At 36.5% G+C, this 72,089-nt stretch overlaps 1 protein-coding gene across 2 annotated transcripts; it reads left to right on the forward strand.

Moving 5' to 3' along the window:
• Positions 1-8,949: 8,949 nt before the first annotated feature.
• LOC131438404 (GATA-binding factor C-like) lies at positions 8,950-57,213 on the forward strand. Of its 2 annotated transcripts, none has more exons than XM_058608421.1 (7): positions 8,950-10,034; positions 29,726-30,541; positions 39,694-39,845; positions 44,041-44,175; positions 51,083-51,254; positions 51,325-51,512; positions 55,824-57,213. In XM_058608421.1, the coding sequence occupies exons 1-7, from the start codon at positions 9,797-9,799 to the stop codon at positions 55,845-55,847; spliced, it is 1,725 nt and encodes a 574-aa protein (XP_058464404.1). In that variant the 5' UTR covers positions 8,950-9,796; the 3' UTR covers positions 55,848-57,213. The 2 variants fall into 2 exon arrangements, with proteins under 2 accessions (XP_058464404.1, XP_058464411.1); XM_058608428.1 differs by having other exon boundaries at positions 29,726-30,205.
• The last annotated feature ends 14,876 nt before the right edge of the window (positions 57,214-72,089 follow it).

The following is a 72,089-nucleotide window of genomic DNA, read 5'->3' on the forward strand; positions in this document are numbered from 1 at the left end:
GACGAAAAAGTTTTTTTTCTCTCATACTTTGTGTGAAATTTGTCAAAGTCTGTATTAGGTTTAGGAAATCTGTATAAATTCTGTACTCAATATTCAATCTGTATGCGCATGTGAAAATCTGTATAATACAGATAAATCTGTATAAATGGCATCTCTGCTCGTAGGACTAAAACGTTAGCTATATTTTTGCTTATATTTATAGATTCGCGTGCTTCCAACAGCTTCGCTTTAGCATCGATTGACCAATCAGAGCAATGCTTTCCCTTTGATATATCGCTTACTCCTTCAAAACCGTCGACTATGGCAGGGAAATCCAGTATGCCGGAGATTTTTTGCAGACAAAATAGGACATGCTAGCTACTAATCAGTATTTCAATAATATACAATTAAAAATACATGGCTATAACATTCAAATCAATACGTAGAAATATTTCTAATCAAATGGTGACATAATAGGGCAACGGCTCCCTATTTCATCTGAGCTCCTATTTCCATCTCATCCCTTCACCTCATAACTTTGAACATGAATAATATTTTACAACCTACCGGAAGCAAGCTGTGAAATGTTTTAAAATGATTTGAAAAGCTAATGTCACACTTTCCTATTGAAAGAAATAGTTTTAAATTCTTCGGTGATCGTTTTTTTCATATAAAATAAACTCACTTTTCAATTTAGGACACATTTTCGTCTCAAGATTTCCAGTTCGTCATGTTTCTGAATATCTACTAATCGATTCGTCTCAAAACATGATCACTATTTCGCACAATTACACTACCATTGAATGCTAGATGACTTCATAATTAGTTATGTTCACTTGCCACTTGTTTAGTTAACGATTAAAAACTTCAAAATTTACCCGACAAGCAATAAAAGTCTTCAAAAATATGAGATGAAAGTTTTTCACTTCGTTCACTTGATTGCGCTTTGTTTTCATCTCATTTGGTTTCGAAAAGTTGCCAAGTTATCTCATAATGTTACAAAACAAAAATTGTTTATCTTCTTCAAATTATCATCAAAAAGTATGTTTTTGGTATCCGTGACATTAGTTTAATTATATTATTGATATTAATATTTAAATAAAACTGTTTCGGCTTCGAATTTTACCAGAAAGAGTGTGTTAAATACTAATGAAATAACCTTTGTGGCAAATCTAGTAGCACTGGTTTCATTCCGCTATACGCCAACATAACGCTGTGAAGTGTGTGTGTGTTTCATCGGCTGTGCACAGAGATGCCAGGTATTTTCATAGAAAATATGTATTACTTTGCATAGAAAGTCTATATCTGTTCTATCTGTTTTCACTAATAAAATGATGTTAAAAGATAGTTCTTTAGATCTCCGTAAGAAAATTTTTTAACCAATAATAATAATGTGGAAATATACTGGTGGGTACGGTTGTATCGTTTGAGTTGTATATCTGGCAGCGGTAAGGCAGTCGGTCACCAGAATGTCTGCAAGCCATATTTTTCCAGCTGTCAGCGTTTAGTCAGCCATCTGGCAGCCATGCGAATGCGGGTGAGAGTGTAATAGTGGAATATTTTGTTTTGATTGCTGTCGCTATTGCTAATTTATAGGATGAATAAAAGATCAACGATAGGATGGATAAAAATCCATTGAGATGAAATTAGGAGCAGAGTAGTGAAAACATCATTAGTGTTTTTAGCTGTTTTATAAATATTAGTTGAATTTTCAAGAAATGTGAATCAATTTTCAACGTGGAGCAAGGCGAATGAAGCAGTAATATGAAATAGTTACAGTGATTTTACTGGCTAAATCGGGGTTTGAAGGCGACGTCCTTACAAATGAGATGAAATAGGGAGCCCTTACCCTATTATTTGTTGATACAAAATTGACTGAGCTGTGATTGTTCAAAACCTGACCACATTTCTACGTGTATTTTTCTTGAGTTTCTAATTTGCACCTCTATATAAAAAAACAAAAATGTGTTCCACATTAAAAGCTCACTTCGATTTCTCAGCAACATTTAACCGATTTTTACTAATCATGAGTTAAATAAAAACTGTCATTGTTTCAAAAGATACTGTGCAATTTCATCCAGATCCGACTTCCGGTTCCGAAATTATAGGGCGATGAGTGTCAAAACATTCAAAATGACAATGCAAAACTGGTACGCGTCGGTACCTGCAGCTATGCTCCGTTCGCAGCATGCTTTGTTCAATTTAGCGTGCAAGGTTGTCACCTTCAAATCTATATTTTTAAGGTGGCAAAAAATGTAGATTTGTTTGTACCTACTTGTTAGTGTTATAAAAAAATCATGATAACTACACTTTTCTATAAAAGTACACCTATTGCCTTTCTCATATAGAAAATTTGACTAGAGAAAATTGGCCCAGAGGGCTAAGCGTTCTATATCATTCAACAAAGTTCATCGAGCTGAGCAATGTATATGTCTTTCATAGGGTAACGTGCGTTTAAAATTGCACACCGTCATTTAGAGCGACGATTCAAAATAGCGTAAAATTATTCTAGGTTTTTCTCAAAACTGATTCCATTTGTAGGCTATATTAGTCACTTACTAAACGAACCGACTTCGGCTATAGTGGTCAAAAACTCTAAAACGAGACTCACTCAATTTTCTCAGAGATGATTTGATCGATTTTCACAAACAGGCTCAGATAAAAGTTCCTATAGTCTCAATGGTTGCTGTTTGATTTCATCCGGGTCCGATTTCTGGTTCCAGAACTATAAGGTAAAGTGTGTTTAATCATTTAGTGCGACGATGCAAAATAAAGAAAAATTCTTATTAACTTTGACATAACTGTTTACAAATTGAAATTATTTTATTCAAGATTAGCATTAGCATTAGCATTAGAGACCGCCCGTGTGTTGCTACTCCGTTATTGATCTGAACCAATTGAGATTGCAAAATGATTTTTTGAAGTAACATGTTTGGGAATAACACATTGTTTCACACTGTGCAAACTGTATTGAACCATGCATGCTGATCAATACCGACGCCGGCCACGTCCGAATGCAGATCTACTTAAATTGAAATTATTTTATTCAAGATTGAAAAAAATCCTTGACGGAATCTTCTAGTGATATTTTTTGGAAATATAGGTAATATGAGAAAGGCATCATTACACCACTAAATATATTAAAAAACGTTTTTTTAGTATAAACTACAATTAAACATGGAAAATCATCAGAAATGTATGAAGTGGGGTAAGTTTAGGTTTTTTCGAATCATTTTTTTAAAGACATCAGTGTAATGTTGATTTCTCGAGTTAGAATGTTTAGCGATCGAGAACCATTAATTGTGAATATTTTGTTTGTTATTTACGATCATTTGAAAAATGGTATTGAAATAAGTATAATGCTGCATTTTACATAAACGGTTGTTTTCGCACAACAAAATTAAGATCAACATTACCATCTCAGAGTAAAAACTTTTTTTTCCACTTCCGCACTATGATTTTTCAAATGGATTTGTCCGTTTTTATAAGAAATTGTTGAAAAGGTGAAGTAATTAAAAATTTTCCGGCCAATTTGACAGCTCTTGCTGAAAGTATCATCTCTAAACAAGCAGGGCCTCTACAATTCATTTTAGCGTCATTGTGCCAATTCGCGTCATAGAAGGAATTATACTGCCATCTCTAAAAGTTTAATCTGTGTGTGAGGTGAATGTAAACAAAGGATGGTACTTTTTCTCTTCATTTAAATTCAATTGTTCTTTCAGAGAGTGAGTTGGCATCACTGGGAGTGCGATGCGGTGTCCTGGTGCTGCTCTCAAAAAAGCATAATTTCAATGTGTTGTTTGATACGTATAGTTAAAAATTTGGTTGAAACAGTTATTTTTAGTGTTGATGTGGCAAGTGTGTGTTTAGTAGTGAGAGTACTATTTATTGAATAATGTTGATCCGCGAATCTAAAGATGCTCAAGCGGCGAAAACTGGGAATTTACCGCCCCTAAATTCAACGATGTTAACCTGTTAACCGATCGATGCGCCGCCTGTATGTCATTGTCGGTGTTGTCGGATTTCTATGGAATGTGTGAAAGTTTACAAGTCAATCGTGTCATTCAGACTGAAGGTCTAGGGTTTGTTCTGCAACGAACCTATTCACGAGTGTTTTTATTTCATAATTTCAGTGATCGTGTTTCATCTCGTGTTGTTGACAGCAGAGCGAGTGGGAGGAAAGGGATACTGGTGAGATCCTTCCTTGGAGATGTTTTATATTTTTCTTACTTATTATATTTCTCCAGAGTATCAAAAATCAGTTTTCGTTGAGATCATATTGTTTACCAAAATATATCCGGATCTCTTTCCCTCCCTACTAACAAATCTCCTATTCCGTGATGCTCGTGAAGATACAGTGGTACCCGCGGTCGCTAGAAACAACGAGTATCGGACTAACATTCCTTCCTCTCCATCAGTAGAACAACCTTTGGTCGTAACAAGCGTCGTTATTGATCATTTAATAAAAAGTTAGGAGTGAGTGAGTATGTACAGTGAAAATGATTTGCTTCTCCCAAGCTTCATTTTCTTGGTCCATTGTACATTTCCACTCATTCCGTCAATCACGAATTACAACTACGGGCGATCTACTTTTAAACTTTTTATGCAGTCATTCGGAATTGGCTTCCTTACCGCAAAAACCAGAAGCAAAATCCTCTTTCGGCTCTAGTAATTAGAACAAGTAAGAATATATATAAATTTTTAGGATAAAATCTCTCTTCGGGGGCATTTTATTTTTCTCTGATTTTGCAGAAAACAGCATTCGTCATGTTGATGAGAACACTACCAAAATCATTTTTGGTGTCAAATAATGTATTTTGCTACTGAATTCAAACAAAATTTACGACCTGGAATATTGTCTCATTTCTTGCCGAAAATATCGGAGAAAAACGGTTCATGGGTTTTATTCAACGACTCGGGATCCATATTGAACTAACAAAAACTTTTCGTTCGCGCAGTTTACAAATCACTGCGATAAAGATCTTTGCAGCTTTTTTTTTGTTCTCAGATATATACCGACAAATATTTACTGTACGAAATATCAACCAATTCTGAGGCCTGCCGCTGTTATCATTACACGAATAGCGGAAAATTAAATGACGATTTTTAATCTGCCACAATTGTTGAATCCTTCAAGACAATGTCGTTTGTAATAAAATATTACAGTTGTATTAAACTCAAATTTTACAGTGCGAATTTTTGTTGATTAGGATAACTGTTAGCGAATAGAAAATACGATGAATCCATCATGCTGTATCTCAAACGTCCAGTCTTGAACACTCTCCTTCGACTATCAAACTGCTTTTCAACATAGTAATAGATTTCCATTCATGTTTTTAATTTAAAAACATTGTTTACTTTTTGCCTTTCTCTATAGAAAAATATTAGAATTGCTGGAAAAACCGACTTTCGAACGGAGCTTCGGAGACCCATAGTGTTATATACCATTCGACTCAGTTTGACGAGATCGGAAAATGTCTGTGTGTGTGTATGTGTGTGCACTTTTCGAAGCTATTTTTAACGCTCAATTTTCTCAGAAATTGATGAGCCGATTTTAACAAACTTAGGCTCGTTTGAAAGCTACTGTTGGGTCATTGATCAAGTTCGAAGATCAAATGGCTATGACTTTTGGTTCCGGAGATATGATGGTATAAATGACGTAACCGACAAAAAGCGTTGTTTTTTTACCGCACAAGTTTCTCTGAACCGATTTTAACAAGTCTAGGCCCGTTAGAATGCTATTCTTAGGTCATTGATCATTGATTGATTTCTGGGACTTTGATATTTTTTCTAAGTCCCAAAAAGTCGATTATCTCAAAAAAAATTTTTCGAGATGACACTAAATCTCGACGTTTCATGCAATTCTAAGCCTTTTGGCATCAAAAATTTTTTTTCGATTTCGAAAATTTCATGTATTCCCCCCTATGGTGATTTTTCAAGATATATGAAAATTCCACTAAGTGGACTGAGAATGCTTTTTTTAGATTAGCATCACTGTTCTCATACAAATAAGAAACGCAAATGTCAAGCACTAGTTTGAAAAAATGATGCTGACTGTGTGACATAAACACTGAAGCATGCTTTTGTGAACTACTCGAATCAATCTGAATCAATTGGTGTCAAAATTAGTATCCAAAATTATTAAATAAAAGTATGAAACATGTTTTCATGAGACTGTTATGAAAGAAGAGAAAGGCATTATCACACCACTAGGTGGCTTAAGAAGGGTTTTTCTGATAACGATTACTCTTTTTTATGGTAAGCAAGACATCGTTGGAACTAATTATTTTTGAATTATCGACTAAGGCACTATTTCGCGGTTAATTTCAAATTTTGGTTGAAATCTGACACTTGAGCGGTTATTTTGTGTCGAGTAGTTAAATTTAACTAAAACTGCGGTCCGTTCCAAAGATTGACGGATGGAAAGTTATTTGGGTTTCTTTTCCACTGGAAATAATTTCAACTAAAGAATTGATATTACAATTTTCTTTGCAAGATTTTTTTCAGTGTCGGAAAATAACCATCGATCTGTCAAAAATAACCATGCTTTCGAGTAGGGCTATTTTTGACAACATCAAAATAACCGCTCGAGTGTCAGATTGTAACCAAAAATTATAATTAACCGCCAAATGGTTCACAGCCTAAATAAGCATCTTTAAAGATTATTCGAAAGATTTATACTTACAATTTTATACAGCAAAGCCAAATTAATATAAAACGTTATATTAGAAAATAATCATTTCTTTTGCATTCGCTTGTTAACATCAGCTTCACACACATAACGAAACTTCGTAGTCGCAAATAGAATCTGGTTTCGCCGGCGCTGAGCGCAGGCCAATCCGGAGCGACGCAGTGCGCCAATATTACTCGTTAAAAGGGGCGATAACTTTTATAATTCTTAAGATTCATCCAGAAAATTGCACGAGTATATTTTCGGAACATATAACTATCTAATAAAGCAAAAAAAAGTATCGATATTTTTCAAACAACATGATAGAAGCGCCCCTTATGTGTTCATTTGGAAGAGCTGACGCTGTTTATGCGTTTGGCCTCGCGCTACCGCGTCAATTCGATTCGAAAATGAACAATTGAATAAAAAAAAGCCTAATCGCCAATTAAAAAATAGTGGAACTAATAAGTGATCGGTTCAATCACAGCCAGTTGGAAAAAAAACAGTTTTCTTTCTTACCATTAAATAATTATTCGTGAATAAAAACACTTTATTCACAACAATAAACAACTACTACATATTTTTAACTACTCTTCCGATTGGCTGTCTTAAAATGGTTGTAAATTTGTCCCTAATGTATGTTTAATTTTCGTCACGTTTCTTCTTTGGATCGTTTGTGCACAGCAGATCAAATTGATTTTCTAGTGCAACTGAGTAGTTCCACTAGGACCGACTAGTAGACATATAGCTTGAACTCTGCTTGAGCATAACTTTATAACTGTCACGCTGTGGGCGTTCCGAACGAAAAATGGTTCCATTAAAGACGAAGATAGATTTTTTTGTGTAAATTTCGAATTGTTTTACGACTCGAGAAATTAACAAATCGCTGTCAGTATTGACCGCTAGTCTAGACCACATCCCAAAACGTGTTTATTTTCAACATCGCGAATGATTAAATTCATTTTTTGAAAGAACGATTAAACGAAATTTTACAATCAGACCGTAAAATTTTACTGCCAACACACTCAAGTTCGACCATAAACGCAATAACGTGCACCGTGCACCATAGTTTTCAAAAATCACATTCGACCAATTTTTTTACTCATTAAACATGAATTATGCAGCTTCTCACCGGAGCACACGGCAAAATTTGTAATTAAATGGCGCGTAAAATTGTGCCGATTATACACCGACCAGCTTCAGGAACAGTATCACTGAAAGGTAATCTGCCGTGTAGGTGCACCCGACACCCCCCCTGACCGCAAAGGAATTCATTCAATTATAACTTTCGAACAAACCCTAAAGATAGAACGATAGATATGCGTCTTTTTGAAGTTTCGGTGGTCAATTGTTTGAGCCCAAAATTAACACATTCTACAGTCAAAACATACATTCACACCCGCACCGCACATTCCCACCAACCCACCAACACCAGCCGCTCACCAACCCACACTGTCGCAGATGCAATGAGAGCGCCGCGTACGCTGAATACCGCACAGCAACAAAAAAAAAGCCACTTACGAACATCTTATTGTTTTCCATTTTCCTTTGCGCGACTCTACATCTCATTCTTCCAGTGAGCTTCCCCTCGATCGTCAACCAAGAACAAGACCATCGACAAGAGTGCATCCACTCCACACGCCACATGTCCATTTTTGTGGGGGAGAAAAGCACAAAACATGCTGAAACCGCAGAAAAAAAAAGCCGTTGCCGTAATGCTCTCTGCTGCAGCTTGTCCTCCAATGTCACTCGCGGGTTGCAAACGAACCTCAATACAGAGACATACGGCCGTGATTACCAGTGCTTCGAATCGTAACACACACCCAAAAGGCAGATGGAATTGGAGAGAAAAGAGAATAAAACGGCAGTATGCAACCGTGATTTTCTGTTCATCACTCCAACACGCCTTCCATCAGTGAGAACTTGGGTTGGCTCCGCCTCTTTACGCATTTTTCGTAGTTCTTCTCTTCGTAAGCTTGTTCGCCACTCGCCAGCCAGTCTCCGTTCGTAACCTGAATGCAACTTCCGAAGCAACCACCGCATCTGAGTGTGTGTGGATATATTTGCGTTCGTAGTTGTGTTTCGTTAGTTTCGTCAGGTCCACCAGAGCGCGTTAGGGATTCGGTTGTTGTACACCAACGCATCGATGCTAGAGTTGCTTTTTTTTTGTTCAGGCTTTACAGTGCTGGCTAGTGTGGAGTAGTGTGTGGAAGTGCGATTGTACAAGTGTGGGTTCCCGAGTGGGTAGGTGTATTACACAACCATAGTTCCACAATTAATAGCTTCAGTCGACCCCAGGCCGTCGTCGTGGTTGCGCGGTTTTTTTTACTGCTCAGTGTGAGAGAGTACGATCTCTGCAGTGGACATTTAGCCACCTTGATTCGAATCTTCGGTTTTTGTGTGTAGCGAGAAAACAAAACAAAGTGTGCTGGGATATCCAGCTTCTTTTTATCCTTTTTGGGTGGCTGGTCGGAACGTTCGATTCGGGGTTCGCTGTCTGTACGGTTGTTCGGCGCACAAAGTCCAACTGTGAGGGAGTGACACCGAGGAAAGTGTGAATCGTGATACGTTTCGCTTTAATCATGCTAAGTGTGTTAATCCATTAAAAAATTTTGAATAGCGCACCCACCCCGCCAGTCAGTGTGTTGAAACAGGATTGAATAAGAGACCCCCTGATCCGGGTGCTTCGGAGTGATTTGGTAAAGATTTTCCAGTTTGGAGTTTTCTCAGTTGTGGCAACTCACTCCGAAACCTTCCACGTCCTGTGCGTTGAACGATGAGCTATGGCGATTATGCAAAGTGTGTACGGAGAAACTAAACGAACCAGCTTGGTTTGTCAGGAATTTTAATCGATTGAAACGCGCCCACTGGATGCTAGATGAAGAATCAGTGAACTTATTTCCGAATCTTGGCAGGGTAGTAATCCCAGGTGAAAGAATCAGAGCTAGCGTACGGCGGCAGTATGAAACCTCAGTGAGTAACAGTGTATTCGAAGTTCACAGTGACTTTTTCGAGGACGGAACCGTCCCAAAACAGAATTTGATTGGCGATAAAATTAAGTGCGAATTCGAGTCGCCGAAGATAAAGCAAATTTGTCGTGTCAGTGTGTTGCAAGATACTAAACAGTGTAAACTTTAGTCGCTCCAAATGATGGACGCATCAGCGGTCGAAGCCCGCGGCTGGTACGACAACCAGCGCCTAGCGGCGGAAAGTTCGCTCGGGCCGTCGGCAGCAGCAGCAGCGGCCGCCGCAGCCTCGCTCGGTCAGCAGTCCGGTGCCGGTGGCGTCGATTCGTCCGACATGAATGCGTTCTATCGGTTCGAGAATGGTGCTGCGGCGGCTGCCGCCCACCGGCGCTACTACCCGACCGGATACGGAACGCACGGTGAGTGAATGTTCGGACCCATTCTCGAGGGCGGGAGGCAACGAATGCGAAGACATTGTTCGAATCAAGATGAACACTGTGATGGGTGATTGCTTCAGTTAATTTCGATCGAATTGGGTGGTTATGAAGTGACAATGGCAGGCATGTTTCATCAAACTCAATCAAACGATCTCAGCTCTGGTGGTGCATTTTTTGTGGAAGTGATGAAATTTTCGTTCTGGCGCAGTTTGGAACTTATTTTTAAGCGGTGCAACATTTCTCAAATAATTTTAACTTCTAGTTGAATCTGACAGTTAAAAATACTCCCTGCTCTAGAGCATGTTTGTTTTTAGAAAATAACTTTCTAATTCTGGATAACATCTTACAGAACGGTTTAAATTTCAGATCTTTTGTAAATCTCATTTCGGTATTGCCCGTAAAAAATACACCGCAACAAAAAGTGTGAATATTATATCAATCGAAGTAAATTTCTCTCAAAGTTCTTCTTGTGTTTACCCTATTGCAATTGCCGTACTACACTCTTAGAAAAAATTACAACTGCCCGAGACGTAAATTCGAGCATGCCGTATTTTTTTGTTAGGCTGTGAACGATCATTACATCTAATAACCTATAAAATTAACTTTTGCATTAGTTTCGAAGTCAAATTGAAATAAATCAGCAGTAAAGTCAATGACATGACTCACTTTCACATGCGTTGGGTTGTAAATTTAAGTGAATTGTGACGCTCGTTTTTATGTGCATGTACAGAGAAGTATGTTTACACGATTTTTTCCAAGTGTGTACTTGATATCATTTATTTTCAGTGCACTACAAACCTAAATACCTTTCAGTCCGTCAAATTTGGAATTAGTACGCAGATTTAGGCCGCGGACCATTTCGCGAACTATTTTAACTTTTGAATTTGACAGTCGAGCAGTTATTTTCTATCGAGTAGTTAAATTTAACTAAAACTGTGGCCCCCCTCTTAGCAAGCCGTTCTGTTTTGTTGGTCGTTGAGCGCTTGTTGAAGGGCATATTGCACGAAATTTTCGTTCAGTTCGCTTCGGTTTGTTGTTTTTTTTCTGTTGCAAAAATAGTGTCAAATAGTTCAATTCATATAGAAAGAAAATTTGTTGTTATTCTACGTGATGTAGAAGAATTGTACAGCTATGTCGTGTTAGTTTAAAACAATAAGTGGACAAAACTTCAGAAATTCTCCAATAGTCCAACGGGGTTCCAACTCCTAATATTACAAATGGTTCAACAATGGACCTCTGTCTGCCGGGTTTGTTGAACGAAAAAATGGCATTCGGTTCAACGTTCTGTTTCAAAATCGGCCAACGAAGGCCATGTGTTGGCCTCCCGTTGAACGATTGATTGGACGTTCATTGGACCAATGATCCAACGTATTGGAAGAGCCACCGTTGAATGTTTTTTTTTTTCTAAGAGGGCCGTTTCAAAGTTTGATGGATGGAAAGTTGTTTGGGTTTGGGTTTATTTTGCACAGGAAATAAAATAATATCAAGTAGTTTATCAGTTGCAATACAGTGAATGGAAGAACTTTGAGATAAACTTACTTCGTTTGACAATGTATTGAAACCTTTTACTGGGGCATTTTTTGACTGAAAGTATAAAAAGACATTATACACAAGATATTTTTACTAAACGTCTGAAATTCGAATTTTTCTTCACGATTTTTTCCAGTGTCGGAAAATAACCATGGATCTACCAAAAATAACCATGCTTTCGAACAGAATTTTTTTTGACAACATCTGAATAACCGCTCGAGTGTCAAATTTTAACTAAAAGTTAAACTAATTCGCGAGATGGTCCACAGGCTTGAACAAATAAAAAATATCCATTGAAAAGGATAATTTAAACTAATATTTATTTGCGAAAAGATTCACAACCTTTGCATAAAAAAATTGCATAGTCGATGCAACTCTACTTTCATTGACATTATTTTGAACAGAAATTACCGAGGTCTGCTATATTTTAATAGAATTAGCTATTAGAATCTTCTTTTTATTCCATCGATTTTGTGCTAATTGACGTATTTACACCTCCTAAAAGCAGCTCAAATTTTTTTCCAGAAGTTGAATAATTGAAATAAAACTGAAACAAATGTTTCTTCAGAGCAAATTCAGCAGCAGGAAATTTTACATGAGAATTGGATAATAGAACTAAAGCTGGAACATTTACGTATTGCCAGTCAACCGTTTTAGTTTTATTTATTCGAACAGTTCTACTGTCAAATTAAAAACTGATATACGCTGTCGTTCCATTTTTTCTATATTTGAGGGTATGTTTAGGAGTGTTCCAGTTCTAGATGCATGATTTATATCAGTTTTAAAATTCAAATCTGGAATTTGTAACAAGAAAAACTAACAGCCCTTAGCAGCGTTTTGCTCATGTTTCAAAAATACAAAAAATAGAACAACAGCGTATGCCAGTTTTAAATTTGACAGTAGAACTGTTTGAATGAATAAAACTAAAACGGGTTACTGAAGATACGTTTGCTCCAGTTTCAGTTATATCTCGCAAATAAAACTTCAAGCGGCTGAATTTACTATGAATCAAAATTAAAATCCGGATTGAAATCTCAAAACTTACATAAAATATGTATCTTAAACTAGAAGCCTTTCAAACATGCTTTTAGTATCATCTTTCTATACCGTTATTTTCTGTAAGAGTTGACGTTTATTAAATCTTGCTTGAGAAGATCATAATTTTATTCAGGAAATGAATAATAGAACTGAAACTGAATGAAAAATATTCTCTGCGAACCGTTTTATCTTTATTTATTCGAGCAGTTCAATTGTCAAATTTTTAAACTGCCATCATTACATCAAGAAAAAATACACTTCTAAACTTGTTCAAAAATTGTCTCCTTAAACAATTTTCGCTGCAGTGAATCTCACACGAATTGAATTGTATCGCATAAAAATTGTAAGAAAAATAAATTGAGATTTTCATAAATGCTCCGAAGCCTGTGATTTTACGTTGCAACTTATTTAATATACGATGAACAATTCATGCTGAAACAGAAATGTTTAGAAAATTCAATCAAAAGCAGAATTTTAGAAAACGGGTTTGGGTTCGATTCCCTATTCCGCACATAGGGTTAGAAAGTTTTTCTGGCCCGAAGACGCAAATGACTTCAAGGTTAAAACCTCTATAAAAACGAAACAACAGCAGAATTTTTGCTGCTGATGAAAATACCAATTTCTATTTAGTTATTTAGCTGACACTATTTTAGGTTGAGACTATCAAGGCCAAAAAAAGTTTTGCTTTATTTTAAAATAATGCTATTAGGATCATCTTATTTGGCGGTAAATTGATGTTTTTTACAACTCCCAAGAGCAAGTTCAACAGTTCGGAGATTTACACGGGAGATGGGTAATAGGAGTGAAACTAAAACCCACCTATTCCCGGCAAACCATTTTAGTTTCAATTATTAGAACAGTTCAACTGTTAACTTTAAAACTGGTTATATCAGAGACATAACTGGATGACGTGAATACGAGAAACCCTTGACATGTTTCATTTACAGTTCCAAATATCAATAATCGTTCCCATAAATTCATTGGTTGTTAACCTGGATTCTGGACCAGGAACAGAATTCCGAATCTTGATTCTGAAACTGAAAGCTGCATTGGTTCTAGAACTTAGTTTTGAATCTGGAACTGAGTATTAACTCTGGATGCGAAAATGAATTTTTGTCTGTGATACTGACTGATACTGGCTGATTTAGAAAAATTTAATTTCGAATTATTTCTAATACTGAAAATCTCATCATAAATTGTTGACATGGAACAAAAATTATGTTGTTGTGTAAAGTACAACTAAAAATGTTCACGATTGTGTTCAACCCTTTTTTGTACTGCAACATTTTTGAAAAGGCGCCCCATATTAAAGTGAGACGTATTCACGTAAAAATGTCATAAATTATGCGTCTGAAACACTCCTGAACATACCCGAAGGGCAGCTCAAAATGTCATACAGAAAATTGATAATAGAACCGAAATTAAAACAAACGTAAGCTCAGCAGCTGTCATTTTTACATTGGAGATGGATAATAGAACTAAAACCAACACAAGCAAATTCTGCTATAGTTTTAATAAATTCGAATAGTATTTCCGTCAAATTTGAAACTGAGACACTCTGCCGTTTTATCTTGACTATACTTGAAGAAAGATGTATAATACTGTTGGGGTTGCCAGTAGTCTTCGATATAATTTCCATTCTCAAATTTTTAAACTGTCATCAATTATCAAGAGAGAAACCACTCCAGAATATGTTCTAATCTCTTCTTCTTAAATCATTTTCACTGACAGATTGAATTTCACATGAATTGCATGGTATCGCATAAGTGTCCTAACAATAAAGGGGTAGAAACTTTTAAATTATCAATTTATTCTTGTATAAACATTAAAAAAATTTCATCATGCTCCGATCAAAGCCTGCCTTAGAATTGAAAATTTCATATATTTGACGTTTCAACTTATTGGATTTACAGTTTCTGTGAGTTCGTGCCAAAACTGTAATATTTGAAAAATTCAATCAAAAGGAGAAATCTTCGCAGTTGATAAAAATATTAACTTCTAATTGGCTTTTTTTTTCCTTCCAATAGCAGTCAAATATACCATTATCTTAAATAAAACTTATTTGCTTTTTTTTCGACAATCGTGAAATAAAATCAAATCAAGACAACACTTTGATATTGTTTCTAAAACTAGTTATGTTATGATTTTACTTGGATCAAAACCCCTGTGGTTGGGATGAATGCTTTAATGAAACAGTGGTTTTATGATTTTTTTTTCGGTTGTAAACAGTGTAAAACATACACAGAAAATACTCGATTATTTAAAACAACGAAACGATTAGTTCAGCACCAAACCAAACATAGTTTTTTCAAACCAATGTACAGAAGTTTGAATTGACAATCTGTTTATTTTCATTAGGAATTGTTACACAATTTTTTGTGTCGTGTTTGTATTCTACGTAGGAAACTGATAACCTTGTGCATGCAGAAAATTCACAAACTTCACAAATACACAGCCTGAATAAGGTACATACAAAAACATTCTCCACATTTAGTTTCTGCATTCGCTCAGATGTAGTGCGATAAGAAATGAAACAAAAAATGAAGAATAGAAATTTTGTTATTCCATCAATTTTCAGAAAAGAAAAACAATGCAATTCATAAGTTAATCCAAAACTTTTTTTTGTTTTTGATGGTAAAACTACACACTTAAAAAATCCTGTGATTTTACATCTGATTAGATGCACATAAATGGAGCGTCGCAGTGCAAGGTGTATTTAAATTCATACAGTCGCACCTGCTAACAGAACGCAAGTTACAGTCGAAACCAGTAAAATTCAAGCTCATCTAACATTAAGTCATTACAAATAAAATTTTCTGTCATTTGACAAATTAGGTCTTTCTGAATTACATCGTAGGACGGATTAAGTCACCTGTAAAATTAAAATGTTTTTGGAGTGTAAAATCGATTGAAGTTCCCATTTTATTTGAAAATATTTATTCAAAATTTATTTGAACTGCAGAACTCAAATAAATGTTGGTTGTTTCAAATAACATATTTACTGAATCAATCCAGAATTGTAATCGTCTGATAAATCTGTAAAAATGGCATCTCTGATTACAAAGCAATTCTTTCCTAGGATTTATTAATGTCTACATTTATTTTTCTGCCAGGAAAACTTAACAAAACGCCTTTCTGGGCAAGATATATGCGTGCTTCCTTTCTAGAGAGGCGTTTGGTTTCAATTCGCATTATTGACGTTAAATTTTCCTAAAACCAAAAAATGCCACTAATAAAAAAAAATAATAAGGCAGTTTTCGTTCATAAATCGCGCAGGACGACATTCCGTGATTTGTGATTGTGTAATGGCCTATTTTGAATGGACCTGATGAAACATTATTTGAATAATTGCACAGAAAATACAATTCATAACTACTTAACTTTTCAAAAGACGAAATATTCCACTAGTGCAGAATTTCACAGTGTAATTTACACTCGGCTACCAAGTGCCGCTGTATGGATTTGTATGTATCAATTATTCATTAAGCAAATATGTGCTTCTTTGGCTCATTCGATTAATTGGCGTGGTTTGTTATCTAATGTTTCTCGGTTCAAGCCACGCTGTTGCTTATCGATCTCTTGCTTTTATTTAATTCGTTTTGAAGCCGTGTAATTTCTAAATCACACAATTTTTCATGTTCTTGAATATAGATTGAATATTGACGCTCCATTCATGTACCTCTTAATAGCTATAAAATTACAAGATTTTTTCTTAAATTGCATTGTTCTAGACTGATAGCTACTATATAGAATGAAATGGAATATCGTTGAATATGGGCGAATAAAAAATTTGAATGACTTAATATTTACATTTACATAATTTCAAGTAGTTTTGATAATCAAAAATTTTAAAAAGTTCCACGTGAGTGCTTAAAGCAATCTGAACAAAACAAAATTGTAATTTAGATGAAAATATATTTCACATGTACATGGAGGCCAGATCATTCGGAATGATCATCGGAATAGCAGTCGCTATTTGGAGTATGGCTGCACTCCATCTCAGGAATCAAAACTAATTGGCTAATCCGAATGACTGGAAACTGGTGGATATTTTCGGGAGCCCAGGGATTGATTATTTTTTTGATTATGTTTTCTCACTCAATTTGTCTCTGTTTACGCTCTCATTGTAATGGCGTTCAAACGTCATCATACTTTATACATTAGATTTTGACACGATGACTTCAAACAACCAGGTTCCAACTAGCGAGTTTCGACTGTATAAGAATTCAAGTAAGAATGAATTAAGAGTTTTGGATTTGATGGAAATTTCCCTGATTGCTTAAGAACTATTCATTTCAAACGTACCAGGAACTAATAACAAAGTGATTATTTTGAGAACCAGTTTTGACGATGCAGAAGCATTTTTCCTTCTCACGTTTTTTGGATTAATCTACAATTGTTTCAATACAGACTTTAAATTTTTCTAAGAATTAGTTTAGGCATCATATGAAACTGATAGATCTGTCACTAGGCTGGTTTCATTGGTGAATAAATGCAAAAGCAGTTTACTCCGCTACCATTGATTGAAAATTCGTAACTAGACACCAAATTTTCGTATTTTGTTTCAGCAAAATGATTTACTGTAACTAATTCAGTAAAGCATCTTTGGTTGTAATCACACTAATACGTAATGAATGGCAGATTTTAGTAAAATGCTGTCAATAATTTCTGCATTGGTTCACTGAAATGTTCAGCAAAGAAGACAATTATTAACTGATTTTGCAGTAGAATTTTGACAGTCTAGAGTTGCTGAAACGTCAGCTAAAAGTTTTTACTTGATGTATTTGCTAACATTCCAGCTCGGCAAACTTATAGTTACAGTAGAATCGTAGTACTTGCCATGCAATGATTCTGTACGCTATAATTCCCGCTTGTGAGAAATTCTGGCAACCGTCAGAAGGCTGGCTGCTTTCCGGCTGCTGTCAAAATTGTCCAGGCGAAATTGCGTCGTTATTTCGCCGTACATGTCTTGTTTATTTCTCTCTTCCTTTTTTTTCTTTCTTTTATTCGACTTCATTTGATATTCGTCAATCCCGCATGTACATACAAAAAACGAATCTTGAGACGAGGTAAATGAGATTGAAATATGGGTATGTTTGGTAGTGAGAAAGCAATGTTATTGGCAATAACATTTTCCATAATGAGCATATATGAAGGCAATAACTTATTATATTCATATGTATTTTTGTTGAAAAAATGAAAACAAGACGCTGAAAATGTAGAACGGATTCAAAAAGATTCTGCCAATCTTGTATGGCAAGAAAAAACGGTTCTGCCAATCTTGTATCCGGCAGAAACAGAACCGTTGATAACCGCTAGGCGAAATTCTCTGCCGGAAACGGTTGTTGCATTGTTGCCAGACTTTTGCCGGAATTCTGGCAGAATGACGGCAAAATGGCTGGGGGGAAATCTGCCCGCCGCGTACAAGTGGGTAATCGGCTGCTAAGTCTGTTAAAACAGAAAGGCCAAATTCCACAAAAGGAATATAATACCAAAACTGTGCTTTTAAACGTCATAATTAACTGAATCATAATAATCTTCAAATAACGTCGGTTGTACTACGGGCCGGCAAATTTTTTGAACATTTTGCACTAGTTTGTTTGTTTGTTGCATTTACAACACTATGATTTCTTATTTTATTTGTTTAGCGCACGATTTGAGGCAGACCGCTTGTATTGACACTTTATGATTAATCGAGTGAGTAAAAATGCAAAACGAGGTCTTGATAAAAAATGCGATCTCAACCGAAAGTACGGTGCTATTTTGAGTAAATATTTTCAAATAAGTTTATTAGGACAGCCGGCTACCGAGAAAAAAAATTGATTCAAAGCTTCTCGATTCAAGCCGTGCGACGGTCACAATCAGTTTTAATATTTTTTTCTTTTATTTCAATGAATTTCATGTCATGGAATTTAAGACACAATATTAAATGTTCTTCCACGTAAATTTGCTCCATTTATGTGCATCTAATAAGATGTAAAATCACAGGGTTTTTTCGAAGTGTGTATAACCAAATCAAATCCAGCAGTATTTTTATCAAGTGGTGCAGTTGTAAAGAAGTTTCAAATATCTCTGCATCTCTTTTTGTTATCAATTTGTCATTACTTGCTGATCGGGAAACACTAATTTCTATGACTTTCTAATTCGCCTTCTATTTATCGACGTTTCGATGCTTCTAGAAAACTTAAGCGAGGATGGTAATGCCAATGTAATCATTTCGCTTGAGTGATAACATATCAATCTTAACAGTAAAACTAATTAAAGTAACAATCCAAAACTATAAGCGATCTTTCCTAAATGACTTCTTCGGCTTGCTGTAAAACACGTTTCCTGTCAGAATAAGGCAAAATAACGAAGACGAAAACAGCTTCGCGAAACATATTGTTACGTGAAGAAATATCACGATTATGGTTAATAAATAGAACTGGCAATCGCAACCTGTCTAAACCGAGCGAGGCGATTCATTCATCACCAAAGCGAAAGCAGTTTCGGGTTCCAAACGAAAACTGCGCTGAAACTGAACTTGACGAACGGAAAACTTGTTCCGCTAGTGTTACTTCCTTGGCTTCAGGTAAGCTAATTAAGGTACCCTAGCGCAAGAACTCACGTCGAGAGAATAACTAGTTTGGTTCGGGCAGCTGTTGAAATATTATGAAAAATAGTGCACGGCCCATAAGTTACTTAAAATGTTGGTGGATCATTTATTTTGTGACAAAAAAAACAAACTCTGAAATATATCACTTCCATTTGCTATTCATTACCAAGTTGGCAAGATTTGTCACGTCGAATCTACTTTTATTTGTTTTGTTCTTCTATTCTTGGACGAATAATAGATTGAAAAAAAATCGAGTAGCAAAACTAATTCACTGCAGGTTGCTCTACTTTAAAAAGCACTCCCATCCATTTTCAAACCTATCCCACCAAAACAAGACCAACCCGAATAATCTCTCACTTCGCAAATCCCGGTGAGATACCACTTGAAAAGCAAATATGGAACAATGATCTGTACCCGGACAGACGGGAAAGTAGCGCTGGCGCCAACCTCTCGAAACCTGTCGATAGACAAAATACCGGAATGATAAGCCAGACAATCGGTGAGCTGCGGTGCAGCTTTGCGCTTAACCTTCGACTAATCTGTGTGCCACGTACAGGACAAAGCATAAGACGATTCCCGAAAGAAAAGGATTAGGTCTACTTCCAAGCACCCACGAACAAAGGACACAGCCCAAAAGGGAAAGGATTGGATTGCAAATCCGCTGCTAATGTGCATCAGGTATCTTCAACGGGGCAACCTTTCGACCTTGGATCGGTAAAGCGTTCATTGACCAAAATCTTAGAAAACCAGCAGCAGCCCCCCTACGAACAGCGGCAAGCGCCGGTCCCACGAGCGCTCATGAATACACCGGTAGACTGTTTAGTTCTAGTGGCTCTCGAGATTAGGTGTAAAACACCCGATCAGGACTATGTTCCTGGAGTCCTTATCGACGATGTATTGACCGAATGGCTTATTGATGTTGCGGATAAGGTTACCGAAAACGATAAAGTGAAAAAACCTCGCGATTTACATCGCACTCAATTTGTAGGTAACATCAGGGTGTAATCTTAAAAATGCGTTAAATATCCAGCAATTAGAGCTTTCTTTTGCCGGTCACGCTGTGGCTGCCACCGATACCATTCGAAGACTCCTACCGGGAGACGGACCGACCAACCGACCGACCGAGTTCTCATCAGCATATTTTGGCCGTTAGCACTATAATTCCCGTAGTGGGGGTCGGGCCACTGTTACACGAATTTGCCGCCACCCATCGTACCCTAAACTTATTTCTTTCGGCGTATTTGGATCAAACTGTCGGTCGATTGCTGACCTTCGTCGGACTTTGGAGCCCTTTTGGTCCGGGCATTCAAATTTCGGTAAAAACATAACAAATTACAATTTACGAAGCTCAACTTCTACATCGGTAACGGTTCGCTGACTACTGCCCGATGCCGACTGTGTGTGCGAGGGTCCTTTGAATTGAATTTGGAGGCAAAACCCCTTCCCAGCTCGTGAAGAAGCAAATGCAACACAGCGAGCGCACCGTTCTGTTACTCTACATGTTCTCATTGTTACTTGCCGTGGCCCGCCGATGTGGGGGTGCGTGACTGGTTCCTTCGCCTTTTTGCGTTTAGTTTCTGTACTTTGCTGTTACCTGCTACTGATAGCGTCAACTCGGAACGAACCTCGCTGGCCGCAGCAGTTTGTGTGTTTGTAGGTGAGGAGTTTGGTTATGGTTGAATAATTTTGGTTTCGTGCCGGCGGCCATCAAGACGAGATCTATTAGCTGTCAGGGAAATAGTTATACCCATACGAATATTCATACAAACCACAAACACATACGGCCACCGTGCCAAAGGTCCAAGGGGAATCCGTGATACATTGAACGACGGACGAAAGATGAGCCTACGGAAGGGGTTATTTGAAAATGGGAGTCGTATCACCGCCGCTGCCGCCGGAAAGTTGGATGCGTTTTGGAAATATCATTGCAAATGGACGCCCGGCAGGAGCTGGCGGTTTCCGTGTTCGTTTTTAACTCTTTGGCGCTAGTTTGTTGTTTACCTTGCAGTCGAGAAAACGGTAGCAAGATTCCAATCGGTCTTGGTTCTAAATCCTAAGTGATTAATCTGAGGAAACAATTATTGAGCGGAGTTGAAGTGCGAATTCGATTAACATTTTAAAAACTCTAGCTCTGAATATATCGATGATGAACACGACAATGGTTCTAGATATTGCATTCAGCAGATTTATGGAATCATAGATTTCATTACTCATTGTTTACGATAAACTTAATGCTTAGAAAAATACTCAGTGAAAACGTAATACAGATTGGCGATAAAACTAAAATAACCCATTTTAAATTGTTTACGAAAAGCTGTGAAAATATGTTTTCACATTTTTATTCATATTATTTACCACCAAAAAAACGTTACTCTCTCTTGACAATTGTTGATAGTTTCAAAAGAAATTCAGTCTTTTAAGCTGATAAGTTATCGAATCCATTCCCTCGACTGAAGTGAAACAAAGCTTGGCATTGGTCAAAATAAATGATAGTCGAATGGAGCAAAATCTGGACTATAAAGCGGGTGAGCTAGAATGTTTCAGAGAATGCGTGAAATATCATTCAATTTTTGTTTTGGAAAATACTTCGATAAGAATAGCATTTTCCGAAATATTCGCTAGATTATTTCTGAATTCCGCGATATTTCAAACATTATAGCAATTTACGGTTTTGTAAATTACCATGGCTAGCAGCAATCGATCATTGCAGACAGCGAAAGCTCAATAATTTATCAAAGAAACTATTTTCTTCAACACAAACTGAGTGATGCTGGTAAGTGCAGTTTTCAAAATGGAGTGTGCTAAATGCCTGTGGCTTTGCTCATACTCGTATTATAGAATTGCATGTTTGACGAGAATTCGTGATCAGAATAGCACCGAAGGAACAAAACGCGTGCGGGACAAAGATCCCGAAGGGCTTCCGGGATGTATTCCTTACATATTGAATGTTTAATTAAGCCGAATTATTCTAATATTGGCAAAAAATCAAACTGTGTTTCCTGATGGAAACGACATCAATGTTTTATCAATTATACTGTGCAAAAGACATCATTAAATTAAAATGAGTAAACTCGAATGTTTAGCATGGTTTGGATAATGCGAAATGTAGTTATGGAATAAAAAATGCGTTGATTAGAACATTTTTTGTAAAAATCTCAATAATCTGCCTTGTTATGGGCGATTTAACGTTGTGTTTCACAGCTAGAGGCGTACGTATGCGAAGATAATGATTACAAGTTTATCTGTCAAAATCAGCCCGGTGGCAACAAAAAGGCGCTCTAGCCAGTACTATTGTAACCAGAGATGCCATTTATACAGATTTATCTGTATTATACAGATTTTTACATACTCATACAGATTTAATACAGAGTACCGATTTTATACAGATTTTTCAATTTAATACAGATTTATACAGATCTCACAGAAAGTAATAAAGAAAATTTGAAGAAAAATTAAACTTTTCTGTCTGAGCTATCTTTAAGTATTTGATTCCAGTGACGAGATAAAAGTCTATCAATCAATGGACAAATCACAAATTAATATGGAAATCTGTTGTGAAATCCATTTATATTATAATTCGAAACCAATTTGAACTGATATTCAAGGAAGTAATGGCATCATGAAACTTTACTGTCAAACTGAGAGTTGTATGACCCGACTTGACGTTGCATATTGGGTGTTGAAATTCCATGTCTAATATAGTTGTATATATGGAATTACAATTCAATTGTTGTGGATAAAAAAATTAAAAAAAACTATGAAATTTCGTCGTTGAATATTCTTTTTTTTTTGTTTCAATTATAGAGGTTTCAACTGTAAAGCCATTCGCCTCTTCGGCCAGACAAGCTTTCTGACCCTATGTGCGGGGTTGGGGATCGAACCCAGGTGGGCTGCGTGGAAGGCATCGACTAACCCATCACGCTATACCTGTCCTTTTGAATATTCTTGTGAGCGCGGCAATGACCAATTGAATCTACCATTCTATGACCACAATCTATTGGAATAACATCTTTTGGCATCATTTGGTTGTGAGAATTTCATTTTATTAGTGAATACAGATTAATACAGATTTTTTATACAAAGCAATACAGATTTTCTATGAAAATATCTGGCATCTCTGATTGTAACCAAAATCTCGGTCACTTGGGGCTTTCAAAGCTAGCAAGTCCGTGAGAGCAAAGTAAACAAAATAAAGTAAAATCAAACACATCATCGATTGTGAAAGTCTGTATAACAATTTGATCGCAGATATTTAGCATCAACCAACTTTTATTTATGTTTACATACTTCTTCGTTGTTTTCGTCTTTGCGGAAAAGATGATGGTCACAAGGACATGGCGGCCCAGCAGAGGGCTAGTCAAAATACAAGGGAAATCCAATCCAAAATTTAGTTTTGCAGCATCCAAGATTCTGTTTCAAACGATGAAAATTTTCAATTCCGATTTTAACATGTGAAAAAATGTTATATTGATCATTTTCAAATAATTTTATTCATCGCGTACATCATTAAACATCACCAAATATGCGATATTATGATAAGAAATAGTTTTTAATCGCATTTTGATTTATTCCTCTAGCACTCAACCGTACCGAAACAAATTCCGGATCTCGATATTTGTCAACATATTATCTTATTAAATCAAAAATGATTGCGCTAAATAAAAGAAAATTAATTTTCCTTCATTTTCAAATGAACAGTTCTTGTAACAGTTCCTGAAATTCTACAATATAATTGAAAATATATGAGTTCCCCATGAGAGCCCGTGAAAAAATTCAATCGTCATCTTGAGAAAGGTTCCAATAATGAAACTTAGATGGCGCGTCAGGTATAATTAGTTTTGCGTTAGATTGCAAATTGTACACTAGAAAAAAATAATTTATATTTTACTGGTCAGGTCAAATTACCCTCTCAGCAGACCGTTCAATTTTGTTGGTTTTTAGCGCTTGTTGAACGACATATTGCACGAAACATTCATTCAATTTGCTGGAACAGTTTGTTGTTTTTATTTCTCTTGCAAAAATAGTGTGAAAATGAAGTGTTACCTTTACATAGAAAGAAAATTTGTTTTTATTCTACGTAAAGTAGAAGTATTGTGCAGGTATGTATTGTTAGTTTAAACAAATAAGTGGAAAAAACTTCAGAAATTCTGCACTAAAACTAGTCCAACGGGGCTCCAACTCCTCATGTTAAAAATGACTCAACAATGGACCTCTGTCTGACGGGTTTGTTGAACGAAAAAAATGGCATTCGGTTCAACGGTCTGTTTCAAAATCGGCAAACGAAGGTCTCGTGTTGGCCTCCCGTTGAACGATTGATTGGACTTTCATTGGACCAATGATCCAACGTATTGGACCAATGAAGGACCACCGTTGAACGTTTTTTTCTAAGTGGGTAGTGTTACGTAAGATTGTCAATTGCCAACTTGAAATGACATATAGAAGTCGGTTCATGTAGAGATGATACTTTCTGGAGGAGCTGGCAAATCGGCAGGAAAATTTTAATGTAAGGATATTTCAGAAGAGGGAAAAAAATTATTACATTGAGATGGTAATGTGGATTTTATTTTATTACACGAAAACAAATGCTTATTTTTAGGAACAATATCAAATCATCTTCGACAGTTTCGCGAATAGCACAATGACGCTAAAATGAAATGTAGAGGCCCCGCTTGTTTAGAGATGATACTTTCAGCAAGAGCTGTCAAATTGGTAGGGAACGTTTTTAATTACTTCAAATTTTTAAGGATTTCTTTTGAAAACGGGTAAATTATTTTAAAAATGGTTCGTCCGTAAAAAACTAACCTTACCTATATTTGAAAATTTTCCATGTTTAATTGGAAATCTAACGCAAAGCTAATTTCACCTGACGCGTCATCTAAGTTTCATTATTTGAACCTTTTTCAGGATGACGTTTGAATTTTACGCAGGCTCATATAACTTCCTTCATATAACTCATATAATTTCCTTTCTTTTGTAGAAATTTAGGACGTGTTTAAAATGTAAGAAAAATTATTTTCTTTTATTTTTGGTGAAATCATTTTTGTTTTTCTAAGATGATATGTTTACCAATATCGAGATCCGGAATTAGTTCGGTTCGGATGAGGTTATTTTATATTCTCACACTAAAATTTACTTTTCACTTGAACAAATGACGTTGTAAATAAGTTATCAATGATTTTACAAGTAGAAATTTGTTTTCCCTTGTATTTTGATAGCTAAAATTGCAAACATCATCCTCGCACACGCCCGCCTGCGAAAGACAATGTTAGATCGCCCATCTAGTTCACACTAGAAAAGTAGTATTTATCACTTTGAAATCGATTTTGTTCCACTCCGAATTTACTTTCCTTACTGATATCTATTTTTTATTAAAATAATGAAAAATGCCGACATGAAAATATTTGAAAGAATTCTTTCTTTTCCATTTTTCATTTGCAGGTGTCGTTACCGGTAATTCAGTTTTGCGACAATGTGACACTGAAAACACACTACATACACTGAAAATCGAGTATTATATTTTGAAGAGAAATCACTCATTGTCGAGCTCTTCTATAAGTTATCCACAATTTGGTCGACATCTACACAAACTTTGACTTGATCATAAAAAATTGCTATCGAGCTTTGCAAAAGTTGCCATGACAACACTATGAGTAAACTAATGGCGTTTTCGTTTTTAATTTGCACTACACCAGTGCAGTGCTACACGGAGGCATGAATAAACGAACAAAAATGACAAAAACATAAACAGTAACCATTGACTACAACAAACGATTCCATTGCACAGAGTACACCAAACTTTTGATGAGTGCTACACCAGTGGTATCGGTGAAGAAAAAGTGTAGCACTGGTGTAATGCAATTGACAAAAACGAACGGTTTCAGTGCAACCTTACCTACACCGGTGTAGTGCAATTTAAATACGAAAACGACATAACATTTACCGAAATTTTGAGGTCATCACTCGTTACCTAAAAATGTTAACTTTAGTTGATTTGGTTTAAATTGAAATACCCATTTATGCGTATTATTCGACTCATTCACACGCAGAGAAATGGAGCATGTTTAAAAAAACAAAACTGTTAGTAGATTTTTAAATTTGATTTATGATGATTTCCAGCTATAATATGATTGGTTTGAACTAATGTTTTCCTTCAACATCAACAAGTCTAGTCAGATGAACAAAGTATTTGTACAGGATGATTTTATTGATGAAATTTATTGAATGAAAACTATTTGTTAAATGTCAACCAAAGTTGAGTTGATATTATCGGGGATGTCTACGTTCATTCAATCCTCTTATATGTTACCTTTCTACCAAGAAATAATTTGCTTCAATTTATCTATGATCTAATTTATGTAATGATAAAACTAACTTTACTGTATAAATGAATGAAATGTCAGATTTCAACCAAAAGTTAAAATTAACCGCGAAATGGTTCACAGCCTTAAATACCAGGGCTTGTGGTATGTGAATGATTCGATTGTCTTGCGACCTTACCTTATCATAAATTACCTTGCAAATTAGTTTGAATTAAATCATTTTGTTCAAAAAACAAACAAAAATGTATGATTATAACATACAAAAGTGTTAGTTGAAACAACTAAATTTAAGTTCATTTATTTCAACTAAAAAGTTAGTAAATTCAAAGCGCTACAATTATTAACTTTAACTAGAGTTCGTTCATTTCGAACTAATTTTAAATTGAATTTGCTACGACATTATTTATCAACATTTTGACAGGAAGGCACATATAAAATATTTGTTATTTTCATCAAAATATTGATTGAATCAAACTAATCAAACTGAGAAAAATTAATTATCATGTTTTGTAGTTTCAAGCAGCAATATTTGCTATATTAAACTTAATTTTTTTGTCACAATTTCAATAAACAATATATCGTAATGTGAACCCCAAATTTCGTTATCTTTACGACTTTTTTCTCTGCGTGTCCGATAAAACTGGGTAAACTCATATAATGGGTAAATATCCCATTCTCAATCATGGGAAAGGCAAATATGTGTCACAAATTGGGTGATTCACTACCCATTTTTAAATGAGGAAACGAACCGTAAATCGGTAGGAACTTATCCATTTTTTAATTTCGGAAATCAAACATGATGTAGAAGCGAAATTCAAAATTACCTAATATCAGCGTTAGGCAATGAAGTCACTACCATTTGCATGCCAAAATTTAATATTTGTCAAAACAACTTACAACACGCTCAAGCAAAAACCATCCCCTAGTCAAGAGAAAGTACCACCAGGTGGTTCCGAAACAAAAAAATACCGAAAGCTTTCAGCTGGCCGCTGTAATATCTCCTGCTGCCAGCGATAGTCATCCGTTCCCCCCACCCAAAACCGATCCATCTACGCTGGCTCAAAAGTCATCCCTCGCGCAATCGAACCCATTAGAGCCCGCTACCTGCCCCATCCGTCATCGTCTGATGTCTTAATTGTGGCTAATTACCACTTACCGGTCGGCTGCCGCTTGGAGCCGCCGTCGCCGAAGGATGGTCCAGCTTGGCCAGACCATCAACCATCAGGGGCGCACGTTGAGGAACCCTGTCAAAGTCAAACTGTCTGCACATCAAAAAGGAGTGCGCCACCGAATATACCCCCGGTTCCGTCCACTCGCCGGAGCTTCTCTTCCCAGCTCCACCGATCAACCGCCGCGGGAAAGTATACGAATCACTCAAAATCACCATCATCATCATCATCATCATCACCGGCATCACGAGCCAAACAATCAAACTGTCATAATTCGATTTAACTTCAAGCTACTTGCTTACTTCTGTTTATCCAAACCATATGTGTTGGCTTAATTGAAGATTAAATGGAAGCCGATCGAAAGTCGGATCGCGGGCTGAGATATGCTACTTCTTCGCGAATAAATGTGCATCGACTAGAGCGTCCGTTTATCGCGTGCTGAGTTCGAATACGTCGTAGAAACGCAGAGACGGACACCTCGTGACTCACGACGGTACCTTGTCACTATCGGTCGGTATCCGCGTACCCGAAATTATGGACTTCGCATAATAGACGCACATTAAAACAAATAGGTTTGTGACCGGCTTCCCCGACCTTCCAAGAGCACTCGTGTCGGAGAAATGCCTCAAACTGGAGCAACTGTGCCGAAAAACGCGCACAACTGTGCTCTTGTTAATAATGAAGAATTGATCCAAATGTAACCAGCCATCAACCATTAGAGGCCCCGTGAGCGGCATGTTTCGTGTTAATCCATTAAAAGGTTTTTTTGTTGTTGTTTTATAGTCACCTCTTTTGGTTTTCACCTTCTCCGGTGCGCTGCCATCAGGTTCTCCAAAGTCTTTCGAAGTAGGAGGATTCCTACCTCCCACACTCCCGTTTCGCCGCTACTTCTCCTAGGACGTGGGCAAACTTGCCAAATCATGCTAAATAAAATCAAATTATGTTGCACTGGACAGCTCGAGGAGGGGACGACCGACGCAGATTGCTCACATCATAACAGAACGGGGAGGTTCCCGCCCCTGGAATGTCAGGGCGGCGATGCAAGCCTTCGGTGAAATGTTCTAGCCAGGAATGCGTTCCTCATGCATCGATAATTTGATGCGTTCTGTTCTGTTTGTTCCCGGAGCCATGTTTTGAAGTATGTTGAGTACCGAATCGAGCCGTCGTCACATGAATTAATTAGATCTTGTCTATTTTGTCTGTCAGAAAGCGCGTTTCGTTTGAAATTTGGTTCGTTTGAACGTTCATAGATGGTGTTGTAAAACAATTTTTTCCTGTTTGAGCAAAAGTAGTACATAATAATGAATATTTGATTAGAAATGTCAAGAGAAAAATAACAGAATCCTGTTAAATTGATGCTAATTGTAAATCTATGCCTTCCATTTCGAAGTCGGTTTTTACGAGTTCGGCATTTAATGATCTTGCTGCTGCGGGTACTGGCAATAGATATATCTACGTACGATAAATTTTGTGGAACTCCTAACGATTTTTACCAGTGATCAAACAATTTATTACCGCCGATTAACTTGACCAGGAACACACATCAACTGAAACCGCTTTGTCGACCGACCAAAAGTGAGAATTGGGTGATTTAATGGTAGCCCCAGAAGCTGCCACGCCGAGGCGACACTTATGCCTGTATCGAAATGGTTTTCTGATTTTTTTTACGATCTTCCATCCCGGCTCTGGCTAAGATATTTAGTCAAAGTTTGACTAGGCATCCGATTTGAACATCGCCACTTCGAAGTCGCCATCACTATCGGCTAATTAATCACTATGTCCATCCATGATGAATCTTAGAGTTGTCTTTTGGGGCACTTTTCCTCGCTCTTTCACTACCCAACCGATTTGATGATATACTCCATGTTTTATTACTTACGACACAATCTTCAAGAGATGCTAAGCGAATGAACTGCGCAGCGTTCGAATTAAACACTCCATTTTAGTTATAGTCGTTTGTAATCTGATTACAAATCACCTTCCTAACTAACTCATGTTTTTTTATTGTTCTAACTTTTTCAGCCTCTCGGATGTCCCCGCATATGGCCCCACAGGTGTGTCGGCCGCACTTCCCCAGCCCGCTGTCGTGGTTCAACGAATCTACGAAACCTTTCGCGGCCAGTGGTAGCTGGAGCAGTCCCTTTACCTGCCCTCAAGATCCACAAGACAGCAAACAGAGTCAGTTACAGAGCAGTCAGACCTCAGCCGGTCAGCATCTGTTTTCCTTCCCGCCAACCCCACCGAAAGATTCGACGCCAGACTCGGTGCAAACCACGCCCAATGAGTATCAAACCACCCTGAACAACTTCATGCACCAGAGTCAAACGTCATCCAGTGGCCTGAATGTCGCATCGAGTTCCAATAACAACAACAACAATTCTAGTATTTCGTCGCATTCGGCGGACAACTGTGGAATCGACGTAAAACCGTGCTTATCCGGTAGCTCACTGAGTGACCGGAACAATGCGGAGGTGGAACAGCATCATCCGAAACATCGGGAAGGTACGGGTAACAACAATAACAACAACAATAGCTCTAGTACCAATAGTCACGGTGGGAGCAATAGCAGTGGTAACAGTAGTGCTGCCTACCACAATTCCGCCACCAACAACTCGTTCAACATGTTCGATCAGTCGCACCATAGCGGAGTGACCGGCGGGTACGATCACTCCGGCTACGGATTCCACCATTCCGGGCACGGCATCGGCGGTGGAGGCGGCAGTGGTAACGGTGGTGCTAGCAGTGGAACCGGTGGATCGTACCAGCAAAGCTCCCGGCCAAGCCTCATGAACAGTTCACACATGAAGGCGCAACGGGCCAAAGTGAAATCCAGTGCCGGTAAGATATGGACACGGTGTGGGTCTTTGTTATACCATTTTTTTCTTAATTTTAGTTGTGTTGTGTTTAACTTTTAAGTTTAGCCTAATTTCAAGTGGTTCGTTCGGTAAATTATCCAATTTATCTTCTTCCTGCTATTATAGCTTACGCTTCACTAATAAATGACTATTATCATTAAATTGATTGATATTCTTCAGTGGCAGTGTAAATAAATATGTAGGATTCTCTAAAATCCTGAAGCTAAAGTTGTTGTCATAGTACTAATGGGAAATAATAAGAAAGCTGCTAAAAATTTCGGTAGAAATGAAAGTAGTACAAAATTTGTCTACTATTTTGTATTTAATATATAGAATACGATGTGTTTTTCACAATGGCACTACAAGTCGAAGAATTTCTATTAATTTTTGCTTGCATTAAATCAATCCATAGTTAAGTGGAATTTTCTAGTTGCACTCTAGTGACAGTTTTCAATTCTAATTCAAACACTTCAATCATTCCGACGAAATATTTATTCACTCGAAATATGCGGAACAAGTTCACAAACATTTAATTGTAACAATTTTATCTTCAAACCGGTTGGTAATTTAACGCAAACCTAATATTACCTGACGCGCCATCTAAGTTTCATTTTTAGAACCTTTCTTAGGATGACGACTAAGACACAGGCACGTATGGGGAACACATTTAATTTGAAATATAACGTCGAATTTTAAGACCTGAAAATGAAGAAAAAATTTTTCTTTTATTTCGTGTAATCATTTTTGAATTTATAAGATGATATTTTGACAAATATCGAGATCCGGAATTTGTTTCGGTTCGGTTGAGGTTATTTTGAACGCTAGAGGCGGTAGAGAACTATTTCTCATCATAATATCGCATATTTGGTTCGGTTTGCGCATCTGTACGGTCCTTAAAGTGACATTTCATGACGTATGCGATGAATAAAATCATTTCAAAATGATCAATATAACATTTTCTCCCATGCTAAAATTGGAACTGAAAATTTTCATCGTTTGAAACAGAATCTTGGGAGCTGCAGAAATAACAGAGGTAAAAAATGATTTTTCTCACGCTAAAATTAACGTTTCGCTGAAGCAAACGACGTTGTAAATAAGTTTAAAAAGATGTTTGACAGCTAAACTTGCAAGCATCGTCCTCGCACACGCACGCCACTAGCTGTGAAACAGAACCTTAGATCTTCTATAACAATATCCACTGCGCTAATTTAGCAGTTTTATAGCTAAAGCAGTGGTATCTGCTAGTGAAACAGGAAAACACAACGATGACGCTATAATGATGGTTAGCGGTGGCTAGCGTAAACACAAAGTTGCACGCAAGTTAGGGTTCACACAGGAAAGTCTCCCAGTCAATTCTTTCGAAACCGCATCGGCCTGATTACGCACTATATTGCCTAGTGGTCCTACAACCAGAGATCAGCGGAGACATTGTTATGATTCCAATTGAACTGTCAAAAGCAATTCCAATCTGCTTGTTTCAAATTGCCTTATTGCTCTTTGTTTACCGTCAGTAGAGAATATTGATACCAAATACTGAATTTATGATATTTGAAAGAAACGTGAAACAACTTACAATTGCTTTAGGCTATTCTCTCACTAAATTTGAGCGAAACTGATGGATACACTTCATTTTTGCTACAAGTGTGATACTAAAGTACAGAACGGAACATTCAAAAAGCGGTGCCAGAATTTTTGTTATGTTTATCTCGCCGATAAACTCCACTGATATCTGATTGTAGGATCACTAATATTGGCTCAATCGGACAATTTTGCTGTGAATGCACAATTTTGCATCAATATTCAAATGTAATGACATTATTGGGACGGCGACGACGCGATAGCATTTGTTATCTTTTACACTCTTCTGTACCGACTAGATATTCAATCTCAATCTCAGCCAAAACGCATTCGGTATTTCGCACACGGTTCGTCCGACGGCCGTTTTAGTTTAATTTATTCGAACAGTTCTAATGTCGAGTTTGAAACTGGTATACGCTACAGTTCTATTTTTTCTATGATTGAAACACGAGTAAAACGCTGCAATTTTTTTTTGTCATTTTTACCAGATTTAAATTTCGAATGAATTATGCATCTAGAACTACAAGTTTTTTTTCATCTGTAATTCTGTCACAGGTTCCCAAGGATTTTTCTGATGTTCTGCAGATTTTATGAATATATTCTGTTTTTTTTTTAAATCTCTCAACTTCCGGAATTATCTTACCATTTTTATTTAATCTTACATTCACAGTTAATACAAAGACATCTCAATTCAGCAGATTTGTCGGTGAATTTGCAAATTTTTTCATATCGACAGTAATCTGCAAAATCATGTCATTTGCATTAAACTATTATTGCCGAATTTCAGCGAAATTTTGCTGAAGTTTGCCGATCTGGAATTTCAGCAAATACATACAGCAAAAACTGCTCGCTAACGTTTCAGTAACTCACAACTGTAGAAATAAAAAAAAACACGGAAAATAATTATATTCTTTGCTGAACACTTTATTAGTAAATCAATTCAGAAATTAATGAAAGCATTTAATTAAAATTTCAATAATTACGATATAATTAATAAACGCTTTGGCATTTTCGAACCTAGCAATTTATCAAATCTCGAACCTAGGTTCAATGCTATCTAGCTAAAATTAAGGTCAGTCCCAAAACTGATTCCAAAAACGGATTTTCTCTCGTCACAACTATAAGCCCAACTCAGTTCCATTAAAATTAGATGGTGGAAGAAAATAACCTTTATTTATATATCATATCCAATCGACTGTGACTTTGATACCGAATCTGAAAATAATATAGCAATTCCTTCACTATTATGCTAGAAGTTGGCAAGGTTTCTACAAACAAAATAATTCTACTAATTGGATGATTTATTTGCAACAAACTTATTTATTTTATAACAATTAATTTTCGCTTGTCAATGTTTCACCTCTACTTTCTTTGGTTTGTATATACCAACACAGCTTTGCACTTCTGATAATCGCATTCATTTGATAGATGGTTTACTATAAAGTCCGACTAAATGCACAAATATCTTCGCAACATTGGATACGTTACTTGTCCTTTGATGCAATGTACGAAAGTTGGAAATCGGATCCAAGCTTGCCAAGTCACTCATTTCTCGTTCGAAAAAAAACACTGATGTCATGGACTACTCTGGTTGTGCACTATCGAGCAGAAGAGCAATTTTTCGATATTGTTTCATTGTCATTTGTTCTTAAAAGTACTAAACCACAGCAATCCTGGACATCAGTGTTTTTCAATGAGAAAACGTCACAATAGTCACCGAAATTAGAATCTTGAAACAATCTACAATCACAGAGAACACACTGTAAAGCTTACAATTTATGAAAGACAGTTAACTGTCGTTTTCAAAAGTTATCATCAAGCAGTGATTAGCCTATAGAGGCGCTCCAAGCGGCCCAGCAATTCCTATTGGGTACTTGCGTTCAAGCTTGAATACTATGGTGATTCATTCGTGTGAAATCGTTCACAATGGATACTTTGAACGAGGTTTTAATTGTATGTTTACACGGATTTTCAAATAAAGTTTGTTTTTCTGTGTACTTCCACCATTCGATAGTGGTCTGCTCGAAAAAGGAACAATCAATATATTGTCACAAATAAACTTAGAAAGCCTATTCATTTAGTTATTTTTTCTTTTATTTGAAATCCTCGTCCCAGCAAAGTTGGTTAGAAATAAATCATCGTAATTTAAGTATCTTACTACTTGATTGTTGATGGTTGATGCGAATGATAGGCAATAATTCAAAGTTTTTTTTTCATGGAAAAAGACAATATGCTTGTTTCTTTTGACGCTACTTGAAAATATACACTGAAAATAATTTGCACGCTAGCATCATGTGCAAAGCATTTAATCTATCACTGCTGGTAGAGCACATGAAATTCATGAAAATATGCACTTAACTCATAAAATGCGTGTAAAAACTGTTGATGTTTAGTGGAAATCTTGATACGTTTATATGAAATGCACTTAAAAACGATCAGATATATCGTTACCTCTAGATTCTATATGCATTTCATATGAATGTCACATTTTTTCCACATAGATTTCTATTGAAACAGAGCTGACCGATTCAAGTGTTTTGCACATACTTTTGTGCTGTACTCATTCCCACTAGAAAATTTAGTGTTTAACACATGTAGTTCGATTCAATAGCAAAACACAGCACATCCAAAGGAAAAACACATCAAAGCTAAGTGAAAAATAATCTAATCTCGCATCTTAGTGAATTTGAACATGAAATCTTGAAACAAATCGCTTTGGTTATGTATTGATATGAAAAAGCTTATTAAATTGAAGTGGTGTATGAATATGAATCGATCGTGAAAATTTTTATCTGTGTAGAAAGAGACTTGACAGAAAACGTTAAAAAAATTTGGCTTTAACGACTCGCTGATTTAGAACGTCTAGAACGAGATAAAATCATTCCAAATATGATAATTGTAAACCGATTTTGAATAATATCAGACACCACTTAGAAATTCAGAACCACGAGAACAGCGCCATAATTCCCATAGAAGCCAGATCTAATTATTATCTAACCTGATTACTTCTAATACTTAATACATTGAGAACGTGACAATATACCAAGCCAAAAGCTACAACGAATACTACAAAACGGTGGTGGTATGACAGGACAGTTATCTAGATTTCCTCTGAAAATATAAATTGAAATATGTCAAACCTGTGTGTTATGAAATAAGTTCGCAGGTTGTCCCTAGAATAATTCAAATCTGTCCATAATTTGCTATGATTTTGGTTTTCAATTTCATGATTATTTTGTTTGATTCGTGATTATTTTATTCACTATTATTTCGTTGTTTAGTTTGCACAACGTGTCTATATCATACACAGAAGAATATCTATTAAATGTACTTCTCTAGCTAACATAATTAATATAAAATGACAACAGTACATAAAACTAAGTACGCAGTGTACGGTCCGTAAGTTACGGAGCGCATCTGATCACTTTATGTTAACTTAAACTTCTGTCAGCAGCACTATGTCGTACGTTTGTTGTATGTAGCCTCACAAATCGTCTGTGTTATAACTAGTTTTACTATTCTCTATATGATACATTTCAATAAACAAAAATTTATTATAAATTTATATTTATGAAAAAGGTAATAATGATCAAGCAATTGTCCACCGATAATACAGTTTTTTCTTCGAAGTTTGACAAGGTATGGTATTTTTGTCAAAATATCGACTTGAAGCATGTAACAGAATTGTGCTTTCCACTGAAGGCGCATTGTTTTGGTTTGCGTGGATGGACCTGAAAAAGATAGAAATCTCTTTGCGGAACCCGCATCGGCCTAAACCTTCCCGTTCCGCACCTACAGTTGGATCCTTTAGCCTAATTGAATCATACAAATTCACGATATTTTCGGGCATTATAACAGATAACAAATATACAGGCTCTAACTAAATTTTTCAAAAAGATTTCACATATACTTTGGAAACACTACTGCCACCTACTCAACTATTTGCCGCGATCTTTCAAAACGTTCCGGAGCGATAACAAAATCCTCCTACCTCTTATTAAAATATTCCAACTACAACAATTTCAATACTTATCGCACGATTTCCCTAAGTGTTATAGGCAACTTTTTCCATGTCGCATAAATCACGCGAGAATGCGATCGGAATAAAACAAAAATAAATTTGTCATTTTATCCAACAGCAAAACAAAAATCTAGCGTGAAGTGAATGTTGCATTGTATCTCATGTGAAAGCGGCAACCAAATCGTGGTGGCACCTCGTGTCGATCGTGGTGACATCTGCAAGTGTTTACACTCAGTCAAATTTTACACCCAGTTCATATGTGAGCCTGTATATCAGTTTTCTGTGTTTACTTGGAACTCATTTATCCTAATACATCAAGGAAATTGAACCAAGTATCACGATTATAATGAATTGGTTTAAGTTAGTTTAGTATAATTTACAATGCTCTATTCTTCTTGAAATCGAAAAGTTGTTTTAAAATTTGAACTCAAATATGGTTTCTTCCACATTTTCTTAAACCATTATTGAAAAACTTCTCAATATTAATGACAAGGTAGCACTTCAGGGAACGAAGAACTCCAGGAAATACAAAGTCTAATGTTTACTTTACATGTTTATATAGAGTGGGTATGAAGCAAATGTGAAAATAGACGATTATTGGGTAATGACTTTATCTTCACTCCTTAGTTCTGAAGCTTTGAATTTTTAACTATCCTCAAACTTATAAACACTAGATTCATGTATCGTTCATTCATAAACTTTGACCATTGTGAATCTACGTTCAAAAAATCGCCACCGGCACGAAACTATGTCGAAGTCTATCAAACAACCAGTTGTCATTTAGACTAACTGATTATAGCAACAGTTAAGCTAGCATTCCTGCAAAGAACCTTTTTACATGAAAACGAGAAACTACTTAATTTTAAATACTTTCCACCTAACCTTTCGAGTCTCCTTTCTGAGTAGATTCCATAAGGCATTTGCAAAAACATACTGAGATGTCAGTTATATTTACTCAATAGTAACAACAACTCAAAATTAAGCAAAAAGGAGTCAAATAATCAGCAGTTTTTATTTTCCGTATACATACTAAATCCGATTGGCACATTTTCGCAAAGCTGAATTACCGTTATCGTCACCTGCCAATGCTAAATGAAACCAAGAAAAGGAGGATTCTTTCGTAAATTTTCATATCGGCAGTAGCACAGATAACAGATATACAGGCTCGAACAAAATTTTTCAAAATCCTGTGTAAATTTCAAATTTGCTATACGTTGGAAACACTATTGCCACCTACTCGACTGTTCGCCGCGATCTTTCAAAACGTTCCACTACGTTCCGGAACGATAACAAAATCCTCCTGCCAGTTGTAGAAATATTCCAACTACAACAATTTTAACACTTATCACACGATTTCCCTAAGTGTTAAAGACAATTTTATTACCATGTCGCATAAATCACACGAGAATCCGATCGGAATAAAACAAAAATAAACTTGTCATTTTAACCAACAGCAAAACAAAAATCTAGCGAGAAGTGAATGTTGCACCCAGACCCTGTCAGCTTGGAGCGAAATCAATCTTCAGTTCAGCAACGCCATCGCACGGCATCACATTCAACATATCATGTCAATTGTATGGGTGCGCAGTGCTGCTATTTTGGTGCGCACGAGTTTGACATTTCTCTCCTCTACTTATATGCAAGAGATTCAATGCGGATTCACCTGAGAGCACCATGCTCGCAAAAAAGGATGTTGCCAATGATTTGTTCGGGAAATGTGAGAGCTGGATATCTTGTTAATATGATGTCTTTGGTTGCACCCAAAGTTGTGTCTCAAGTGAAAGCGGCACCCAAATAGCGGTGGCACCTCGTGTCGATCGTGGTGACATCTGCAAGTGTTCGCCATGCTGATTTAGCAAATTTTACACACAGTTCATATGTGAGCCTGTATATCTGTTATCTGTGGCAGTAGTGATTTGCAACATTTTTTCGTTTATTCAATAGTACAAATATATATAAGCTATAAAAGAACACTCGGAGTAGAAGAAAGTCGATTTCAAAGTGATTACCACTACTTTTTTTTAGTGTGAACTACGATTAAACATGGAAAATCTTCAGAAATGTGTGAAATTGGTTAAGGTTAGGTTTCTTCGGATCAGCATTTATTTAAACAGAAACTAGTGTACCTCATTGGTTACGATATCGCCACTGCGCAAAGCTTGAAACCAGTGTAATGTTGATTTCTTGAATACTAGAATGTATAGCGATCGAGTACTATTTACTTTGGATACTTTATTTGTCATTTGCAGGCATTTGAAAAAAAGGTATCAAACCAAGTTTAATACTCCATTCTGAATAAACGGTAGATTTCGCACAATGAATTAAGATCAACATAGCCACCTCAAGGTTAAAAGTTTTTCTTCAACTTTTACTATGACTTTTCAAATGAATTCGCCCGTTTTTATAAGAAATCGTTGAAAAGGTGGAGTAATTAAAATTTTTCCTGCCGATTTGACAGCTCTTGCTGAAAGTATCATCTTTAAACAAGCAGCGCCTCTACATCTTAGTTTTGCGACAATATGCCAATTGGCACAATAACGCTAAAATGAAATGTAGAGGCGCTGCTTGAATGAAATGTAGAGGAGCTGTCAAATCGGTAGGAAAATTTATAATTACTTCACATTGTTAACGATTTCTTATAAGAACGGACGAATTCTTTTGAAAAATCATAGTAGAAATGGAAGAAAAACTTTTTACTCTGAGGTGGTAATGTTGATCTTCATTTATTGTGCGAAAACTAAACTAAACTAATCTTAATTTATTTTGAATTCACTTATTAAATGGTACTTCACTCAATTTCACACATTTTTGAAGATTTTCCATGTTTAATCGTAGTTTACACTATAAAAGTAGTAGTAATCACTTACAACATTGATTTTCTTATACTCGGAGTTCACGTCTATAGCTGATATCTATTTGTAATATTGAATAAACGAAAAACTCTACTGCCGACATGAAAATTTTCGGAAGTACCTTCTTTTCCTGAGTTCCATTTTTCATTGACAGGTGTCGCTACTGGTAATTCAGTTTTGCGACAAAGTATCAATAAATAACGAACTGGTAGAGGTAAAGCTCTGTAAGAGTTCAAACAATTTCATTGGAATCTATTTTCAACTAACAATTTCACGTAGAGGTTTCAGTAAAAACTAACTGCTTTGCATTAAATCCCAATAATCGTTTTCGCTTCGTCTTCGACTCTTCAAAGCACAGATTGAACTGATAGTGAAACTCAGCAGTTCTACTTGAACCCCTTACCAAACAGTAGTGTATTTTTCGCACTTAGGATTAGAAGACGAAACGTAAAGAAAACTAATATTTTATCCGTCGAATGGCTTCCGAAGTTCTTGCACTATTTCAATGTCTTCTAAAATTCGAAAATCGTCGTAGGGAAACAACATATCGGTCTGGCATTCCCACAAAACCCCCGGCGAACAACCATAATTAGATTATAATCGGGTCGAGATAAACGATTTAGAAAAAAACAGTTTCACAAATATTTAAAACAAAACTATTCTCCCAACTTTACCTACTTTCAGAGGGACGAGAGTGCGTCAACTGTGGTGCCACCTCGACGCCTCTGTGGCGGCGAGATGCGACCGGCCACTATCTGTGCAATGCATGCGGACTGTACTACAAAATGAACGGCCAAAATCGGCCGCTAATCAAACCGAAACGGAAACCAGTTACCGTAAGTATCTGACTGTAGTATTTCAATTTAAGGGATAACAATACTCATTTGACTCCAGCTTCCCACATAATTAAATCACCCCGAAGCAACTCAAACGCAATGATACTTCAACACTCATCGGTTCTGTTCGTGCTCAACATGGACTCGATACTTTTGCAAGAGTCCTGGGAATGGTCCAAACAAAGGAGTTTAAACCGAAAGTATTTGTGGTGAACGTGCCCGAGTGTCGGTCGAGTTTCTCCTTACTCGAGGGAGCAAGGGTTACTAATTGCGAAAAAGCAGAATTCATAAATGCTGCCAAACGAAAAGCGACTCACGTTATTCAACGTGGCTGAGAGTGTTTTGATTCCAGAGTTTCGTTTTTCCAATTTCACCTATAGTTTTCGTTGAATTGCAAACTGGGATAAATTTAATTTAAACTCGGTAGCAATAAACAATACTCTCCATTAAAAAGAGGTGTTACGTAGCGTAAATCAACTTTAGATTAAATTATAAGTGTCAAAATATATTGCCAATCGAAGTCAGCCTGTCTCGAGTGCGCAGAAATCACCTTGACATGAGACAACGGACAATAAATCACCTGTCAACATTCACTTTGAAGAAGAATTCCGAAGAGCAAACCAGAACAAAAGCAAAACAATTTGCAAAAATGTGTAGCAGGTCAGCAGACTTCACATACTTCTATTGAAATGAAACTTTGTGTACGACTTCAATATGGCAAACCATTAGGCTTTCATGGATTGAGAGACCACCAACCCGACATAAGACTGACTAGACTATTTTCTTTTCCAACTACTGTAGTTCAAACATTGTTGATTGTAAAAACATGGTATCGAAAAAGCCGAATGTTTTTAAAAAAATTGAAAATCACCCGAAAAAATGAATTTCATTAAATATTTGTTTGAAACTTTTACTTTAATTTTACTTTACACTTACACTTAAAACCCACATTTGATATTTATATTAATTGTATCTATTAAAAAGTGAAGAGGTTACAGCTAAAATAATTGTTAGACATTTCTCCAAATTCAAGTTAAATTATATAATATGATACTTCAAAATACGTTCGACATTATTTTCAGTGTATATTTTATTCATGATCTCAAGAACCTGAAAAACAAAAGTTGAAAGGTTCTCAATTATCTCAATCTCCCTATTTCCACAAACAAAGATTGAAATGTAAGGTCTCAGGCTCTCATAGTCTGCTATTAAATTTCATCCCGATCTGACTTCTAGTTTCGGAGTTACATGATGATATGCACAAAAAAATGGAAAAAAATATGCAGTCACTTTTTTAAGAGATGGCTAAACCGATTTTTACAAACTTAGATTCAAACGAAAGATATTATGGTCTCATAGTATGCTATTGAATTTTATTTGAATCCGACTTCTGGGTTCGGAGTTACAGGATAATATGTGAAAATTAGAGAAAAAAGGCGGGTGGATTATGTAAAAGACATAACTGGATGTCGTGAATCCGAAAACAACTGACATGTTCCTTAACACTTCCGAATATCAATTAGTTGATCAATTGTATGAATTATGCAAGCATTCCCCTTTTTCACATTTTTCGCAAAAACAAAGAAGGCTTCACTTGATCTCGATTACTCGATTCAAATCAAACAGTTCTAGATTTGCACTAAAGTGAGGATATTTACCTTCGATTTGCGAGCAAGAAATCCTAATACAACTGAGCTATGAGCTTTAAAAAATGCGAGAAAGGCAAACGCGCCTTATGGATTTCCCCTTTGTTCCTCGTTTATACCGAACATTTCAGAAAAGTTTAATTTTGAATTATTTGAGATTATGTCACACAACTGAAAATTTTATCATAAAATTGTGATCATATTTCCGATGGCATTTAGCAAAAATTATGTTGATTCGTTAGATACATTAAGAGATATTCACGATCAAAAACTTATCACTCTCTCAGAGGGTAAATTTTGAAAAGGCACCCCATAGTAAAGTATGTCGTATTCACGACAAAAATGTGCAATCCATTTTCTTGGAAACACCTTACCCGATTTTCACAAACTAAGATTCAAATTCTTCTAGTTTCTAGTTCTTCTAGTTGTTAGTTTTTGGGCATATAAGCTTAATTCGGCACTACTGGTTCCCTTTTTCCTGTTCCGGAAGCTCCGAAAGTAGTGAAGAAAAACTTCAAAAATAGAGCTCACTTCGATTTTTCAGCAATGCTTGAGCCGATTTTCACAAATCTTAGTTTAAGTAAAAGCTCACATTGTCTCAAAAGCTACTGTAAAATTTCATCCGGATCCGACCTACGGTTGTGCAGTTACAGTGCGATGAATGTCAAAGCTTTCAAACCGCCATAAAGAATAATAATATGTACAACACCGGTAAGTATTTAGAGATAAAGAAAATTGAAATTTATTTGAAAAAATAAATATACATCGGAATTTTTTTAGCTGGACTTCGGCTATTCCGGTCATCTGAATTCCGGTTTCGGAAGTATTGGATATACTGATCAAAAACTACAGATAGGATATTCTCACTTTTCTTCAAGATGGCCAAATCGATTTTCACAAACTGATAGGTTCAAAAGAAAAGTCTTACATTTATCACAGGTCTTGTGCAGATACATTATTGCGCTGAATACAAATTTAAAAAAAAATCTGACATCCCTGTACTCAACCTGTGCAAAACTGGAATCCAGAGCCAGTCGATTTGGGCGCTAATTTTACTGTTAATTTCTGGGATTACTGTTAATTTCTATAACGACTCGGACAACCGAAAAAGCAGCTTCAACCGGATGGAACTATCACTGGTGACATATAAAGATGGAAAGGGATGCGTTTGAATAGAGCATTGTAGGACAAGTGACCACAATACGAAGATCACCACGACGAAATAATTTTGCTTCATAATAGTGCAAGACCCTATCTTTCGAATTTTATTTAGAAAAGCAGGAATTGGAAGTTCTTCCCACCCGCCATGTTCATCAGATATTGCTCCATCCGATTAGCATATGTTCTTATCGATGATCCGTAGCTCGCCAGAGTACCGCTTAGAAAATTACAATATGGCCAAAAACTGGCTCGTTTTTTTCTTCGAATCTAAATAAAATGATTGAGTAGTAGATAACGATATACAATAGTTTGAATAACGGTACTGTAACATTACTCTCGTTATAAATCACGAAACTTTGCTACAAAAAAAAACGCTACGAACTCATTTCAACATGATCTTGATGGTAAATTTTATACGAGTTTAATCATTAATGAAGAAAATGCAAAAATGTGCAATACTCTGTTAATCTAGGATAAAAATTTGAATTGAATATAAGAATTCTAAATTATAAATTATTGATATCCACTCGCCAAGCGTGGACAAAAAGTATCGATACTTCCTTCAAAAGTCATGAGAAATGGTAAAATATTACTCACTTATATACTGATACGATATGCACTTCAAAAACTAGATTTTTTAGTAAACATCTTACAAACCAGTTAAAAAAATGTATAATTCAATTTCTTAATAAAATGATACATAGTAGAGAATTATCTAGGTGAAATATTGTAGTTAGTCTGTTTTACTAGCGAGCAATATAAGTCCTAAACCCACAACATTCAACCACTGAAAATATTCCCTATTTTTAAGTGTCATTTTTGTACGATACGCTTTGTTGGTTCGTTTAATTCAAACAGTTGAAATTTTGCGCGCCCTACTGGCACTGAATTTCACCTTAATGCTTGTTCATACCAAACATTTAAGAAAATTTTAATTTTGAGTTATTTGTTATCTGGCTATCTCATACTACTGAAAAGTTTGTCATAAATTGCTGACCATATTTCCGGTGATATGGAGGAAAAAATGTGTTGCTGCGTTAAATACGAGATATATTCGCAATTAAGTACTACCCATTCTTGTATAGGGTAAATTTTGAAAAGGCGCCTTATAATAAAGTCAGTCGTATTTACGACAAAATGACTAATACGCAACTGTATCGTAAGCCTTACTTGATCGTAGAACGTTTGGCAAAAGCCACCGCAATTTTATCTACTTCGATTCAGTAATAACAATGTAAACCGACCAATTCGTTTGGATTATCGCAAAAAACAGTTGACAAACTTTGCCTTAGGCCCACAACAATACCGATCCGTGTTACATACCCAAACTTACCACCCTCTTCTTCCTTCTCTTTCTCACTATCTCTCTCTTTCTCATCTCATTCCAGTCCCAGCAAAGCGCTGCCCGGCGGGCGGGAACGTCATGTGCAAACTGCAAGACCACAACCACCTCGCTGTGGAGGAGGAACCAAAGCGGAGAACCAGTTTGCAACGCCTGTGGACTGTACTACAAGTTGCATAATGTAAGTACCAAACAGTCATAATAATAATAATAATAATCGACATACACGTAGCACCGCAACGCCGAGTCAGGTTTGCTTTCGACTCGTTGCATACCATCCATAATTCTATGCACGGGAGAAACATTGTTCCCCAAAACCGACACCGGGCGCGTCGAGGTCAGCGTGTCATCGTTGTTTTCGGGCTGCTGGCGTAGCGGAAGTTCCATCATCAGCTGAAGGACAGATGTGGAAACCTCCACCGCATTAGGCGCTACTGCCGATATGTGCTGAATCGCTTCGAAGCCGATTTAATGACCATTATAATTAAAACGCCCAATAACTCATTTTTGCTTCACCTGCATTTCTGTAAAGTCACTTATATTCTTTTCGTTTTTGTTTTTTGTTTCCTAACATGGCACCCACTACTACTACTACTACCATTTGCTCGGCGGGAAAATGTACCTTTTTCACAGTTCTTCATTGTGTTTATTGCAAGGTTTTCCTTTCGACCGTTCGTTCACTCGACTCCTGATTCGATTTTGATGAAGTTTTAATTTTTTAATGTTCCGTACCGCAGAACGATAGCCCGCCACCAACACAGAAGTAGCCGATCCGGGTTAGCTCGGCTTATTTTCACAGAAACAGAAACTCTTCCTCCATCCGAGCAAATAGCAGTTTTGCATAAATTTGAATAATATTTTTTTCCATTAGATGTGCTTAATGAATGGAAAACATCACAATTTCCCCCCCTGGTTTTGTGGTTTGATCCCCGACGGTGACGGACCGTGGTATTATTTTATATTCAACTTTTTTCGCCTTTTGTACTAGCTAACTGACATTTTCCCGGGCCTACGCTAATTTCTTTCTTTCATTTTTTTTTTGGTTTGGTGACTCTCATTGGGGTGCTCATGCCAGAGCAATTAAATTTTAGCTTAGTTCGGTAGTTTTCCCCACCCCGCTGTCCGTACGATGATGCCTGCAGTAACATAAGCCGTTGGTGCTGTTGTGCTGATGGTCAATGTAATAAAAATTGGGTTTATAGTTCTGTGCGAATGATAGAACTACAACTGACCGAACGAAGAGTGCAGAGGTAAAAAAACAAGCGGAACATTAAAAGTGCTGCACATAGTCGTAAAATCCCGAAGTCTAGCTAGGATAAGGGAAAACCAAAGTAACCATGCAGGGTAGTTATTGTTTTCAAGTGCAACACCGAGTTTGTTCCATAACTCGGAAAAACGATAAAGCTTCCACACGCCCTATTGTTACTACTGATAATCATTACCTGTGTGTGTGTTTTTAGTAGCCGTCGCTCAGGTTTGCGCACCTAATGATGTTCACCATGTGTTAGCGAACAGTGGATTTAATTCACTGGATTCACTGATGCATGTCCTTTGACGCTGATACTCCCGTTGCTCTCTCTCTCTCTCTCTCTCTCTCGAACAGAACTGCAAATGACTGCTTCGTCCAATTTGTTTGGTCATTATTTGGGTGAACGAAAATGAATAAGTAAGTTTGGTAATGCATAACAAATAGAGCCCACACAACTAGTCGTATGCCATTAGATAGAAGTAAATCGAGTATTTTGCTATACGAAGTCACTCAATGAATATAAACTTGAATTTGAAACTAGCTATTATTGATAAACTGTGCAGAAGTTCGTAACAGAAATTCAATCGATATGTTTATTTTGACAGTGTAATAGTAGAGTTAAATGGTAAATCAAATGCACAAAAAAAAAGAGTAATATTTCAAGCTTTAACCTTACAATACTACATTAAACAGCAAGGTAAAGGAATAATAAAGATGAAAGGCCAATGTAAAACATTGATGCCAACTTGAGGTGAAATGTAGTCCCAAAAAGTGAGCGCAAAATTTTCAACGTCTGAGTTGAACGAATCGTCGCACAAAGCATAACGACAAAACTGACACTTAGAAACCAGAAATATGTTCAGTGATTGAGCGCAGTGGGCTTACCACACGTATTGTTGGCTTGTAAAAGAGACTCTTATTGATTCGTAATGGATTTTTGAATATTTCACAATTTGAATAAATCCTAGTTCATTTTTTATTGTTATTGATTACTATTATACTGGAACTAACAACCGTTACTATTTAAAATTGACTAACATGCTACCAATCTATACACTTAGCCAAAATTTAGAGTGAAAATCATTAGGCAAATCTTATGATCCATCAAAAATCATCAAAATCACAATTTGAAAAGATTAATATGAAAAATATACCTCCATTATGATGTTTATGACTCTGCAATAGACATCTCATCTATCATTATAGTCTTCATACGAACAACTTAAGAATTCTACAGTAGGGTAAGAGCTCCCTATTTCATCTGAGCTTCTATTTCCATCTCATCCCTTCACCTCATTACTTCGAATATAAATAATATCTTACAACGTACCTTAACCAAACTGTAAAATGTTTAAAAATGAATATTTGATGGTTAATGGTAATAATGGTTTTAAATTCTTCGGTGATCGTTTTTTTTTTTTTCATTTAAAACAAACTCACTTTTCGATTTAGGACACATTTTCGTCTCAAGATTTACAGTTCGTCATGTTTCTGAATATCTACTAAACAATTCGTCTCAAAACATGATCACTGTTTCGCACATTTACACTACTATTGAACGCTGGATGACTTCATAATTATTAATGTTCACTTGCCACTTGTTTAATTAACGAGTTTTTACTTCAAAAACTACCCGACAAGCAATAAAAGTCTTCAACAATATGAGATGAAAGTTTTTCACTTAGTTCACTTGATTGCGCTTTGTTTTCATATCATTTGGTTTCGCAAAGTTGCCAGGTTTTCTCATAATGTTACAAAACGAAATTGTTTTTCTTCTTCAAATTATCATCAACAAAAAGTTTTGTGTTGGTATCCGTGATATTAGTTTAATTATATTATTGATATTTATATTTCAAAAAAACTATTTCGGCTTCGAATATTATTAGAAAGAACGTGTTAAATACTAATGAAATAACCATTGTGGCAAATCCAGCAGCACTGGTTTCTTTCCGCTATATGTCAACATAACGCTGTTAAGTGTGTGCGTTTCATCGACTGTGCAAAGAGATGCCAGATATTTTCATAGAAAATATGTATTATTTTGCATAAAAAGTCTATATCTATCTGTTTTCACTAATAAAATTATGTTAAAAGATAATTCTTCATATCTGCGAAAATTTCCACTTTAATATGCGATTTGTCCGTTGATTACTGAACTTTCAAAGAATTACTGCAATCAAATAGTAATAGAGATACTCACAGAGAAAAGTCTAATTTTTTACTTCTCACTTTTTATGAACCTGTACAAATCTGTATTACACTTAGGAAATCTGTATAAAATCGGTACTCTGATTTAAATCAACGAAAAAACCTATACAATACAGATAAATCTGTATAAATGGCATCTCTGGCCTGCATTTTGTTTTTAGAAGGGCTAATGCCTAAATAAAAACAATTCCTTTTTTGTTTTGTTGTTAGGTTTACCAAATTAACTCTACAGTAAAATTTTAAAGTTAAAACGAAAGGTAACGAAAACGACCCAAAAATTTTTTAACGTCGAAATGATTCAAAACTGGTTCTAAAAATATCGTGTATTATCTTATAGTTGGCATCAGGCCATTTAAAAAAAATCGGACATTTTAAACCTGAGAGTGTAATAGTGCAATGTTTTGTTTTGAATGTGTTAAAAGGATGAATAAAAGGACCAACGATAGGATGAATAAAAATACTTTGAGATGGAATTAGGAGCAGAGTAGTGAACATATCAGAAGTGTTTTTAGCTGATTTTTTGAACATTGTTTTAATTTCCAAGGAACATGAATCAATTCTCCATGTGTAGCAAGACGAATTAAGCAGCAACATGAAAAAATCATAGTTTTAGTGGCTTAATCAGGTTTTTAATGTAACGTTCTTACAAATGAGATGAAATAGGGAGCTCTTACCCTATATGAGAGAAGTTATGTTTGTCGTAGAAATTTCGCACAATGTTCCTAAAAAATTCGTATGAATTTCATAAGGCTTATTATTGGAGTTCCAATTTTCGCGACCTCATAAGGTGGTCTTATGATTCGCATACGATATTCTTGTGGTTAAAAAACCATTCGAAATCATTTTGAAATTCCACATATTTTTTGCCTGAGTGGACGTCTTATTTTAGTAGCAAACATAGATTTTCCTTCTAAAGAACGATTGAAAACAAGCAAAGATTCAACTATTCTCGGTCCCTCATTGATTAGGGAATTGTTGAAATAAGAAATTTCTGGAAATTTCACTAGACAACCAAAATAATTAAACCAAATAAATACATTTTCCACCATCGTATATATTTTTGAATTGTGATTCTGGCATCAGGTTATCTTTATGCTATATGTTTCAATGTTCTACAAGAACGATAATACTTGACTTGTATTCATATCATTCAGTAGCCTGTCTAGTTTAAATTTTTAGTTTTTCTACAATCTGAAGTAATATCTACTTTAGAGCAAATTCAGCAGCTGCAAGATTTATATGGGTGGTCTATAATATAACTGAAACAAACGTATCCCCAGCAAGCCGTTTTTGTTTTATTTATTCGAACAGTTCAGCTGTCAAATTTCAAACTGGTATGCGCTGCCGTTCTATTTTTTCTATATTTGAAACACAGATAAAACGTTGCTGGGGCTGCCAGTTTATTTTGTTATACTAATAGGAGCAACCTATTAGTATTTAAATGCAGTGACGAAAAGCAAAGTCTTGGCATTACATTCCTTTTGTGGAATTTGTTCAAACAGACACATGGAAAAAATTATTGCTCATTCAATCTACCATTCTACATCCATAATGTGTTGGAATAACATCTTTTAACATCATTTTATTGTTGAAATTTTGTTTTATTAGTGAATACAGATAAATACATATTTTTTATACAGAGTGTTACAGATTTCCTATGAAAAAATCTGGCATCTCTGTACATACATAACCTAATACACGGTGCACTGAAACTAGTCATAAGCTATGCCCCGCTTGTGAAGAATTCTGGCAACCGTCAGAAGGCTGGCTGCATTCCGGCTGCAGTCAAAATTGTCCAAGCGAAATTGCGTCATTATCTCGCCGTACGTGTCCTGTTTATATCTCTCTTCCTTCTTTTTACTTTTTTTAATTCGACTTCATTTGATATTCCTCAATCCCGCTTGTACATACAAAAAACGAATCTTGAAACGAGGTAAATGAGATTGAAATATGGGTATGTTTGGTAATGAGAAAGCAATGTTTTGCCAATAACATTTTCCATAATTAGTATATAAGAAGGCAATAACTTATTTCCTTTCATATGTACTTTTTATAGAAAAAATTAAACCAAGACGCTAAAAATGTAGAACCGATTCAAAACGGTTCTGCCAATCTTGTTTGCCAAGAATCTGACAGAAAGAGAAATTCTCTACCGGAAACGGTTGTTGCATTGTTGAAAGACTTTTGCCGGAATTCTGGCAGATTTCCGGCAAAAATTACTGGCAGGCATAATTAGCCGTCTGGAGGGAAATCTGCCCGCCGCGTACAAGTTGGACAAATTATCAGAATATTGAAGATAATGTGTTTTCGCATTTTCCTGCCGTAACCTGTGCAGCGCTTCATAACTACACTTTGCTCGCACTGAAACCTCTAATAATTTATACAGCCTTGACTATAAGAGTTTTGATGTAACAGTATTTTACCTTCTGTAAAATGAAGCGATTAGACAATTAGTGAAACTCGAAAACTGTATTTGAAAGATAACTACGTGGGAACTTTTTAGGTGGTTGATTAAATGGTTCGTATTCTAATTGAAAACAATCTCAATTCTTCCTTGAAAATCTTGCCGCAAGAAGTGAAGTTCATATTTCTTTTTGATACATTTTTCTTTAAAAAATGACTACTTATTCTCAATCGATTACCAAGATTCATTCTCATATGATGTGTGAACTTCGTTTGAATGCGCTTCAATACATTGGCATTTTGTGCTTTGTCATGGCGTCCGGTTGAGAACGACAATAATGATGTCATATTCACAGAAGCTTCTGGCACTCTTCTGTCCGTATGTATACTCTAATATGATGGACGTAATAATGATATATTAATAAATGATAACGATTTATCCATTAGTAAATTAGAATGGCAATAAATGAGCCTAAACAATGCCGTCGTCGTCACACCGATCATGATATGTGCAATTATAATATTCAGGATCAGTTCAAAATGGTTCAAATGTGAAATTCAATTTTGAAAATGTTTATAGACTAAATTGTTAGGCCCATCGAAACCATATAGTACTAACAACTCGTGATAAACACTCAATCAAATTACTAACAGATCCTCAAAACTGAAATTTCCTTCTGGTAGCGGCAATTTTGTCACCTCTTAGCGCATGTTAACGAATCGGTATTCAAGTCAAAAATAAATTTAAAAAAAAAACAACCCAATACCTCATTTCGCGGGGGGTACAATTCTGCTAATGAAGTTAAATGTACCGTACGGAAGGCCAATTAACGCGCTAATTGTACCGTCTTTCAACGGTCCATCTTACGAGAAAGTGACAGCCGTTAGGTAAAATATTTCAACCAACCCATGCCAAGCAGAAGCGGTCTGACTCCAATCTCCCTAGGCCCGAGCAGCAAGCGCAGAATCTGATTTGCGCAAAAGATTAATTTATAAACATTACACAGCTGCGCTTAGCCGCGTGCCAAATTCAAAATGCGAGTGATGTGCTCTGTTGATTACGCATCCTAAAATAAATTTATCCAACATTCTCTTGAAAGCATAATCAGATAACGATGGTACCCTAAGCTTCTAGCTTGGAACACCTGCGATGTCCCGTGAACTAAATCAAGCCAAATGACCAGAATCGAAATTAATTGTAAGACTTTTCTCTCTCTATCCGTTGCAGGTGGATCGACCGCTCACGATGAAAAAGGAAGGCATACAAACGAGAAACCGTAAGCTCACCGCTAAATCCAAGAAGCGAAAATCAGCACCCGGCTATAGTTTCTCCTTCGGAGATCTCATGACCCCACTGGATCACAACAAATCCTTCCCGGGTGGTTTCCCGACTACGATGGGTAAGGATCGGTCGATACAGTAGTAATATAGACTTAGCGTGACTCTAATCGAACCCGTTTTTGTTCACAGGACAACACGCCCATCTGTCGAGCGGACTACACCACGCCCACTCGCACATGCACAGTGGCTGGTATGCGACCGGGTTGGGATCACTCGGAACGTCCGGTAGCCTCCAGAATGGCTTCAGCAGTGCAGCACCTCTGGGAACCGGAGCCGTTGGGCATCCACAGTCGTATCACCTCGGGCTGAACTCTATGGTAAGTTCTGGAAGATGCTGAATTAAAAAAAAAAAACAAACAAAAGCTGATTTCGGAACATAGATTGAAATCGAACAAAACCTTTATTTTCACAAGAAGGATGCAGATTTAGCATTGACAGGATTCTGAAAAACAATTCATGTGTAACTATTCGTTCGGCAAAAACTCTGTAAAGTGTATTGAATTCAGAGAATAATTGGCTTTTTCTTTTGTTTACATAGATTTCGCTAAAAAAAAGATCGAATCAGCTAAATCAAATCTGAAATCCAGTTTAATTAAAAAATTGGTTGATAATTTTGCTCGGTGAACACGCTTAAAAATAGTTACTCAAAAATGAGTAAGATCCCACTCCTCTTTAGAAAAAGTGGAACAACTCTAATTTTGAGTAACTCCTTAGTTACTCAAATTTGAGTTCTTCCACTGGAAACGATTTTTGGATAAAATCTACTCATTTACTGAGTAATGGCTCATTTGCCCATGTGCCAAAAATAGAGTAATTAGTTAAATTCTGAATGAAATTTTATTCCACATATACCAAATTTGCGTAAAATTGCTCCTTTTTTGAATTGTATTGTATTAAAATATTTAGTAATTGACACGCAACACATAAAATAATCATACTGTGTTTATTTATTATTCCGTTTACTATTAATTTCTAACTTCGAGATATCATATCAAGCGGCGATCGCTTGGAGTAGTGTGTTAATCGAAGCTTAACACACATGTCAGTACTGCTCAGACAACAAATCAGACACTTGTTCCTCATAAATGCCACACTTGAGCACATTTGTTTCCATTCTGAAGCACAGTACAGATCCCTTCTGGACACAATAACTGCGTCGATGGCACTACCAAGAGGACAGTCCAAAAATTGTGGTTTTTGCAGACACAACACCGTTTGTGTTAGGCGACTCACTTTTGAAATACGCGATCTCACTAACAAAAAATAGAACCTGTTGCTACAAATGGTTACTACAACTTTTAGACTGATCTTGCGAATAGTAACATAAAAACGAGTTTTTGCGTTAAACTCAAATTTAGAGTAAGAGTTACTCATTATTATTGATGGTAACTACTCAATTTTCGACATTTCCATGTATCATTTGAAAATGAGTAACTAATACTCAAACTCTGAGTAACTTTTACTAAGCGTGAAGATTTAGCATTGACAGGATTCTGAAAAACAATTCATGTGTAACTATTCGTTCAGCAAAAACTCTGTAAACTGTATTGAATTCAGAGAATAATTGGCTCTTTCTTTTGTTTACATAGATTCGCTAAAAAAAGATCTATGATAACCTATGCAATTGACATGATATGTTCAATATGGTGCCGTGCAAAGGCGTAGCTGAACTGAAGACTGATTTTTCTCTAATGTGACAGGGTCTGAAACCACATAGTAATTAATAGAAGAGAATGTTAACAACTTGCTTCAAAACATGGCTCTATATCTTTCTTTGTTTTTTTCCGTTGTCAAATTTGTAAGCAGGGTTACCAGTTATTCAGATAATTAAGAAAGCTGCATAGAAAAAAAAACAGAAACACTCAATTGTTTTCCGTTGATTTCATAAGCCTTTTTTCGGCAATCATGTTTTGTGCAAAAAAGAGTGTGGTGAAGAAATTCAGCTTTGGAAACCACGTCAACGAAATTTCAACTGAATCATCCGAAATTCGATTCGGAGTCTCTTCTAACTTTGAAAGGGATTTGGAATCTGTTGCAACAATAGTTCTTCCTGAACTGGGTTTTCCTTCTGATTCAGGATACATTTTGCAATCAGATTCCTAATTACATTTCGGATGGAATTTACAGGTTTTTTGCCAACCCTTATTATTATTTCAATATTTTTGTTTTGAGTAAAAGTGGCTTTACAGTAGGATCTGTAAAGCAACGGAAGGGGATTATTAGAAACCTAAAACTTGGTTTTCTCCCAGACATTCTGAAGAATGAATTTCTCCACGACTAAATTATTTCTGATTGCCTTATTTTTGTATTGCCAAGGTAGACCTTTTTACTAGTATTCGGTAAATTTCAAAGTTTCATGTTTGGATTTGAGAAAGAATAGATCGTTAGTTAGTTCTTATTTCGAGAAAATGAAGAAAAAACGTAGCGTCAATTCAGTCTACTTTTTCACACTCAATTCTGACAGATTTTCGAAATTATCAGATGGTGGCGAATTTTATTTACCGTGGGTTGTAGAGAGTTTGCATTGAGTCGGAATTCATATTTAATACTTCATCAATTCACAAATGGAAAATTTTCGCGCTTCCAGATTTGATTTGAAACTCGAAATTCGAATGAGATTTTGCCGTTACCCCATTATTTCGAAAGTCTATCGGAATGTAGTAAGCAAAAATTTACCAAACGTAACCCTGTATACATCTGGGTTTCATTGATTTTCAATCGAAATTCATTTGTCATAAATAACATAGTATAAATTCAACTACATTCGGGTTTACTCAACCGCTCGGTTAAGAGTGCTGGATCAACCCGATTCACATTACAAATGCCATTAAAATTTTCTCTTTATAAATGTGCTAGTGCAAAAGTCAGACGATCTAGGTTTTTTTTATTACACGGACCAGACAAACCAAGGAAGACCGTTTTGTTGGTTTTCAGCAAATTTCAACAATTTATGTTTAAATTGAGGGAATCAGAATCAGAACTAATTGGCTCAAGTGGCACGTTCCCCTAGTTGTTTGGAGATATGCGCCTTTAGACTTCCGGGTGTTATTTTTTATATAACTATATCGTTTATTTATACCCGGCTTTAACCTAGTTACGGTCGTTCGCCGTTTATATAACTAAATTTTCATTCCGAGTTTCAATAAAAGTCTTTCTAGTTGACGTGCAAAATTGGAGAAGAAAAAAACGAATTGTCAATTCAAGTCTCTTTTTAGTACCTTATTTTGATAGGTGTCCGAATGGCTGGCAACGCAATTCCTTCAGAATCTGCGTTCGCATTGATTTAGGGAGCAAGACACTTTGCAAGCGTATGAATAATGTCAATGCATAAAGACAAAACCCTGCGTTTATTTTTCTCATTTTAATCAATAAATCTTCCATGTGGTACAAAAATAAAGAAATCAGTTCTTTCTGCTTAGAATTGCAATTCAAGAAATGCGAAAATCTTAGACTAAAACTCTTCCATTTTTCTGAAACATTCCTATATGGATTTTCTCTTGCAGAAATCATTGCGAAATAGTTTACGTAGATTTCTTTTAGGAACCTTGAATTTAACACGCGAAACGCAATGGATATGGAAGGTTGTCATAAAATTATTTTTTTTTTCGGAAAACTGCTTTTTCAACAAAAAAATATTTAGTTTTGATTCTTTTGCGTTGTGCAATCTAATATAAATGCACTGAATCAGTGTTCTTAACCTTTTTATTAGGGAATTAAAATCCACATTCATAAAATGTAAGCAATTTTCCATCAAACATTGGTGAAAAATTGAACAAAGCTGATATATCATTCAAAAAGTCAGGCTTAACATTCGTTTTAGAATAAATTATTGCTGAAAAAGATTGTTTTAAACTCAATCGTTCAAGCCACTTTGATAAACTGGTGGCACTGCATATATAAATGCATAGATCTACGCATATATAAATGCATAAAATATACGTAATACACAAATATCCAACACAAGTAAACTTGGTTTAAATTTGATCCTTAATTCAAACAGAAAACCGAGTTTTGCTAACTGCAGTAAAATAAAATGGCGTACGTCGTCTGACTTTTACTGTAACGTATTTATTTCTAAACTGAAAACTGAATGACATTGAAAACGTCAAAGTCAATAGATCATTGCTCAGTCCACATAAAATGTCGATTCCAGAGAATTACAGTTACCAACGGTTCTTTGTAAAACTGGATCTATAAGAAATTTTTCTTAGAATAAAACTGTAATTTCGTTTCACCGCGAATAAGTTATGAAATGTTTTATGCTTTAAATATTTGCATAGAAGTAAAAACTAAACGATATGCGATATAAATGAATTTCCGAGAAATATCAATGAGCTCTAGTCCAAGATTGAAATAAATCTAGCTGAGTGGGTTCAGTTAAATGGTTGATTAACTTAACCCACTTTGTTCATCAATAGATCTCGAACCAGACAGTTATGTTATTCCAGCACTGTCCGGAATGCTACACACACACATGCGAAATCAGGCAGAAGTACAAAAATTCAGTAACCAGAGTAGCCCATTCCGAGTACAAGCTGCACTAGATTGTTTGTTGTTGTAAAAAAAACGTTACGTTTCCACACAAAATCTCTACCTTCTACATTTCTTTTTCTATCTTTCATTTGCAGAGCTGGAGATCCGAGTACACGTGACTAATGGGACAGTAGATCGGACTGGTCGCGTGGCAGTAATCGCGACAAAACGCTCACCGATAGAGGGAGAGAAAAACGGGTTCTAGCAGCAAAAGATTTGCTTCATCCGCAGCAATAAGTTGATATTAGTACAATTCTAGAGTTAACCCAAACCCAGCAGCAGATAATTACAATTATACGATTCACAGTTCGCATTCTCCTGCACAGCCCCCGTTCACCGGCAATGTAACCTACCCAGTGCAAAGGCGTAACTCATCTTCACGTTTTCAATAATCTGCAGACAGATTTTTCTATCCCTTGGTTTGCTTGGTTCGCAAGAATGAATTCTTAAGCCGATTGACGACGTCATTATGAATCACGATGATTCGAGTGAAGATAGCTCTCATACCTTACCTTTCGGATTCGCGTCTAACGAAAACACCTTTCCAAACTACCTTACACTTGTTAAGAGCGCTCCCGCTATCAACACTTATACCGGAAATGAGCCCGAATCCGAATTCAGATTACACAATCGAGCGTAACACACACTCACACACATAGACACACACATAAATCAACTCCTTGCTGGTACGAAATAATTTACACTTCAAGCTCATTTGCGTGAAGCTCAATCATCGAATCCATCAAAGCAGCCGGGCCAGAGAGAAATTTGCTCCTTCCACTGACTGACATCTTTCCCTTCCATCAGCTCGTATCGCTGCGCAAGAGTTATGAATCCCGTACATTAGCCCCACTCCCCATCTCCTCCTACCCCTCATTCGCAAGCGAGTCAAACCGTTTATCGCCTCTACGAAAACCTTCCAATTTCGCCGAACATGGTTCAGTGGCGCCAAACGGCAAAGCTGCTGTCGAAAAAGTGCAAAGAATTAGATAGTTAAATTATGTTTACTTTCTTTAGCGTCAAGTAAATTTATTTTACTTTAGTTTATTTTTTGTTGTAGCTCAAAATACTTGTAAGCTAGCACAAGAGGAGAAAAGGCAATTGCAAACCTAATTTTAAGTAGTCAGAGACTGTTGCAAGGGAAGAAACATAACTAGGATTAAGCTCAAGAATCAGTGTATAATAATGGTATAATAATATATTTGTACAAAGTGTATATTTAAATAAATGGCAAAATAGCTATAACAAGCATGTACATAGAAAGAAATGAATAAAAACAAAATTATTAAAAAATTAAACATAGTTCAGCTCAATATAAAAAGTGAAAACAGAACAGAACAAATATCGGATTTTGAAACCAGATATAGCAACAAAGCAGAACATTTCTTAGTAATCATTTTATGGGAATATAACTTCTTCTGTATTGGAATGTGAACCCACTGCCATAAAATTTTATTTAAATAATTGTTGTGATCTATTGTGATAAGGATACATACAAATAAATAAAAAAAAAAATGAAAATCGAAAAGTGCGTTTTGTATTTGAAGCTTGAAGAAACCAGAACCTTCCGGAGCACCTATTCTAAGGATTCTAATAATCTAAAGCTCGGATCTAATCTAGGCTCTTCCTTACGGGTAAACATCCGTATCAAAATGATGATGACAACTTCCTGGTAACGTCATTATGCCTAGATCTATCATTCGTTGATATCTTCGATCCCCTGTACTAAGCGAAACATAAATCTCATTCTGCAGGAACTCAAATGGAGATGCTAGAGCAAGCAAAACATTAATCTTATATCACTGAAAAAAACGTAGGTTTCATTTCATAACTGATATACCAATTAATATAATCTCATGAGGATCTTGGTTACCTTGATAGTCATGAGCACCAGACGGTTACCAGGAAATGTCGCAATGATTTTAAAAGCACTTGCTTAAATGTTGTTTGAAAGGAGTCTAATTATTACAATCGACATACCAAGCTGTCTGACTGATTAATCAAGAGCAATGATTTCCAATTGTTCTACCACCGTATCGTAATTATTTAGATCTATCGTAATTATTTAGATCTATCGAATCAGTTCAATTCTACTGGTCATCAAAAGGTTTAGAAGTGTCAATTTAGATTTGGACGAGCGAGCTGGAACGTCACTAAAGTTTGAAAAGGGGAAATTGAAGGAATTTCTCGATCAAAACCCGTCGCAAATGCCAGAAGAACTTGTAAAATCACTCTGAGTTACTCTGACAGTCACTTGCCAACATTCAAAAGCAATGGGAATGATCCGGAAAGTAGGCAATCGGGTCTCGTATGAGTTGAAGCAAATAGACGTCGAGCGCCGTTTCTTCGACAACTTCAATGACACAAAAGAAAAGGCACAGAAAACAGATATACAGGATCGCTTATGAGCTGTGTGTAAAATTTGTTCAAGCAGCGTGGTAAATACATGCAGATGTCACCACAATCGACACGCTTTTGGGTGCAGCATTCATATCACGACATTCACTTCACGCAAAAGTTTTGTTTTGCCATTGGTTAAAATCACTAGTTTATTCTTGTTTTATTCCGATTGAATTCACATATTATTCAAACGACATCGAAATGAAGTTGTCTTTTACACTTAGGAAAATCGTGGGAGAAGTATTCAAATTTTTGTAGTTGGAATATTCCTGTCACAGACAGGAGAATTTTGTTTTCTTTCTGGAACGTTTTGAAAGCTCGTTGCGAACAGTCGTGTAGGTGGCAGTAGTGTTTCCAAACAGCAAAACAAAGTCAAACTCTCGACATTGCATTCCTTTTGTCGAATTTGGCCTTTCTGTTTCAACAGACTTCGCAGCCGATTCGTATTGTACAGGATCATTGCATGGCTATTACTATGGATCCTTCTGACACTATGAATCCTTCCAGGTCGGGGCTCGAACGTATGACAACTGGTTTGTAAGACCAGTGCTCTATGCGTTGAACCGCAAAGCCGGAACAGGCGTCATATAAGCCTAAGCCAAACTACGTTGTTTCGGAAGCCCATTTTACTGCTTATTTAAAGTTCAAATTGCTTTAATTCTATGAAATATAAAAAAAAATTAATTAATATTAATTGTCTCGCAAATGCAAGTTACAGTCAATTACAGCGTGATATATTTAGAAGAAAACATGTTTTAATCCACCTAATAGTGTAATGATGCCTTTCCCATATAATTCATTATCTCTCATATATATTACATCAATAATAATCGGGATATTCTTATGGTATCGGAAGACCTCTCTGTTGAATCTGAAATGTTAAAAATCAATGGAACCATTTTCGAAAGAAGTTACTGACATTATTTCCATCTTTTTGGTACATATCACCCCGTCATTCCGGAAGTTGGAGCTTAATGAAATTCAGGAATGTAGTGTGAAACCGTAAAACCTTTCATTTGAATCTAAGTTTGTGAAAATCAGTTCAGCCATCTTCGAGAAAATCGTAATTCAGGAACCGGAAGTCAGATCCAAATTAAATTCAGGAACTTTACATGGGACCATAGGACCTTTCATTTGAATGTAAATTTGTGAAAATTGGTTCAGCCATCTTTGAGAAAACTTAGTGACATTATTTGCACTTATTTGGTGCATATCAAACTGTCATTCCGGAATCTGAAGTCGGTTTTCGAAGTGGTTGTATAGTAGGGTGGGACAAAATATTGATTTTATTTTAGCTCGATCGGACTATACTTTCGCGCTCGAGGTTCAAAGTTTGTATGGGATTTAGCATGGAGAAATATACTTTTTACAAAAAAAATTAGCTAGAAAGTCAACCTATGAATTCTAAAAATCAGTGCGTATGTTATTTTTGTAGGAAATTTAACGAGAAAGAAAGACTTCGAAGACTTCAAAACAATCCGACATTTGTAGAAAAAGTTATTAAAGGAAAACCGACACACGGTCCGAACAATGGCACATTCTTTTGTATATCTGGCACCACTACCGCTAGTGGTGGTAAAATGATTTTGCTTTTTTTTATTATGCTATAACGGTTGATTTGAGTTGTCTGATGTCTTGACGATAGTTACTCAGCTGAGAATGAAGAGTCTTTTTAAGTGACCATTAGCAGCAGTGGTGCTAGATATATTAAGGAATGAGGGATCGTTCGGATCTTGTGTCGGTTTTCGTTTTGTAACTTTTTTTATAACTGTCGGATTGTTTTTTCGAAGTTTTCCTTCCTCGTTTGATTTCCTAAGAAAATCACACATGCACTGGTTTTTAAAGTTTATAGGTTGATCTCCAGCCGATTGTTTTTGTAAAAAGTAATTTCTCCATACTAAATCCCATACAAACTTTAAACCTAGGGCGCGAAAATATACTTTCTCAGATCAAGCTAAAATTTTGCATGGTGCTTCTGGGACCCAAAAGGAACACGAAAAGTTTGGAGGAGCGAGAAAATAAACATTTTCATCCTTTTCTTATACAGCCTTGTCCCACCCTATTGTATAGCTTTACTAAAGAGAATATCAAAAGTAAGAAAATATAGATTGCAATATGCATTTCAGTACAATAACATGAAAACAACTCGGACGCTTATTATTTTAATTCATACAAATTTGTGAAATCACAACTTCATTAGTTGTTACAGAAAGAGTGAAAGAGTTCACTTCTAATACGTATTCAATATATTAACAAAATTAAATGATATAAACTCTGAATTACGGTTATCTTTCTAGTATCACTTGCAATTGACTTTTTCAGTGCATGTGCACACTTTGAACAAAGACATCATATTATCAAAATATCCAGCTCTCACATTTCACGAACAAATCATTGGCAACATCGTTTTTTGCGAGTCCGCATCGAATCTTGTACATACGAATAGGCGAAAGAAACGTCAAATTCGTGCGTGCGAAAATAGTAGCACCCATACGATTGAAATGATATGTTTATAGGGTTTGCTTTAAATTAACTGCACATTTACTGCTTGCCACAATAAAAGTTAATGTGAAAACGTTGTCACCATGATAATTCTAAAATGACAGGAATAAAAACAATCGATTGATTGTACCAAATTTAAACCAATGAAATTCAGAAAAATAAATAATATTTTAGTTATTTTGCGATCGCGGGATTTTCTGTGTAGTTTACTACGCAATAGTTTGAAAATCTCTTTAAAAATTTCATCTTAAATGCTCTAACAACTATACAAGATGCTAAAAAAAATCCGGAACGAAGTTATCTGCGGCTAGTTTATGTACATAATTGCTTCACAGCTCTTGTATGAAGCTGAGCTGAGCTGAAGTAGATCGTGTATGAGTGGAAATGTACAATGAATCAAGAAAATGAAGCTTGGGAGAAGCAAATCATTTTCACTGTACATACCCACTTACTCCAAACTTTTTATTAAATGATCAATAACGACACCGGCTACGATCAAAGGTTGTTCTACTAAACAAGTTTATTAAAATGTATAATTTTAGCTCACCAATGAAAATGAAAATTTTCACAGAGTGTTTCACTTTTTTCAATCTCATTTGTGATAAATGTACGAGGTCTGTTCAAAAAGTACCCGGAATTTTCATTTTTCTAAAAAACAAATATTTATTTATTCGTCTACATCTATATGGTCCCCTTCAAAGTAATCCCCCCTATATATAATACACTTATGCCAGCGTTTTTTCCAGTCTTCGAAACACCCCTGATAGTCACTTTTTGTAATGCTCTGTAGCACTCTCAGCGATTCTGCCTTTATCTATTTAATCGATGAACGCTGTCCTTTCATGGGTCTCTTCAACTTTGGGAACAGGAAATAATCACACGGAGCGATATCTGGGGAATAAGGAGGTTGGGGCATGATTAAAGTCTTGTTTTTAGCCAAAAAATTTGATCAAAATTCAGCAGTTTTGGAACGAATTTTGCTGCCACTCGTTTCATGCCCAAAACATTTGAAAAAATATGATGGCATGAACCAACTTATATGCCAACTTCATCAGCAACTTCTCTAATAGTGATTCGGCGATCATCCATAATCATTTTTTCCACTTTTCCCACATTTTCATCGATTATTGATGTGCTGGGTCGACCGGAGCGTTCGTCGTCTTCAACGTCTTCGCGGCCATCTTGGAAACGCTTATACCACTCGTAAACACTTGTTTTTTTCATAGCAGACTCACCGTAGGCTCTCTGTAACATTTCGCACACTTGGTTACACTTTATTTCATTTTTCACGCAAAATTTAATACAAATTCTTTGACTCTTCAATTCTTCCATTGTTTAAACTAACAAAAATCGCCGAGCTAAAAAAAAACACGTCTACACCAGTCTACTACAGTCACGGCTGCTCGGCCATCCATGGAAGTTGACCATCAATGTTAACTTCCCTCTCTGAGCAGCCTAGATAGCCGTGTAGTGTCGGTAGCGGTTTCCCAACTGCTAAGAATAACGCTACGGTCCACCTGTACCGGTGGTATAAGTCCACCAAACAGGTAAGCCGTGTGGCATCCGGCGGAATTATTTTTTACCAAGAATTGATCCACTGGTTTCCTATTCCATGTCGTAAAAGGCCACAAAAATAGGAACTCCTAAGTCAAGGTGTATTTCCGTGCCGATGGCTGAATGGCTGCAGGAGGTTAAACATTGCAGTCGTGAACGGAATATCTTGGGTTTTTCCCTTACTGGATACACGCAATGCTTAGCAATCAACTTCTTTGATCATCGCTTCGGCGGGCCAGAGATTAGAAAGCTGAGTGTCTGTGGGTGTCCTCAAGGTGGTGTACTATCCCCACTTTTATGGAACCTAGTCGCTGATAGTTTGTTAAGGAAACTTAATAACCTTGGATTTCCGACTTATGGTTTTGCCGACGATTATCATATATTGATGACCGGTATAAGCATTAACACTCTCTTTGATTTAATGCAGCAAGCCCTGCGATCTGTTTAACAATGGTGTTGTCAGGTTTGGATTATCTGTAAATCCGGGCAAAACATCAATGGTGCTTTTCACTCATCGTAGGATAATTACAGGAGCTCGTCCGTTGCAGTTCTTTGCTTCAGGGGTCACTGTGGTCGATCAAGTTAAATACGTCGGGGTTATTCTTGACTCAAAACTGAATTGGTCTGCTCACATTGATTTCAGGATTAAAAGAGCTTGCATGGCTTTCGGCCAATGCAGACGAGCTTTTGGAAAATCATGGGGACTCAAACCCAGATATATTCATTGGATCTACACAACTATCGTTAGACCAATTTTAGCATATGGATGTCTTGTATGGTGGCAGAAAGGAGAAGTCGCGACAGTTCAGTCAAAGCTAAATCATCTCCAAAGGATGGTCCTAATGGCGATGACAGGAGCATTCACGACAACTCCTACTGCTGCTCTAGAGGCGCTACTGTGCATTAAACCACTATATGTGTTCCTAAAACAAGAAGCATTATCTTGTGCATACCGTCTTAGGGTTACAGGGCTTTGGAACAGTAACCCATTAGAATATGCTACCAGTCACACTCGCTTGTGGTCTCAAATGGTTCCGTGGGATGAGTATTTACTCGCTCCTAGTGACCTAACTCTCACATGCAGTTTTCCTTTTAAAACATTCAAAGTGAGCTATCCTCTTCGTTAGGAATGATTGTCTGGTTGTCTGGAACGACAACTTGATGAACACATAGTTTGTTTTACGGACGGTTCTCTGTTGAATGGTCGTGCTGGTGCTGGTATCTACTGTCGTGAAATAGGCTGGAGCAGTCTCATTCACTTGGTAGATACTGTACTGTGTTCCAAGCAGAAATCTACGCAATTCTGTGTGGAGTACAATCGGCACTTCAGCAGAGGATCTGTGGTAAACGTATTTATTTTTGTTCCGACAGTCAGGCAGCCTTAAAAGCACTCAGTTCGAATGACTCACGGTCGAATCTAGTGATCGCATGTCGAACTCAAATTGAAGACCTCAGCATTTCAAATGCTGTTTACTTCATATGGGTACCCGGCCATTCTGGTATTACTGGAAATGAATGGGCTGATGAGTTGGCTAGAGCTGGTGCAACGAATGATTTCGTTGGTCCTGAACCAGCATTACCACTTTCAACTAGTTGGATAAAGCACAAGATACGTTCTTGGGCTGCATCCAAACATGCCAGCTACTGGCGCCGCTTGCAAACTTGCGCTCAGACAAAAGCATTTCTACCAGATTTAAATCTGAAAATGTCAAAGTGTCTACTGCATTTCTCCAAGTATCATTGAAGTATTCTGGTCAGAGCTCTGACTGGACATTGCAAACTCAATTATCACATGGCTACTATTCAACGTGCTGAGTATTATTCGTGTGATTTGTGTGAATGCGATTATGGTACTTCATATCATCTGATATGTAACTGTCCCGCATTGACGCAGCTACGTATCCGGGTTTTTGGTTCTCCATACATGGTTGAGTCTGTGTATGCGGAGCTAAAATTGAAGGATATTCTCTCGTTTCTCACCCAATGTGGTAAGGAGCTATAGTCAGAAGGGTTCATCGTTCTTCCTGGAGTGAATGAATCCCTTCTGTATTCACCTTAAATAGGGTTTGGCAGATTGTTTGGCATCCTCTGGGGGGTACCGCATTTACTTCTGCTCGTACATACTGCGAGTCGTTCTGCATTCTTCCGGGAGTGCAGAATGGTGTCGCTTTTGTAAGATCTCTAAATCCTCTCGGGGGTTGGAGGTTTTATTAACAGCAGACTGTTCGGGACCTCGTAGAGGTTCAGAATTTCCTTCTGCTTCCACTAAATGTGATCCTCAGCAGATTGTTCAGCATCCCTTAGGGGTGCAGAATTTACTTCTGCTTTTATGTGTTTTTGTGTCGTCAATTTTTCCCATCCTCCTAGTTCAACCCTTACCATTTCCTTTCAATCCTTCCCTCTTATATATCGGGAAAATGATGCTAAAAACAAATTGATGGCAAGGCACAAATCTCTAAATATCAAGGGGAACGTGCCATTTGAGCCAATTTGTTCTGATTCCTGATTCCTGATACACTTTATTTCATTTTTCACGCAAAATTTAATACAAATTCTTTGACTCTTCAATTCTTCCATTGTTTAAACTAACAAAAATCGCCGAGCTAAAAAAAAACACGTCTACACCAGCCGCAACAAGACAGAATGTAAACAATGAATACAGCTGAAAATTTCACCATACATTAGGGACATATGTACCAACACAATAAAAAAAAATTTTGACCACCGGACTCTCCAGACGCGCGCAATTAAAAAATTCCGGGAACTTTTTGAACAGACCTCGTATATAGTGACAGCACTGTGTAATTAAAATCATCATCAAGCCATTTTTCTTTTTAGTGAATTAAAGTGTAACCAAAAAAGATTTGTTAGATTAGTGTAAACTCGAAAGTGTGTTTAGTTTTACGAGAAGAATGAACTGTTGTGTTCCACACCGTGGTCGCACTAAGCATTTCTATCCAAACTTGACTTTTTCCGTATTCGGCGAAAAAATTTATCTGTGCCACATCGGTATCAGAATCCTTGTCAACATAAGTACCAGCAAAGACATCATATTAACAAGATATCCAGCTCTCATATCTCCCGGACAAATCATGGGCAACATCCTTTTTTACGAGCATGGCGCCCTCAGGTGAGTCCGCATCGAATCTCGTACATAGAAGTAAGGGAAAGAAATGTCAAATTCCGGCGCGCCAAAATAGCAGCACTGCGCACCCATACAATTGAAATGATATGTTGAATGTGATGCCATGCGATGGCGTCGCTGAACTGAAGATTGATTTCGCTCCAAGCTAACAGGGTCTGGTACCAGGAAAATGTCACCAAAGCTCATTTTGGTGAGCAGCCTTTTCTCATGTCTAAAGATAAAAATGAAAATCGGTATTTATCTGTACGATCCGTGAATTATCGGTTTTTTGGGAGTACGCATCGTATTACCAGTGAAGCCAACTCCTCTCCTCTTCACAGTTCTTGTATTAAACTTACTATGAACTATTCTGTCAGTCAAATCTCATCTCATCATTCCACGCCATAACATGAACGTAAATTCTACATGGAATATTCCAGCATTCTGCAACGTTATTAGTTGACCTTCTTCGTGAATGTTTAATTCGATACGATATTACTATGAACTGTCAACAGCAGACTCAATTAAAGTAACAAACGGTTTGTAGTTCCACGATTCATGCACTCAATGCAAATGCACGCTGGTAGAAATAATGATTTTTCTGTGTGACTATTTTAGTAAGATTAACTAATTTCGATGCACACTGTGCATTACATATCAAACACGCGATGCCGACAAAGTGGTTTGCGATTTCTAACTAAATAAAAAGTTACGTCGGGGAACTACAATCCGACATGGAACATGACTTCCTGCTTCAATCAATTGATAAGTTTTCTAGACGATTGCTTGAAAAGTGCTACGATCCTACTGACACTAAGAAACACAATCCGGATCGAGGCTCGGACATACGACAGCAGGCCTGCGAGACCAACTTCTTATACTCTGAACTATCGACCTAGAAATTGAATTTTCTGTGCAAGCTGCTGTGAAATGCAGCTTGCAATACAAACTTTCTTTCAATTTCGAACATAAGCATAATTTCGTTTAATAAAAACAATTCCGGAACTAAGTAAAATTAAAAAAAAACACAGCTTTAGTTCGAATTCCGAAACTTTTACTACAACGCTTGGTAGAATATTGATGCAGCAATAATAAATTCTACAGCAGCTGGCATCCTAAAACAAAACGGCGCTATTCAAAGTGAAGAGAAAAAAACAACACTCACGGTTTTACGTTCCCCATGAGAATTTATTGATTTTTTATTGGCCCGACAATTATTTGCATTGCGAAAATAAGCGTATTCCGCCCGGCCGATGCATGCTGGGAATCGAACAACATACTAAATAATATGCATATAATGCATTTCGTACAAATTGTTCACAACTGGGTTCGATTGTTCGGTTTGTTTTCTTGTTTTCTGACCACGTCTCATCGGTTGACTTCGGAGTAAATTTGTAGTTGCTGTTTTTTTTTGTAAATTCTACCCAACGTACCGGAAAGTTGAGAATTCGACTAACCACACTATGGAATTCCGTCGATCGTTGAACCTCGAAGAAAAATATCGATCGATTGTTGATAATGTTTTGACCTTATCAAAACAAGCAACCACCGGACAAGCTTTTTGTCACCTTGCGACAAAGCAGCAAGTGTCAATAGTTCTGCTCTTTCAGGAAAGTGTTCTCGTCCCCGAAATGGACAACTGGAATTAATTGAAGTCGCAACAAGTGAGAAACTACGGCGATCATATCGCAAACCCATCAACATTGTGCTTTTATGCGACATTAGCTGCTCAAGAAGACTGTGCGGTTTGGATGTGTTAGTGTGACATGTCCATGTTGGTCCACGAAAGGCATGTAGTGGCATCCTGTGGTCCACCCGCTAAGACCCCAAGCAGTCTGCGAAGGTGACTTCTGGAGAAATGAAAACATGACACAAAGAATGTTTCGCGATTGCCGGTCGTCGATCGTCGGACAGGGAGATGGAAACGAGGGGAACAAAAAAAACCCTCCCCCTCCAATTCATGTTCTGTTTTCTCCAGTTTCGAGCCAACGGTTTTGAATACATAAAGATGAAATATTATTACTTATTCATATCGGACCGAATGTGACCATTTGTGAATCGATAAACGGGAATAATAACGAGCTAAAGTATCGTATCATGAAATTATAATCAAATCGTTATGGTTAAGAGACTCGACTGACCGTGGTTGGGAATGGTTGTTTTAGCTCGATTTTATTTCATTTTTTTTTTGCAAACATTAAGCCAGACAGTGTGTTGAATGTACAATTTCCGAGGCTCTATCTGGAACCGATCAAGTAACAGTGTCTGTTACCAAGTCAGCTCAGAGGATCTGATGAAAAGCTGATGCATATATTTTTGTTTTAAATGGGTGTCGTCCAATACAGTTATTTACTAGAATTAGACTGACGCGTGATAATATATGATACTCTTTTAGGTTATCATAAATGCGTTTGCAGATTATATTCAAGTTATTTGTGGTTACAAGAAGTGCAGATTCTTATACAGCTCGACAACAGTTATTAGGAACACGAAGGTGTTTTAGATTGCTCAAAACACTGTATGTTACTCCAACAAATTCAAAAAAAACCAAAAGTGTTCCTTTTCCAACAATTTTTTTAAATATTTTAGTACATTTCTTCATTCATTTTAAATATTTTAGTACATTTCTTCATTATTAAATATTTTAGTACATTTCTTCATCAAAATAGGCTCCTTTTAAACCAATACAGGCATTCCAGCGCATTTCATACGTTCCCCGAAGTGGATATTTTAATTTAAAAACAGAAAAAAGTCACAGCGGGCCAAATCTGGCGAATAAGGTGACTGAGCGATGGCATTCGTTTCGTGTTTGGCTAAAAATTCAGTCACAACCATGATGGAATGCGACTGTGCGTTATCGAGGTGTAAAATCCATGAATTGTCTGCCCACAAATCCGGCCATTTCCGACGAATTACTTCACGTAGACCCCCAAAACATGCAAGTATTACACCTTATTGACCGTTTGGTCATCAAAACATCACCGCGGTAATCGAAGAAAACGATGAGCAACACCTTGATATTTGACCGACTTGGACGCGGTTTTGCCTTTCTCATATAGAAAGGTTATGCAATCACTGTGAAAACCGACTTTTGAACCAAGGCCCGGAGGGCCGAGTGTCATATGCCATTCGACTCAGTTCGTCGAGTACGCAAAATGTCTCTGTGTGTATGTGTGTGTGTATGTGCGTATGTGTGTTCATGTAACGTTTTTTTTGCACTAACTTTTCTCGGAGATGGCTGAACCGATTTTCACAAACTTAGATTCAAATGAAAGGTCTTGTGGTCCCTTACAAAATTTCTGAATATTATTTCGATCCGACTTCCGGTTCCGGAATTATGGGGTAAAATGTGCAAAAAATTGTGAAAATAAGTGCACTAACTTTTCTCAGAGATGTCTGAACCGATTTTCACAAACTTAGATTCAAATGAAAGGTCTTGAGGTCCCATAAAACATTCCTGAATATTATTTGGATCCGACTTCCGGTTCGGGAGTTATGGGGTAAAATGCGCAAAAAAAAGAAAATATGTGTTCTTACTTTTCTCGTAGATGGCGCGACCGATTTTCACAAACTTAGGTTCAAATGAAAGGTCCTGTGGTCCCATACGTAATTCCTGAATTTCATGCGGATACGACTGCCGCATCCGGAAATATAGGGTAAAGTGTGTTAAAAATTTTATACTATCACTTAAATTGGGGAAAACCTTAAAAAAATTCTAAATCGACCTCAAATCTTTTCCAATTGATAGTTTTTATCAGCAGACGGTCGAACAAACCGATTTCGGTTATTCTTTTAAGAATTGAAGAAAAATATTTTGAAAAATACCACAGTATTATATATGATAGTATGATTGAAATGAGAAAGGCATCATTACACCACTAGGTGGATTAAAACAGGTTTTTTCGGTTGGTATGCCACTCAAATACTTTCGTTCTCGATAGAGTAGGCTCCCCAAAACACTTCTGCAACAGTTTTCATGATTCAGTAGCCGAAATACCATTTGAAATACAAAAATTCAAGCAAACTTGTAATTCAATATTTTTCCATAGTTAAAATAGCCAGACAAATTTTTCGTGTTGTAAACAAACAGCTGCCAAACGCACACTAATTGACATATCCCGCTCAAACTTAACAGGAATGTCACCGAAGGTTGTACCAACCTAGGAAAAAAAAAATAACCGATTGGGTTTACACGCACGGTTTAAATGGACCAGACCGGGTCAATTTTGATCAGAAAGTATATTGTAATTCTCTTGCACATTAGTTTTCTTCGATAGCGCATATCTAGCCAGGCCTCTTCCGCAGCTCTGTGGTCAACGTTCATCTTAACTTATCTCGATAGCTTTTACAATCGAAATCGTGTTTTTTCATGTAGTTGTAGTTGGTAAAGTGAACAAATTGTAAAAAAAAAACCTATTTAAATACTTTATCAAATATTACTATGGTATTTTTCAAAACACTTTATGTTGAATCTGGAGTAAAAACGTGCTTAATCCACCTAGCAGTGAGATGATAGCTTTTTTTATCATCCGCATGTGTTTTTTGCATGAATATTCTTCGGTGTTTTACTTCTCATGATATTATTTTAATGACCGTCGTTTCAAGCGGTAATTTCAAGTTCTAATCACTCATTACCCTGTAATGTTGAAACTGCAAATCGGATCGAATTTGAATCTAAACGTGTAATAACCGATTGAACATTCCATGAGATGTCGAAATAAGTTTCAATTTAGAGTTTACGGTTATTTACGGTACTACCAGAATCGGTATTCAGGAACCAGTAATTCCAGAAACGGACAAAATTCATTAAATCATTAAGCTTTGAGAAACGATTCGATACTGGAACCGGAATTCTAAAATCGGTGTAGCTGAAGTCAGTTAAATTAACCTCAAAAGCTGTATAGTTTACATTTGATTCAAACTGTTTGAAAATCAGTGTAGACATCTTTGAGAAATCGTAGTGCGAATTATATTTCTGGGTAACTTCCGAATTGAAAACTGAGTACCACTAAAACTGAAATAAAGTTATTTTGTTATCGACTATCCAAATCTACAAACTCGATAAACCTTATAAATTTGTGTGAAATGAACATTTTTATACTAATCACCATGTATCCCCTAAACCGGAAGTTGGATCTGACTAAAAAGCAAGATGTTTTATAGGATCTTAAGACCTTTCAAATGAGTAACACTATTTTAATTTCGTTTCACATATCATCCTGCAGTTCCGGAACCAGAAGTCGGATCCAAACGTAATTCAGGAACCTTGTTTGGGAGCTTACGACTTTTCTTATGAATCTGAGTTTGTCAAACACCATCTCCGAGAAAATTGAGTGAAATTATTTGTCACACACGCAATTACTGTTATTTTTGACTACTATCTTCGGTATTTCTGAAACCGGAAACTGAAAAACGATCAAACTAAAACAAATATCAAAAAGTAGATAGACTTTTGAATTATATTTCGCGCGGAAACCTTATTCGTTGAAACAATTTTTTTCTAGGTTGGTATGACTGTCAGTGACATCTGTGCCAAGCAGTGATGCCACTTTTCTCTGAGGTGAAATCCGCAAATTTGGCTTCAAGCACGTAAAATTAACAGCTTGGAATATTAAGCCATAAAGACAGGCTCCCAAAAATAAGTGATTGATGGTGAAAAAAATGTACTTTTATAACTTGACAGGCCAACAATGATTAAAGTGATAATTTACCAATATTTAAAGTGTTTTTCCGGTAATGACCATTAAGCTATATGCAACCATCCACTTTGAAGAATAATTTCTGAAGTACTGACTTCAATATCAGACAAAAAATAAAACATTTCCTTTTCGATAACTACCAGAGGGTGCCGAGTCATCTTTCTTCAGAGATGAATTTTGACACATGGATTCTCGGCTGTTATCAGGAAAAAACGAAATTTAATTATTTTCCGTGAATATTTGGCGAAATAATGGAAAATCCGTAGATTTCGAGAGATACTACCGTAGATCGGTAGAAAAGACAGAAATCCGCAAATCTACGGATAAATCCGTAGGGTTGGCACCGCAATCGGCAATTTTTACAATGAGTGAAATTATTCGACGAAGAAATTCCATTTAGTTTTGTGTGCGGAATCATATTTCTGATAAAGACACGTCAAAAATCAAGGTATTGTTGACAGTTATCTTTGATTTTCGAAATGTGGTGCAATCCGAATTCCTTCCGACCGGTCAAACTGTCAAAAAGGATGCGTCATTTGCGCGAAGCCATTCGTAAAAAGAGGCCGGAATTATGGGCAGACACCGTCGCATACTGCATTTATTCTTCGTGATTTTCTCGCCATAAATTCAACTTATATCGTAACGCGACCATCGTTTTCGCCTGATTTAACACCGTGTGGCTCCTGGCTATTCACCAAACTGTAACGACCGCTCTGGAGAAACCGTTTTGAGTCAATTACAGACATCAAACAAGAATCGCTAAGCGCACTGAAGATTATTCCGGAAATTGACTTTAACAACTGTTTCAAGGATTAGAAGAAAAAAAACAATGGCACAAGTGTATTCGGGCCGGGGGGAAGGGCGTTACTTGGAGAGGAACGAAATAGATTTAGAAGAATGAAATTATGAACGAAGTCTTACTGTTTTTTGACAACAATAGTGTATGGTTGATTAAAAGGATTTCGTTAGTAGTAGCGATAGCGATAGTACCCAGCCGTCATAGACACACGGGAAGGCATACGATAGGAACTTGAGAGCCTTTCGTTTTCCCATCTCTATATTTGAAACACGAGTATATCGTG

This window comes from Malaya genurostris, chromosome 1, assembly GCF_030247185.1.
Source record: "Malaya genurostris strain Urasoe2022 chromosome 1, Malgen_1.1, whole genome shotgun sequence".
Classification (NCBI taxonomy): Eukaryota; Metazoa; Arthropoda; class Insecta; order Diptera; family Culicidae; genus Malaya; species Malaya genurostris.

Excerpts from the sequence above, each read along its gene's own strand:
- LOC131438404 (XM_058608421.1), top strand. The coding sequence starts at position 9,797 with ATGATGGACGCATCAGCGGTCGAAGCCCGCGGCTGGTACGACAACCAG. Across the intron at positions 44,176-51,082 it reads TGTACTACAAGTTGCATAAT|GTGGATCGACCGCTCACGAT; the intron begins GTAAGTACCAAA and ends TATCCGTTGCAG. Across the intron at positions 51,255-51,324 it reads TGGTTTCCCGACTACGATGG|GACAACACGCCCATCTGTCG; the intron begins GTAAGGATCGGT and ends TTTTGTTCACAG.